We start from the raw sequence: 72,089 nt of genomic DNA on the forward strand, positions 1-72,089 counted from the left end.
CAAGTCAGCTAATATTAACATTTGCTACTATTCATCAAACACCCATGGTGTGCCACGTTCTGTGCTAGATCCTTCACACATGTATGTTTTTTAATCTATAAGAACTCTGAAAAGTCTATATTATTATCTTGTTAAGACACTAAGACCAGGCATGAGGAGGGACTGGCTCAGGCAATATTGAGTTCAATCTTTTTCCACTGTGCAGTGGGGCCTCTGCAATAATTTATCACTTGTCCTAGAAAACTGAAATGTCTGAATTTTTTATATAGTCAAGTATCATTTTTTGGAAATCATTAAAATTCAAATTGTCTGTGTTTATTCCTAGAACTATATCTGATTAAAAAGGGAGATAGGGGAGATGAATCAGTTATCGCCTTTAAACAGAGTCCTTAGAAGTCTTGATTAATACATATTTTTTATTGTGTAGGAAAACCAACATTTTTTTAGAGCTATAACTCAAGTCATATGCTTAAGTAATTTTTTTTTAAGACGAGAAATAATTTTTTTTCTTTCAACCCTGTTCCTCTGAAGTGGTAGGGGCAGAGTTCCAGGGGTACTTTTGTATTAATTAGTTCTTCCCTTCAAATTCAAATACCTTTCAGAGAGCTCAGCATATTCATCATTTATATCTCAGTTAGTTACTTTGATATGTGTGCTTTCCTCAGCATCTATGATATGTTTTCCAAAGAAAGAGAGAGAAAGAGAATGGGGTGTGTGGGGAGAGGACATGGTGGGGCAGGGAGATACACTTTTTTTTCATTTGTCAAACTTTGAGGTGCAGAGAAGAGGTCTGTATGCTGTGCCTTCCAGGAAGGCTTTGGACCACAAATGGACAGCATGGAATTCTTGGGGCTTGAGAAACATCAGAAAAAATGTGCCAGGGGCTGGGGAGATAGCTCAGTTGGTAGAGTGCTTGCCTCGTAAGCACAAGGTCCTGGGTTCAATCCCCAGCACCGCAAAAAAAAAAAAAAAAAAAAAAAAAAGTGCCAGGAAGTAGGAAATGGTACTGACCAAGAGGTAGGTAAGTGTCACAGCAAAGATTCTCAATTTCTGTTTCTTTCCCCTGACCCTTAGTGGTTGTTCCTGGCCAGTGTACATTGAAATCCTGATGCAAGAGGGGTAGTCAATTACTGGCTTTGAGTTCTCACTTTTGTCAGGCACTGTGTGGAGGTATCATGATATGCCCTTCAGTCTGATTCCAAACACTAGACCTGGGTCATTTGACTACATCTCTTAACATGGATCCTTTGCTTCTACCTGTACAACCTGGAATGGTCACATTCTGCTCCCACAGAAGTGGTGTAAGAGCTTCATCCCAAAATAAATAGCAGGTGCTTCAGTTTCAAGACCATCATGATGGTGCCTTGTGATTGGCTGATTTGACTTTTTTCTTGGATTCTGACGCTTTGATTTGAATTGCTCTTTGGTGCTATGGGTTTCCTGGTCCTAACTGTTGTCTTGGTTTTTAATCTACAAACTTAATCTTGAATCCTGATATGTATCTGTTTGCTGATGGCTCACTTGGCTTCTGAACCCTATTGACAATTCCCATTCCCAGTCCCCACTTGTAATTCTTGTCCTTGTTTTATTTTTCTGCCTGACTTCCCATTCAGAGTCTGGGATGTCTCATTGCTCAGTCATGATCTAGTAAAGATTCAATCTCATTGAGCATACAGGTATACAAGAAGACTGTCGCAGGACTTGATGATCTCACATCTTTGCCTAGCATATGGTGTAATGCTCATAATCTTTTTGATTATGGGGTTGATTTTAAACATAATAAGAGTTCAAGAATGCTTAAACATAAGAACTATTTTATAATGAAGGGACAATTTTTATTTCCGGTTGTTAAGTTAGCTATGACTTTATAAATTGTAATGCACTGTTCCAAATTTATATTAAGTTCTATGTTGTCCAGAAGTTGAGTCAGTCCATCTGTCCAAAGAAGACTGGACATATTCTTATGATGCAGGATATTTGATATAATTCTCATGGGTGATAATTTTTGCTCTTCCTCATTCTAAAAGTGAACAAAATTCAGTTTGCCCACAGAGCCTAGTTTTTTGTAGTAACTTTTTCAGCATGAACTTCTAACTTATCTCCTTAGGATATTATTAGAGGAAGGAGAATTTTCACATCCAAGATAACTAATTCAAATCAAGATCCTCATTTGGGAAAGGCATTCATGTATTATCCCAGCAAAGTGGTACTTTGTCTTGCAGGTATGTTGAGAGTACACAATTATGGCTAAGTCTTAACAAATGAGCTCAAGATTTATTTCTTGTCATTTTCCAAGAATATATTGCTGCATCTGTGAAGTAAGATAGGTGGATTCTCAAATATCAGTTCTTTCAGACCATTGCTCTTAAGAATTCACATTGGGTTTATTTATAGAATTATAACTGATTATGACAGATAAGTCGATGAGTCAATGTCATCTCTTAGAAGCTCATGATGATTTTAAGGGCACAGTGTCAATCATACGTCTAACCAAAATCAAACAATTTCAGGTGTGACTCTTAACTTAATGGATTTCCACGGAGGTAACTCTTTATATAATTACTTGCAGCTGCCTTTTGAGAGGTAGGGTTTGGTGGAGCTGGAAACACTGACATGGGGAAGGATTTGGGCCAGTGCTTGGCAATCACATGACTAATCAGCTGTTCCTTCCTGTCATTAGCTTGGCAAGGACTGGATGATCCACAGAGTCCCATTCCCGGTTCATGTTGAAATTCTCTGTTGTGCTTTGAAATCTTAAGTAATGATTTCCTTCCATTGTGCAACTCATGAAATCTGATAAAGCAATGTGTATGGCATGCTGTTCTGGAAAATCTCTTACAGAGGCCACCTATAGGTGTTCTAGAGTTGCTTGAAGAATGTTAGTATTGGATCATGCCAGCGAGGGCAATAAAACACTTCCTAGAGGAGCCGAGACAGAGATAAGCAGGGGCAAATCTAAGAGGGATGCAGCAACAACTCAAAGGATGTATCACGCAGACAGCCAAGGTCATGGAACACCAAGAAAACAGACCCTGATAAACCAATGCGGTAATTGGAAGTGTTTGTGGTGATGTGAAGGAAGACTCTAGAGGCCTCCAGGGTGAGATAAGGCAAGCAATCAACATGTCAAGGTAATTTGTTAGCAGTTCTGGCTTTAGGTGGAGGTGTATAAACCTGCCTGCTGTGATGTATGAAGGCCGCTAATCTAAGGAAACTTGGCCATAGAAGCACAATGGCAAAGTGGAGCTTACTTGGAACTGACAAGAGAGTCACCTAACTGTAAATGTCACATGTGCCCCATGAAGATAGACCCTGATCACAATTCTCTATGGAGATGTAGGACTGGGCATGAAGTGCACACAGCATGATAGGGCATTTCCCAACTTTCCATAATCTTGCTGAGCACTTTGTATGAACTAAGGTTCTAAAAAAAAAAACTGCAAAATGGGTATAAAGGCTTTCTTTCTTTCTGTACTAGGAATTGAACCCAGAGTTGCTCTACCACTGAGATACATCCCCAGCTCTTTCTAATTTTTATTTTGACAGGGTCTTATTAAGTTGCTGAGGTTGGCCTTAAACTCATGATCATCCTGCCTCAACCTCCTAAGTCGCTGGGGTTACAAGAATGTCCCCTGCACCTGGTAGTATGAAGACTTCAGTAGGTTCATCTCCACAGGCCTATCAGACATGAACTAGCACTAACTCTGCACAACCCTTGCCATCTATTGGGACTGCAATGACTGCTCTCTTATTGATCTCACTGATTGTGCTTTACAATGCCACTGAGCCCAGATCAGCTGAGCATAACCCTAACCATCCCACCAAGCCCACACAGATTATATGCCCCATACCTCATTGTCAATCTCACTCCTGACTTTGTATTTTTCTCACTTCCAGCTAGGCTCATGCCGACAGCACCCACCTTCACCATGGCAGCGATTTCACATCTACTCCTCACTGAGTGCAGCTAAGATCACACAGCTGAATTCACTGATCTTATAATGCTGTAACACACCTGCTATTTGTTCACTCAATATCTACTTTTCCATTTTTTCCAGAAATAAGCCCTGGTTTTACTATGATGATGATATGCACAGCTAACAGACTGTATTTCCTAGCCTTCTTTGCAATTACATTTGATGATGTGATTAAGTTCTGACCAATGAGATTTGAGGAAAGTTGTTGAGAGGGACTTTCAGGAAGGTTCCTGGAAAGGGAACAGAATACTGGGGACTAATCTTTTGCTCTTGGTCTTTCCATTCTTCTCCTATCCAGTTTCACAAACAGGTATGATAGCCAGATCTCATCAGTAATCTTGTGACATTGAGCACAGAAACCAGCTCATAAGAATGGTCAGGTCATAAGTTAGAGGGGGGCCTGGGTCCTTGATAACTTCATAGAACTGCAATATCACCCTAGGCCTTCTATCTTTTGATTTCTTTTATGTGAGAAAATGAGCCCTTTGTTTTGCTTATGCCACTATATTTGGGTCTCTGTTATGTTTTTTGGCATCTTTTGTGTCTGCGACCAAAATACCTGATGACAGCAACTTAGAGGAGGGGAAGTTTTTTTGGGGCTCATGGCTTCAGAGGTCCATAGATTGCCAAGGCATCTGGGGCCAAATTGAGGCAGAACACTATGGTAGAAGGGTTTGGTGAAGGGAAGATTTACCCTGATGGCAACCAGGAAGCAGAGAAGGGGGATGGGGCCCACAAGGAAGGTGAACCTATCCAAGGATTTCCCCTAGTGACCCACCTTCTCCAGTCATGCCCCACCTGCCTATAGTTACCACCCAGTCAATCCATTCAAACTAGGATGGACTGATTATGTTACAGCTCTCACAATCTAATCATTGTGAATATTCCCACATTAACAGAAGAACTTTTGGGGGATACCTCATATCTAAACCATAACAGTGACTATGTGTGAATCAGTTCGTATTGACACAGACCTCCCCTTCTATGGAGCTCACACGGACTGTGCATATGCTTTTCATCCCCCTTGGCCAATGCATACTCTGTATCTTATCATGATAGTGCATAAGTGAAACAACTGACTTATTTTTAAATGCTAAGGTGAGCCTCTGCATTTTCCTTTTGATTTATCCAATTGTATAAAGCAGAAGGAATCAAACTCTCTAAGGTACACAAATCACATTTTATAAATGTTAATGGAGAGAGGCTGAACTCGTACAACACAAATTGTAGCCTGGAACCAACAGTCAGATAGTACACAGAGATGTTGGGACCAGTGGTTTTTTTCTTCTCTGGATCAGCATCACATCATGTTATAGTGATTCTTCTGCATTGTGGAGGTTGGAGTGCAGTGAGTCTCATTGGCAAACTTGTCCATTTTCTATGTAAAGCTGAGTCTCATCCATACACAGCACTTCCTAAGGGACTATATAGTCAGTTTTCCTTATCTGCAGATTCTCCATCTGCAGATTCAATCAACAATGGATCAAAAATATTTTAAAAAATTCCATCTGTGTTGAATATGTGCAAGCTTTTCTTGTCATCATTCCCTAAACAATACAGTGTGACAATTATTTACATTGTATTAGGCATTATGAATAATCCAGAGATGATTTAAAGTGTACAGGAGGATAAGCTTAGGTTATATGTAAATAATATGCTATTTTATATAAGGGATTTGAACTTTCATGGATTTTGGTATTTACAGGGAGTCTTGAAACCAGTCATCCATGGAAACTGAGGGACAACTGCGTTCGAAAAACATTTATACATTAATATCTTTTGCTTGATAGCACCTTTCCTTCTAAAACCCCAAAAGAAGCAAAACTTTGGCTGGGGAGATTGCAACTGAAAGTCAGGGACTGCAGAGTTAGGCTCACATGACTACTGCCCAATACAGGGATATTCTGTGAATGATGCTCCCTCCAGCGGGCAAAGCAGGGGCCCGTGATTTATTGCCATCTCCATCTTGTCTTCCATTACAGTTGCTGTTCAAGTTTTTGGAAGCATGGACATGGTGAAACTCTTGTGCTAATTCTAGCTCCTCCTTATTTTTTTGAGAAAAGTCTCTTCCAGAGACTTTAACATGGTGGAGTGGGGAGGGGGTTTCTATGGGAAGACACTGTTCAGGTGCATGGCTTCCCCACCAAAGACTCTTCAGGCTGCAAAGAGCAAGCTTGAGAAGTGTGTGATTGAACTGTAGATAGGAAACAGTTACCTAGCCATGGGAGTTACCTCTTCTTGTTCAACCATAATTAGAAGGTATGACTTAAAACCTTCAGGCAGAGCTGAGCATGCTGGCACATGCCTGGAACAGCAGCAACTCAGGAAGCTGAGGCAGGAGGATCACAAGTTTAAGGCCAGCCTCAGCAACTTAGTGACACCCTACCTCAAAATAAAATAAATACAATAAAATAAAAATAAAAAAGAGCTAGGGATGTAGCTCAGTGGTAGAATGTCCCTGGGTTCCCTCCCCAATACAAAACAATGACAACAATAAACCTGTAGGCAGCAGGTCTATTATAAAAATGAAATAGTATTTTAAATAAGGAGTTCTTAGGTGGCTGTTGTCTGTATTTCTAGGCTTCTACCCTTCTTGAATAGATGAGGTGTCCAGGAGAACCATAGGCTGTGTCTAAATGACTCCTTTTATGAGATCTTTGATAACTTGCTATGACTTACCAGTTGGGGGCCACGACCCCCTGGCAAACTCCAGGTCCTCTCTCAGACTTGTTCAGGAGAACTAACAGATGTGAATCATGCTCACCCCTTTATTTTGCTCTTTAGAGATTCCATTTGGATTGAATTCACACAGTTAACCACTTCTCTAATAAATAAACTATGTGAGTTTTGGGTGATAGATTTTATATCTTCTTTTTTGGTACCAGGGATTGAACCCAGGGGTGCTTATCCACTGAGACACATCCCCAGCCCTTTTAATTGTTTATTTTGAGACAAGGTCTTGCTAAGTTGCTCAGGGCCTTGCCAAGTTGCTGAGGCTGGCTTTGAACTGTCAGTCCTCCTGCCTCTGCCTCCTGAGCTGCTGAGATTACAGGCATGTACCACTGCACCTGGTTCATATCTTCTTAACCTCTGTTGTCCTTCCTTTCTATCCAATCTGCCTATTGCAGCCTTTGGATATTATTTTTATCTTTTCATGTTAATATTATGCCTTACAATGAAGAAGCTGCTGTTTCAAGTCTTCATTTTTTCCAGGCTGTTCTGTGTTGTCCCTGTTGGTAGGGACACATCACTTAGCTCCCTGAGCCTCAGTTTTCTCATCTGTCAAATGAAGGCAAAACCAGCCCTGAGGCAATTCAGTTAAGTCACAAGTTGGTGAATAGTAGAGTGTGGGACCACACCCAGAGCTCCTGATTTACCTCTTAAATCTTTTCCTGTGACACCAATAATTCAGCTTGTTATGAAAATCAGATTAGGTAATGTAGTGAGAGGCATTTTGTATTCTGAAAAGTGACACGAAGATCTTTGTGATTATTGCTAGGGATTTACACTCCCTAACGATCCTAGTGGCAGAGTGAGGCCTCTGATCCTAGAGAAAATTACTTTCCTTCACTGTTTCATTTCTCCCACAAATCTCAGGGGAACGGCTCTTAGACTTTGTAAAGAGTCAACTGATACTTATGAGATTTTTAAGCTATAGCTGGGGAAGCTTCTGTAGGCCATTTCCCATGTCTGAGTCTTCTCTGAACTCACTGTAAGCTCGAGTTTGCTCTTCTTTGCCACCAGGGACCACAGTAATAATGTCATCCCCTTTAGGCATTTTTCTCTCTCTCTCCTCCCCTGACAAGAGGCATGAGGATTCCATGCTCCTTTTTTGTATCTATGTGGCTCAGAGCCAAGCTCAGATCGTGTTCATTTCTGATGGATGAAACCACCTTAGTGTGGAAGCTCTTGGAAAGAATATTTTGAGGGTACGATGGCAAAAATGATCTGGGAGCAGAATCAGGATTCCTAATCCCAGGGACTCTGGAGGTTGAGGCAAGAGGATTGCAAGTTCAAGGACAACCTCAGCAACTTAGCGAGACCCTGTCTCAAAATAAAATGTAAACAATACCAACCAATCAAGCAAACAAACATCAGCAAAAAGCCAAACCAAACCAACCAACCAACCATCAACCAAACAACAGCAAAACCAGGCTGGAGATGTAGCTCAGTGGATATAGCTCACTGAGTTGGATCCCTAGTATCAAAAAGACACAAACGAGAGAGGCATTTTGTTGTCATGGAAGGAATTAGCATTGTCCATAGGTGGGGACTTCCGTCTAAGGTCCTGGACTGGTGGTGCTGATGAAGTGTCTCCCATGCCCCATCTGGTCCTGGGGCTGCAGTGTCTGCTGGGGGTTGTTCCTCTCACTGACTTAGGCCCTGGTGCCATTCCTCTGCTGTCCACATGGAGGCGCTGGCTCTTCCATCTCTGTGTATTGGACCTAGGGACACTTCAGAGGATCTGAGTTCTTGGGAAGAGTGAGCTTCTTTTAAGTGAGTTTGATGACCAGAAATAGAATTGTAGGTTTTTTAAGACCGAAGAGTTTCTGAGGAACCTTGTAGTTCAAAGTTCTTACTTTATACACTAGGACAACTGAGGCTCAGAGAGGGTAAGCGATCTGTTCAGACTTTTGCACACAATAGGATCTGTGTTAGGATGATAATGAGGGTTTCTTGATTTCTAATTAAGTGTTTTTTACTACTGAATCATAATCAAGAGGAAGACACTTTTGAAGAAGTTTAGGGCATTACCTGATTTATTATCAGGTGATAGTAGCCACTCTAAAAGAAAATGGCTCTGAGATAGTTTTCAAAAACGATCAGGGTCACAAAAATGAACTTATAAATTGCAATGTCCCTGTCTTCATTTCCCAGAGCTCCTCATTTCTCTTCCTGTTTATGATCTCACCTTCGAGTGTGTTCCATCTTCATAAAGTAAAGAGCACAAGGAGGTGCCCATAGGAAACTCCATGGCATGTTGACCTTCTATTTTTTTGGGTGGGAAACATGAGTTCTAATGAGAGCCCAGAAAGGAAGGGAATAAAAAGGGCACATTTCCTTCATCTTGATCTCTGCTGACTGATTTCCTTTGCGGCCGGGGAATGCGGGCCTGGGCTTATTTCCAAGACTATGTGTAACCAAGAACTGGAAATGAAAAACTCAGCAAGTGCTCAACAGTTTTCTTTATAAATAATTTTTTTTTTTTTTTTTCATTTTATATATCTTTAATTATGCAGATAGTCTAAAGTGTATATCAAACACATAGTGGTACATACTTTAGAAAACAGGGGTGGTGGTGTTCATAAAAGTGAAGAAATGAAAAAAAAACGAGAATAGACTTTCTTGAATAATCATAATAATGTATAACATTAAGAAAAATTGCTACCATAATTATCTCACATCTGACAAATAAATACTTGATATACATAATTTTTAGTGTTTCTAATTCTTTAGATAAAATTATATTTCATATCTTTTTTTTTTTTTATTCTAAACATATTTTTATTTTTTATTTTTTATTTTTTATTTACTTATTTTTTTTACGTTTACATAGGGTAATGATGTTTATTATATTTTTCCCCTCCCCCCCACCCCTCCCACCCCTCCCACCCCTCCCACCCCTCTTTTCCCTCTACACAGTCCTTCTTTCCTTCATTCTTACTGCTCTCCTTAGCCTAACTCTAAACCTAACCCTAAACCTAATGCTAGCCCCTCCCACCCCCCATTATATGTCCTCATCCGCTTATCAGCGAGATCATTTGTCCTTTAGTTTTTTGAGATTGGCTTATCTCACTTAGCATGATATTCTCCAATTTCGACCATTTGCCTACAAATGCCATAATTTTATCATTCTTCATTGCGGAGTAATATTCCATTGTATAAATATGCCACAGTTTCTTTATCCATTCATCAACTGAAGGGCATCTAGGTTGGTTCCACAATCTGGCTATGGTGAATTGAGCAGCAATGAACATTGATGTGGCTGTATCTCTGTAGTATGCTGATTTTAAGTCCTTTGGGTATAGGCCAAGGAGTGGGATAGCTGGGTCAAATGGTGTTTCCATTCCAAGCTTTCTGAGGAATCTCCACACTGCTTTCCAGAGTGGTTGCACTAATTTGCAACCCCACCAGCAATGTATGAGTGTTCCTTTTTCACCACATCCTCGCCAACACCTATTGTTGCTTGTATTCTTGATAATCGCCATTCTAATTGGGGTGAGATGAAATCTTAGGGTGGTTTTGATTTGCATTTCCCTTATTACTAGGGATGTTGAACATTTTTTCATATATCTGGTGATTACTTGTACATCTTCTTCTGTGAAGTGTCTGTTCATTTCCTTAGCCCATTTGTTGATTGGATTATTTGTATTCTTCGTGTAGAGTTTTTTGAGTTCTTTATAGATTCTGGAAATTAGCGCTCTATCTGAGGTATGGTTGGCAAAGATATTCTCCCACTCTGTAGGCTCTCTCTTCACATTTCTGATAGTTTCCTTTGCTGAGAGAAAGCTTTTTAGTTTGAATCTATCCCAGTTGTTTATTCTTGCTTTTATTTCTTGTGCTATGGGAGTCCTGTTAAGGAAATCTGATCCTGAGCCAACAAGTTGAAGATTTGGACCTACTTTTTCTTCTATAAGATGCAGGGTCTCTGGTCTGATTCCGAGGTCCTTGATCCATTTTGAGTTGAGTTTTGTGTAGGGTGAGAGATAGGGGTTTAGTTTCATTCTATTGCATATAGTTTTCCAGTTTTCCCAGCACCATTTGTTGAAGAGGCTATCTTTTCTCCATTGCATATTGTTGGAACCTTTGTCTAGTATGAGAAAATTGTATTTATTTGGGTTTGTGTCCATGTCCTCTATTCTGTACCATTGATCTACCTGTCTATTTTGGTACCAATACCATGCCGTTTTTGTTACTATTGCTTTGTAGTAGAGTTGAAGATCTGGTATTGCAATACCCCCTGCTTCGCTCTTGCTACTGAGGATTGCTTTAGCTATTCTAGGTTTTTTATTCTTCCAGATGAATTTCATAATTGCTTGCTCTATTTCTGCGAGGTACATCATTGGGATTTTAATTGGAATTGCATTGAATCTGTATAGCACTTTAGGTAGTATAGCCATTTTGACGATATTAATTCTGCCTATCCAGGAACATGGGAGATCTTTCCATCTTCTAAGGTTTTCTTGAATTTCTTTCTTTAGTGTTCTGTAGTTCTCATTGTAGAGGTCTTTCACCTCTTTTGTGAGATTGATTCCCAAGTATTTTATTTTTTTCGATGCTATTGTGAATGGGGTAGTTTTCCTAATTTCTCTTTCTGAAGATTCATCACTTATGTATAAAAATGCATTGGATTTATGAGCATTGATCTTGTAACCTGCTACTTTACTGAATTCACTTATGAGTTCTAAAAGTTTTCTGGTGGAATTTCCAGGTTCCTCTAAATATATAATCATGTCATCAGCGAACAGGGATAGTTTGAGTTCTTCTTTTCCTATTCGTATCCCTTTAATTTCTTTGGTTTGTCTGATTGCTCTGGCTAGAGTCTCAAGGACGATGTTGAATAGAAGCGGTGAAAGAGGGCATCCCTGCCTTGTTCCAGTTTTTAGGGGGAACGCTTTCAGTTTTTCACCATTTAGAATGATATTAGCCATGGGCTTAGCGTAGATGGCCTTTATAATGTTTAGGAATGTTCCCATTACCCCAATTTTTTCTAGTGTTTTGAGCATGAAGGGATGCTGTATTTTATCAAATGCTTTTTCTGCATCTATTGAAATAATCATGTGATTCTTAACTTTAAGTCTGTTGATATGGTGAATGACATTTATTGATTTCCGAATGTTGAACCAACCTTGCATCCCTGGGATAAAACCCACTTGATCGTGGTGCACTATCTTTTTAATATATATTTGTATGCGATTTGCTAAAATTTTGTTGAGAATTTTTGCATCGATGTTCATTAAGAATATTGGTCTGAAATTTTCTTTCCTTGATGTGTCTCTGTCTGGTTTAGGTATCAGGGTGATATTGGCTTCATAGAACGAGTTTGGTAGGGTTCCCTCCTCTTCTATTTCATGGAATAGTTTGAGGAGTATTGGAATGAGCTCTTCTTTAAAGGTTTTATAGAACTCGGCTGAGAACCCATCTGGTCCTGGACTTTTCTTTGTTGGTAGGCTTTTGATGACCTCTTCTATTTCATTGCTTGAAATTGGTTTATTTAAGTTGTGTATGTCCTCCTCGTTCAGTTTAGGTAGTTCATATGTCTCTAGAAATTTGTTGATGTCTTCAAGGTTTTCTGTTTTGTTGGAGTATAGATTTTCGAAATAGCTTCTAATTATGTTTTGTATTTCACTCGTGTCTGTTGTGATGTTTCCCTGTTCATTCCGAATTTTAGTAATTTGAGTTTTCTCCCTCTTTCTCTTTGTTAGTGTGGCTAAGGGTTTATCAATTTTATTTATTTTTTCAAAGAACCAACTATTTATTTTATTAATTTTTCCGATTGTTTCTTTTGTTTCGATTTCGTTGATTTCGGCTCTGATTTTAACTATTTCCTGTCTTCTACTACTTTTGGTATTGGTCTGCTCTTCTTTTTCTAGTGCTTTGAGCTGTAGTGTTAACTCGTTTATTTGTTGATTTCTACTTCTTTTTTTGAATGCACCCCATGAAATAAATCTTCCTCTAAGTACTGCTTTCATAGTGTCCCAGAGATTTTGATATGATGTGTCTTTGTTCTCGTTTACTTCTAAGAATTTTTTTATTTCCCTCCTGATGTCTTCTGTTATCCATTCATCATATAATAGTGTATTATTTAGTCTCCAGGTATTGGAGAAGTTTCTGTTTTTTATTCTGTCATTTATTTCTAATTTCAATCCATTATGATCTGATAGAGTACAAGGTAGTATCTCTATCTTCTTGTATTTACTAACAGTAGCTTTGTGGCATAAAATATGGTCTATTTTAGAGAAGGATCCATGTGCTGCTGAGAAGAAAGTGTATTCATTCTTTGTTGGATGGTATATTCTATATATGTCCGTTAAGTCTAAATTGCTGATTGTGTTGTTGAGATCTATAGTTTCTTTATTCAATTTTTGTTTGGACGATCTATCCAGTGGTGAGAGAGGTGTGTTAAAATCGCCTAGTATTATTGTGTTGTGGTCTATTTGATTTCTGGAATTGAGAAGGATTTGTTTGACGTACGTGGATGAGCCAATGTTCGGGGCATAGATATTTATGATTGTTATGTCTTGCTGATTTATGCTTCCCTTAAGCAGCATGTAATGTCCTTCTTTATCCCTTCTGACTAGTTTTGGTTTGAAGTCCACATTATCTGAGATGAGGATGGATACTCCAGCTTTTTTGCTGTGTCCGTGTGCATGGTATGTTTTTCCCCATCCTTTCACCTTTAGTCTATGGGTGTCTCTTTCTATGAGATGTGTCTCTTGCAGGCAGCATATTGTTGGATTTTTCTTTTTAATCCAATCTGCCAGTCTGTGTCTTTTGATTGATGAATTCAGGCCATTAACATTCAGGGTTATTATTGTGATATGATTTGTATTCCCAGTCAATTGACTCATATTTGTTTTTGACATGATTTGGTTTCTCCTTTATTTGGCTATTCCTTTAGGCTAGCGCCTCCTGTTGCTGATTTGCATCGTTGTTTTTCATCTCTTCCTCATGGAATATTTTGCTGAGAATGTTCTGTAATGCTGGCTTTCTTTTTGTAAATTCCTTTAGCTTTTGTTTATCATGGAAGGATCTTATTTCATCGTCAAATTTGAAGGTAAGTTTTGCTGGGTATAAGATTCTTGGTTGGCATCCATTTTCTTTCAGGGCTTGGTATATGTTGTTCCAGGCCCTTCTAGCTTTTAGGGTCTGGATTGAAAAATCTGCTGATATTCTTATTGGTTTCCCTCTGAATGTAATTTGATTCTTTTCTCTCACGGCCTTTAAAATTCTGTCTTTATTTTGTATGTTAGGTATTTTCATAATAATGTGCCTTGGTGTGGGTCTGTTGTAATTTTGTATGTTTGGAGTTCTATAAGCCTCTTGTACTTGGTTTTCCATTTCGTTCTTCAGATTTGGGAAATTTTCTGTTATTATTTCATTGAATAGATTGTTCATTCCTTTGGTTTGTTTCTCTAAGCCTTCCTCAATCCCAATAATTCTCAAATTTGGCCTTTTCATGATATCCCATAGTTCTTGGAGATTCTGTTCATGATTTCTTACCATCTTCTCTGTTTGTTCAACTTTGTTTTCAAGGTTAAATATTTTGTCTTCAATGTCTGAGGTTCTGTCTTCCAGGTGTTCTATCCTATTGGTTATGCTTTCTATGGAGTTTTTAACTTGGTTTATTGTTTCCTTCATTTCAAGGATTTCAGTTTGGTTTTTTTTCAGTATCTCTAACTCTTTATTGAAATGATCTCTTGCTTCCCGTATTTGGTCTTTTAACTGTTGATTGGTGCGATCATTTAATGCCTGCATTTGCTCTTTCATCTCCTCCTTCAATGCCTGCATTTGCTCTTTCATCTCCTCATTAGCTTCCCTGATCGTTTTAATTACGTACATTCTGAACTCCCTTTCTGACATTTCTTCTGCTCTGCTGTCATTGGGTTTTATTGATGTAGTATCTAGGTTTGTTTGGGACATTTTCTTCCCTTGTTTTCTCATAATGGTCAGTTGTCAGTGGGACCCTGAGATATTGCAGTTTTCCACTATTGGCTTATAGTGTCCCAGTAGATTTCCAGTGTATCACCTCCCAGCCTTCAGTAGCCTGATGTCTTGGAGGAATCTGATAAAGCAGCTCATTCGAAGAATACTGCCCCTAGCCCCCTACTGGTTCCACGTTTTGGAACTGGCTCTGTGCGGAAATGCTCTCACTGTGGGCCTGCACCGTGCAGCTGGCCGTGTGGGAAGAGCCCACTGCCGGAGTGTGGAAGACTACCTTGGGAAGACTCAAGCTGCCCTGCCCGGCTCTGCTAAGCCACCTCTATCTGGGCCTGCCACCCGGGCTGAGCTTTACCCAGTGGGCAGACTCATCTGTGGCTCCACTTCAGTCCGAGTCTCTCAATGCCTCCCCTTCTTAACTCCTGGGTTCTGGAGCGACTGGGGGTGCAGTCTCCCTCTAGGCCGCCATCTTGGATCGCCCCGTGAAGAGAGCCCGCAGCCGGAGTGGGCAGAGCCGCCTGAAGAGGTCTCCGGCTGCCCTGTCCTTATCCCTGAGGCTGACTGCAGATCGAGGCTCTCCGCTGGTTCTTTGCAGGAGTACACTGCACTGCAGCAGCTCCGGGACTCGGAGCGTGCTCTGTTCAGACAGGCTCTCACTAGCGGGCCTTCCGTTCCGAGAACCTGGAGAAGCTGGCTGTGTGGGCGGGGCCCACCGCCGGAGTGCGCAGGACTGCCTGTGGATGACTCTAGCTGCCCTGCCCGGCTCCGATAAGCCACCTCTATCTGGGCCTGCCACCCGGGCCGAGCTTTACCCAGTGGGCAGACTCACCCGTGGCTCCACTTCAGTCCGAGTCTCTCAATGCCTCCCCTTCTTAACTCCTGGGTTCTGGAGCGACCGGGGGTGCAGTCTCCCTCTAGGCCGCCATCTTGGATCGCCTGTATAAATAATTTTTTTAAAAAATGTAATTGAAATAAATTTAACTAGCATGTAAAATATAAAACGATTGCATATTTTCACCCAATGGTGTATTGGAGATGAACCACTCTTGGCTCACAAGAGTGGGTGGTTATTCAGGAATTGTTCTCAGCCTGTTAAGTCACGGGTAGCTTAAAATCAGACATGGTAGAATGGAGTATTATTCACACCATGAAAATCGACACATGCTACAAATCAGGGCTTTTTATTTTTTTCCAGAGAACCAGTTTGCCAGCACTATGATATCTTTGGCACGAGCCATTTCATTACCCAGAGGTAATCACTATTAATTTTCTTATGTAAATATCCAGAAAATTATTATTCATATGCTAGCACATATGAATGTATTATTGTAATTCATTTATAGAGTGAGAATCATATTTTAGAAAGTTTCTTGAGATTTTTTTCCATTTTACATGTATGGATCCAACTCTTTTAAATTATTATACAGTAGGCTGTACTGTAGTTTATTCAGTCAATGACTTAATAACTTCATGTATCCTTGTTGGGGTTTCTTCAAAAGTAGATCCTGAGATATGGGCTTAGGTGTAGACAGTTTATGGTTAACTCCAAAAATTTTTATTATGGTTCAGTCGGATCCCGGCAGCAGCTGCGGCGGCTCTTGTCTTCGCTGGCTCTTCTTGCCGTCTTCCTTTCGCTTCCGGAAACATGGCTTCTGGTGTGGCTGTCTCTGATGGCGTCATCAAGGTGTTTAATGATATGAAGGTGCGCAAGTCTTCCACGCCAGAGGAAGTGAAGAAGCGCAAGAAGGCGGTGCTTTTCTGCCTGAGTGAGGACAAGAAGAACATCATCCTGGAGGAGGGCAAGGAGATTCTGGTAGGTGATGTGGGCCAGACAGTGGATGACCCCTACGCCACCTTTGTCAAGATGCTGCCAGACAAGGACTGCCGCTATGCCCTCTATGATGCAACCTACGAGACCAAGGAGAGCAAGAAGGAGGACCTGGTGTTTATTTTCTGGGCCCCTGAGTCTGCACCCCTTAAGAGCAAAATGATCTATGCCAGTTCTAAGGACGCCATCAAGAAGAAACTGACAGGGATCAAGCATGAATTACAAGCAAACTGCTATGAGGAGGTCAAGGACCGCTGCACCCTGGCTGAAAAACTGGGGGGCAGTGCTGTCATCTCTCTGGAGGGCAAGCCTTTGTGAGCCCTCTCCAGCCCCCTGCCTGGAGCATCTGGCAGCCCCAGACCTGCCCTAGGGGGTTGCAGGCTGCCCCCTTCCTGCCAGACCGGAGGGGCTGGGGGGATCCCAGCAGGGGGAGGGCATTCCCTTCACCCCAGTTGCCAAACAGCCCCCCCACCCCCTGGACCTTCCTTCTCCCTTCATCCCTGACGGTTCTGGCCTTCCCAAACTGCTTTTGATCTTCTGATTCCTCTTGGGTTGAAACAGACCAAGTCTTCCCCCAGGCACCCAGTTTGGGGGGAGGCCTGTATTTTTTTTAACGACACCCCTACTCCCCACCTGTTCCTCCCCTATCCCATGCTGCCAACTTCTAACCGCAATAGTGACTCTGTGCTTGTCTGTTTAGTTCTGTGTATAAATGGAATATTGTGGAGATGATCCCTCCCTGTGCCGGCTGGTTCCCCTCCCTTTTCTCTTGGTCTTGACCATTCATGGAAGCAGGACCAGTAAGGGACCTTCGATTAAAAAAAAAACAAAAAACAAAAAAAGACAACAATAAAAAGGCTTGTTAAAAAAAAAAAAAAAATTTTATTATTACTATTTTTTATAATAGACTTTATTTTTTTGTTGTTTAATTTTATTATAAAAAGAAAATAGTCTCCATCTATATAGTGAATCACTTTCAAAACCCAAGTCACTTTGTTATGATAATCTTTTATTTTATGTAAAAATTTAACTGCAGTAGTTATCAGGAGAGTAAAAATATGGAATGCTTCATGAATTTGTGTGTCATCCTTGCACAGGGGCCATGCTAATCTTCTCTGTATTGTTCCAATTTTAGTATATGTGCTGCTAAAGTGAGCACAATATTTTAGAATAATTTTAAATTTAATTTACAGAAAAACTGAGAATATAGTGTTCATATAATCCCTCCTGACAATTTCCCCTATAATGAAAATTTTACTATAATATGTTAGATTTGTTACAAATAATGAACTGATAATGCATTGATACATTATTAACCAAGGTCTATAGTTTATTCAGATCTCCTTAGTTTTAACCTAATAATATTCTTTTTTGGTTTTAGGGTCACAGTCAAAGTACCATATTATATTTAGTTGTCGAGTCTCCTTAGGTTCCTCTTTGCTGTGACAGTTTCTCGCTTTCCTGACTTTTGATGACCTTGATGGTTTTGAAGAGCACTGGTCAGGTATATTATAGAATGCTTTCCTATTAAAATTTGTGTGCTGTTTTCCCTCATGATTAGTCTGGGGGTGTGGGCTTTTGATAGGAAGATCACAGAGGTAAAGTGTCATTTCCTTCATCTTCTATTAAGCATACAAATTATCGGCATGATTTGTGATTGCTAATATTGACCTTGATCGCTGACTGAAGCAGTATTCCTCTTTAAAGTTACTCTCCCCCACCTATTGCCTTTCCATACTTCTTCATTCTTTGCAAGGATGCCACCCTGTGCATCGCACACTGAAGGAGGGTGAAACTATTTCCCCCCTCCCTACACACTCCCCCTCCTTGAGGGTAGATATGTACATACATAATTGGAGTTCTTCTGTACAGGATTTTCATCTCTTCTCTCATTTATTTACTCATACATTTATTTATATCAATATGGACTATGGATAGTTATACTTTATATTATAATTCAGTATTATTTTATTTATTTTGTTATTCAGCATTGGTCAGTGGGAGCTCTTTCAGTTAAATCCTGTGGTGCTTTTAAGAAATTGAAATTTATTCCATTTGCCTCAAATAATGGGGAGTACTAAGTTTTGTTGTAGGAGGTAGGAGGTAAGATTCTGTGATGGCTAGCTTTTCTTGACTTCTAAAACCATTTTGGTCAACCATCTGCCCCCCACCAATTTAGAAGATTCCTTATTAATAATTGTTCATTGAGGTTTCTAGTTTTGGGCTTTGTTCTAATTTTTTTAACCAAGGCTAAATTTAAGAAAATATAGGACAGACTTTTCTGTTTCCATAACTACTTGAGTAGGCTTCCTGTGTGTGTGTGTGTGTGTGTGTGTGTGTGTGTGTGCGCGCGTCTCAGCTCCCACTCTACAATGCTGTGTACACTGTCCCTGCAGCTAAGACTTGTGCAAGTAAGATAACCACATGCCCTTATTACCTTTCACTGTAGCTTTCCTACTCCTTTTCATCTTGTCTCCTAGGACTTTCTTTTGCTTTCTTGTAGTTCGACTATGCATTTAAAAATATGCTTTATATTTTACCCAGAATTTCAAAACCTTTTATATTTTGGATTTTTTCAGTTTTATATTGCCAGAAATGGAAGTCCTACTCTTTACACCCTCCTTAAAAGAAAAAAAAAAAAAGAAACCTCAATGTTTTATTTTGAGAAATAAAAAAAAGTATAAAATGTTATTTCCAATTCACCCTATCCCCCTCCCAGGATTGGAAATCTTTAATTGATTCCATGAATATTTATGTGCCCATATACTGTTTTAGAAACTTGAGATAAATCAATGAAGAAAATAAAAATTCCTCTTTCCCATGGATCTTATAATCTAGTGGTAGATACAGACAATGAATAATAAATATAATATACAATTATATTATGTGGTATGTGGTAGAAGGGGATAGATGTTCTGGAAAAATGATGGTAGACTGGAAACAGACATTATTACCTCATGTACATACATGACTGCATGACCAATGTGATCCTGCAATATGTATAATCAGAAAAATGAGAGATTATACTCCATTTATGTGTGATCTATCAAAATTTATAAAGACATTCTACTCTCATGTACAAAAGATTAGAAAAAATAAAAAAAAGAAGAAAAGAAAAAATAAAAACAAGACAACTAGAGAAAGGTTTAGGAATCAAGAAAAAGATTGACTTTTTTGTTTTTTTTTTGGTCTTTTTAAATAAGGCAGTAGCGTTAGTCCATTTTCTGCTGTTGTAACAGAGTACCACAGACTGGGTAATTTATAAAGAAGTTTATTGGTTCACAGTTCTGAGGCTGGGAAATCTAAGCTCCTAGGGCTGCATCTGGTGAAGATCTTTTTTTTTTCAGTACTAGCTATTGAACCCAGGGGCACTCTACCACTGAGCTATAGTCCCATCTCTTTATTTTTTATTTTGAGACAGGGTCTTCTAAGTTACCTAGGCTGGCCTTGAACGCATGATCCTCCTGCCTCAGCATCCTGTGACTGTGGGATTACAGACATGTACCACCATGCCTGGCCTGGTGAGGACCTTCTTGCTGCATCATAACATGGTGGAGGATATCACATGGTGAAAAATGGCAAAGGAGAGAGAGTGGGTGGGATCAAAAGAACTTGGGGGAGAGAATTACTTTTTATAACAAAACCACTTCCATGATAACTAACCCAGTCCTGCAGTAACAGCATTAATCCAGTCATGAGGGTGGAGCCCTCATGACCTATTCACCTCCTAAATATTCCACCTCCCAATATGATCACAGTAGCAATTAAATTTCAACATAAGTTTTGGAAGGGACATTTAAATCAGAGCAGTGGTTCTTGTGGGTCTCATTGAAATTATGTTACATTTGTAATAAGGCCTGAAAGAGAAGAAGGAACTGACCAGGTGTATTTCTGGAGGAAGAACTTTCTAGGCAAAAGGAATAACTAGAGCTAAGACCTTAAGATGGGAGTGTCTCAGATGGGTTTGAGGAAAAGCAAGTGGACCTATGTAGTTGGAGAAGAGTAAAGGGAGAAATCTCCAGATGAAGTGCAAAAGGAAGAGGGGGAGGGGCAGATCTTGAAGGGGCTAATTGACCACTGTAAGGACTTTGACTCTTTTTTGAGTGACATGGGAATCATTATTATTCCTGTGGTCCCTTCCACAGGAATAATAAAAAGAACTTTTTGTTTTCTGAAGAATTTGAGAGGAAGTTACCAAGTGATATTCTTGCCATAGTGTGAATGTGTACCCCCAAATTCATGTGTAGGAGTCTAAGACTCCTTGTGATAGTAGTCAGAGGAGGGCTGTTAGGAGGTGACTAAGTCATGAGGGCTCTACTCACTCAGAGGATTTGTATCCTTAATTATAAAAGGGATCAAGAGAACTAGCTTCGTCCTTTCCCTATGTAAGACACAGTGTTCAGGACACTATCTCGGAAACAAAGACTGGGCCTTCACCAGACTTGGAACCCACTGGTACCTTGATCTTGGACTTTATAGCCTCCAGATCTGTGAGAAAGAAATTTCTATTATTTATAAGTTACCCAGTTCATGGTATTTTGTGATAGTAGCAGGAATGGACTAAGAAATCACAAAAATACTTTGATGTATAATTTCTATGAGCAAGAATATTTTCCTCTATAACTACAACACAGTCATTAAAATCAAGAAATTAGTGCTGATCTATTACTATATCATTTTAACTTCAGACCCTCTCAAAACTTCACCAGTTGTTCCAGTGTGTCCTTTGTGTAGCACAAGTGCCTTATCTAGAGCACACCTGGCATCTAGTTGTGATGTCTCTTTAGACTCCTTCAGTCTGAGAGAGTTCTTCAAACTTTCTTTTGTGATATTGGCATTTTTTAGATTACAGATCAGTTCATTGTAGCCTGTCCCTCTATTAGAGCTCTGTGTGAGCTGTTTCCTCACAATTAGAATTAGTTTGTGCATTTTAGCAGTTCTGTCACAGAGCTGGTGAGCTTTCTCCTCTTTACATCTAGTCTAGGGAGCATAATTTGAATTCATCCCAGTACTGATGATGCTAGCTTTGATTCCTTACCTAATGCCATGTCTGCTAGGTTTCTCCACTATAAAGTTACACTTTTTCCTCTTTGTAATTAACAAGCATTTTGTAGGAAGACACTTAAAGACTGTGTAAATATCCTTTTCCTCATCAGAATTTCACTGACTAGTTTTATTCTTTTTTTCCAGTTCATATGTCTGTAAATAAATATGACTTAGAGCAGTGATGAGCTGGATTCACCATTAGTTCTATTTCCATTCCTTCTTTTAAAAATGTAGTCTCTGAGAAATCTTGTTCATGCAAATAAGTAGATGGGATCAGAACATGTTTTATACAAGCATGTTTGCTTCATTCTTTGAATGCCTTTCCAGTTATACCTCAAGTCTCAGGTTCTCTGTCATAAATATTATATATAACACTCCATCAACTGATTAGGTTCTCCTTATATCTTGAAAAAACAAAGAAATCCCCCAACTACCTGATGTACAAAAAGATTTGTTTCCCAATTTTTAATTTCTCTAAAATTAAGATGCATCAAAGTACCCTTAATATTATCTGTTGCCTTTTAGAGGTAACTATTTAACCAGATAGACTTAGAAAGGCTTAGGAACTTGTAAATATTAATTTTAATTCATCTTTGATAAGATAATATTTTGATAATATACCTTTATATACTTCTTTGGGGGGAATAAAAGATGCTAGATCTAGGGTTTATTCAGTCAATTTATGGAAATTGTCCACCATATAGTCTAATGATGATGGACTACTAATTATGCCAGTAAACCACAACTGCCCTGGGAAAACCACGACACGTATTTATATTATCTAATGAGCAAAGCCAATATTCATTTTCAAACCAATCAACCGAATCTATTTCTTCTTTGTAAGAAAAAGTCTGACTCTGGCTTCATATTCAGTCCCAATAAACATGCCATTATGCATCCCCATGACAACCATCTCATTTTTGAATGCAGCAACTAGCTGGGGATCAGATGATCCCATTTCCTTACATATCAATTTAAAAAGATGCAAGTTTAACTCCCTTGATTTTATAATATTTATAATTTAAATAGCAATATCCAATACTCCCTATAACTCAGAACTCTACTTTTTGCAACCAAAGCTTGTTTATCAATAAAATTACGTTTCCAGGCTAAAGCAAGTTTTAAAGCATAGATAAAAAAATCTATTTGTTTATAGTCATTGTAATAATTGAGACCAGTTACAAAATTTGTGAGGCAAAATTAAAGTGTAGGTCTTCTTGTTTCAAAAATAATGTAACAGCAGGGCCCCATGTATAATTAATTGTACAGATTGCTCACCCATAAAGCACCCATGGGCAAAAATTTTGTTTGTAGAGACCCTGTCCCATTCCTAGTGTAAAGTGAACAGTGTGAATAAAAGTTTCCAAATTTAAAAAATAGCATGAACAAGGTACTCAGCATGCATTTTCTTCTCTACCAATGTAGACAGTTTATTAATTGGGAATGGTTAAAAAACATCTGTGGATTTTTCTGTGTTTAAGGTGTACTTTATCTAGTATAATCTGTATCCTAATCTGGTGAACTATTTCTCTGTGCTTCAGTTCCTCATTGTAAAATGGGGATAATGTTGTATCTACCCCCAAATCAAAAGGATTTGTGAATATGAACATGCACTTAGTAAGTTCTATGGAACTGTTTGTTGTCATTTCTACCATTATTTAGTCAATTCATTCATTATACAAACTACAGTACTGTCAGAATAGGGAAAGTATCTAATTGCAATGGCAAATTTATATAATTTTTTTATTTACCAAAGACGCACCAGATAAAAGCTTTTCCATGTTTATGTAAAATTTTCTACTTTTCAGTAGATTTTTGAAACTGGTAAGTAATGTTGATTCTTATAAGACTCTCCAAGCCAATCTTGATAATTGAGTTTAAATGTTAAGTTTACAGATAATTTTACCAGTGCCCTTAGTTTTTCTTGCAAAGAATGAATTGATTTAATTTTAGAGTCGACATTCTGTAAATAAATTGCTGCACATTGCACTAGAGATTTTTCTCATACTATTGTTCGACAATGTCTTGTGATGAAGAACACAAAGCAGAATGGCTGTTAATGGAAAGAAAAACATGTTCCATGTAAGACTCATTATGTTTAGTATTGGTGTTGTTTTGCTTTCAATTCTACATAGTCCTTGGAACTTTGGTTGAAAAACTTCCATTATATTTCTATTAGAGCTTGAGTCTTTTATAGAAACTCAAACTGCTACTGTATTGTGTCTAAAGGAATTCTCATGACTGCTTTTTTGACACTGATTCCTTCATGGAATCTTAGCTACAGACTGGAAAATTTTAAAACATTTAAATGATATACAATGCCAACTTCTTTTACTAGATAGTGATGGTGAAATTCAAAACTGAAATTAAACTTGTGTGAAAGATATCTGTATTAGTTTACTGGTACTGTCATAACAAAGTACCACAAAGTGGTTTAAAACAACAGATTTTTTTTGTCAGTTCTAGAGGCTAGAAATTTGAAATCAAGGTGTCAGCAGGGTTATCCTCCCCCTGCAACCTAAAGGGGTACCCTTCCTTGCTCCACACTAGCTTTGGATAGCATGCTGGAAATCTTTGACTTTCCTTAGTTTGCAGTGACATTGCTTCGGTTGTTGCCTTTACTGCCTAGGTGTTCTCCCACAGGTGTCCCTGTGTCTTCACATGGCTGTCTTCTTATGAGGACACTGGTCATACTGGCTTGGACCCCATGCTACTTCAGTACGGCCTCATCTTAACTAATTACTTCTGCAACAATCTTATTTCCAAAAAAACTCACATTCTGGGGATCCATCCAGCAATTAGGGCCTTGATATATGATTTTGGAGAAAATAGTTCTACTCATCAAAACAAACAATTAAAAATTTTTATTTCAAAAGGTAAAATCTTACTGCAGATATTTAGAAGTATTAAATTATTCAGATATTGGAAACATTTGTGGCACATGATTTTTCACTGTACCTAAGAATTTTGTTGGTGAATTATTAATTTTATATTTTCAAGGAATACATCTTAATACTTGTATTTGTATTTCAAAGACTATTACAAAATCCACTAAGAAATACATTATGGAAAGAATCTTGTAATGCAGATGACTAGAATCAACAAGGTCCAAATTAAAATGATATAGATAAATATGATTATTGATTTTTACGCCTGATAAAATTATAAAAATCAGATAACATAAATTTTGCTTTCTCTTATTAATTTGTAGTAATCCAATGTAATGTGAAGCTAAAATCTTATGAAGCAAGAAGTACCATAAAAGGCATGGTATTTCTTCTGGAAATGTCTGTGAACACATGTACCTAACACTGAGGTGTGACTTTTGGGGATCAGTAAATCAGAATAATATATTAATATCTGTAGTCATTCTAAGAACTTCACTAGACATGGTGATTATATTTTATTCATTTTAAAAGAAAGGTGTATGCTCTCGAAGGCACATCAAAAATGTGAAAGATGGTCAGGCATGGTGGCAATTCCAGTGACTCAGGAGGCTGAGGCAGGAGGATTTCAAGTTCAAGGCTAGCCTGGGCAACTTAGGGAAGACCCTATCTCAAAATTAAAAAATAAAATGGGCTCAGGTAAAGCGCCACTGAGTTCAGTCCCAGGTACCACCAGTAAAAAACAAAACAAAACAAAACAAAACAAAACAAAACAAACAAAAAATGTTATGGAAATGGGGGCAGGTGGGTGAAGGACAGTGAATGTCTGTTCAGTACCAGGGTTCCAGGACAGTGACATAGAATCCAAAAATTTAGAAATCTATTCATTTGGAAATCTTCTGTGTACTCAAATATCAGGTGAGTGTTTCTGCTTGGCTAAACATATATCACATGTGGAACCTTAGTAGCAAGTTGCCTGGGAATTGTAGTTTTCAGCTTACTAAGTACAATAGATGAGGAACACAAACTCGAAGGGAATGTGGATCTTGATTGAACCAAGGACCTCCATAGAAGTGATCAACAAAGTTACCCTGTACTTCATGCTGAACAGATTCAGCACTTCTCTGAGTGTGTCTGTGTGTATATCTGATATTTAATATTGTGGTTTATAAATCTCTTGGAATAGGTATGTAGCCTAAGCCCTTCTCCCTGTGAAGATAGGAAGATGACTCTTGTGCCTTCTACCCAGAGAACATGAAATGCCCCTCTGTTGGTGAATACAGGACTAAATCACCAAACTAGTGGGGAAAAAAAAAAAAAGCCTGCCAAGAACACATGAAAGAATAATCCAGGTAACTTTATCTAAGAGCTTTATGTAGTTCATGCAACTTGTTATGTTAGTTATTGTTATTTATTTATGTTGACTTCATTAAAATTTATTATTATTTGGAATACTGGGGATTGAAACCAGGGGTACTTTACCACTGAGCTACATCTCCAGCCCTTTCTAATTTTTTTTTTTTTTTTTAAATTTTGAGGCAGGGTCTTGCTAAGTTGCTGAAGCTGGCCTTGAACTCACTATCCTCCTGCTTCAGCCTCCTGAGTTGTTGGGATTACAAACATATGCCAACACACACAACTTCATTAGAGTTTATTGTAGAAAACGTAAACAAAACCTAAAATGAAAAAGTCTATGAAGGAGGGACAGCAAACAAGTGGAGTGGAACTGATTAGACATATTGATTCTGTAGTTAATTGAGGAACCCAAGAGACCATGTAGGTCTTTGAAGAATTCTGGCTGAATCCAGAATCTGCAAGAGAAATATAAGGGCTGTTGGGGACTTTGGTCCTTAATTATAAAAGAGCAGTAGGAAGGATGGATGTAAAGCAAGTGTACTTTTAGGATTACTTATTAATGGGTTTTTTTTTCTGAGCATTCTGCAGCATTGCATTTCTGGCAGTTCTGTGTTTTTTTTTTTTTTTTTTTTGCCCTCAGGATTAAACCCAGGGGCACTTTACCACAGAATTACATCCCTAGCTCTTTTTATTTTGAGACAGGGTCTCACTAAGTTGCTGAGGCTGCCTTGAATTTGAGATCCTCTTGCCTCAGCCTCCCAAGTTGCTGGGATTACAGGAGTGTGCCTCTGTACCCTGCTCCTAGCAGGTTATATTTTGTGTCTCATCAGCCCTTTTATTGTGATAACAGAGCCCCTACTTAATATCCAAAGATGGTTTCTGGCAGCTATGTTTCTATTATGTGCCCTTAAATCCCTGACTTTGATTTCTTAAGTATATTGACCTAATCAACCTCTTGACCAAATCTGGACTACATAGATTATTCCATAATTTATATATGTACTTTTTTGTTTTGTTTTATATTGGGGATTTAACCCCTGGGCACTTTACCACTGAGCCACATCCCCAGCCCATTTTATTTTTTATTTTGAGACAGGGTCTTGCTAAGCTGCTGAGGGTCATGCTGTTTCTGAGGCTGGCATCGAACTTGCGATCCTCTTGTCTCAGCTTCCCCAGCCACTGAGATTACAGGCAAGTGTCGCCATGCCTTGGCACACTATTTATAACTTTGAATTAAGGCTGAGAGGTCCTCCAGTTTGAGATGGAAAAAGAATTGCTTTGATTCCTGGTTCTAGTTTCTCATAAGCAATATCCTTTCAGTAAGTCCTTTCAGATTTATGCTGTCTGCCACAGAAAGATCTTGACTGAAGACCCCTCCGTAGTGTTTCTTCTGCCATGGTATTCTGCCATTCAGAGACTTAAATTAGCAGGATTTAGGTGAACAGCTGTTTTTTGTAGATTTTCAGAAGTCTTTTTTTTTTTTTTTTTCTTTTCTGAATTTAGTTTCTATGTTAGAATCTGGCTTAAGTTTTTGGCCCAATCTTAAAGATAGAAAATCCCATATAAATGATCTAATTAGATTTGAAATCTCTCTGTGAATATTTCTCAATGCCAGCATTTCTGTTGTAACACCACTTGCTATGAAATAACTTCCTAGTCTTCAAAAATCAAGTAAGAAATAGGAGGTATTATGGGGAAAATATGAGATGGGGCACATAGTTTGAAATTTATGCTATGGAGGAGGTACTGGAAATGAAATGGATCTAATTATGTTATGTGCATGTATGAATATGTAACAACAAAGACCACTGTTATGTATAATTCTAATGCACAAATTTAAAAAAAAGAAAAGAAAGAAGAAAACAAATTTATGCAATGCTGTCATTGGAACAATTTAAAAATACTATCTTCATAAAACTACTATCATGAATAAATTAAGAAAAAATGCAACAAATACTGGACTTTACCTTAAAAAAGAATAGTTAAATCTTACTTGATAGAAAGCTATATAAAGAAAGATGAAGTGATAGAGTCAAAAGATGCATTAATATGAGGAGACAGCACAGTAGTTACCTCTACAATGGAGCACATGAACAGATGGGTGGAGAGGAAGAGTATTTGGTTCTGCATTCCTTGTTTCCTATTTTCTCCATTTGTTAGTATACTTTATGATAACTGCTGATTGTTTGTGGTAAAAAATAGCAAATGGCTGAGAAAAACAATTTTGTAACTTCTGTACCAATACCCAGCTTACCAATCACAACTGACTTTGTTGATGTTAAAGAAACAACTGCTGTAGCCAAACAGAGTGTACCAATGACCAACAGTGATGGTGCTAGAATTTCTATATACAAGGAGCTTGAGAGTGGCAGATTGGTGGGAAGGGAGTGCTATGAGCCGAATTTGGATGCTACTTTTGAAGAGCAAGCACATTTTATTTATTTTTTACTTGAATTGAGTCATCCCCTCCACAGAAGTTTCTGGCTTTGTTAATTACGTAAGGCAATGGTGTGGCAGAAAGAAATGCTGACCTGGGACATTCGGAAGCTGGTGAAATAATTTCTTAAGGATGTATTTGGCCGTGTAGGGCTGACTTTTGGAAACCACATAGCAGCTTCAGTTCAAAGTCTGCTTAGGGTAATTATAAAGATGAAACTGTTGTGAGGGCCTGGGAGAGACCATGCCCGTGCATGTTTCATTGGACTGAATGATTCCTCAGCAGAAGGCTACAGCAGCAGCCTCTGGCCCAGAACCAATCATTCCTGTCCCCAAATGTACTGCTGAGACTGACACTAGATGAGAGACCTCTGGGGGTGTCAGAAACGAAGGCTCAAAGGGATGGATGGGAATCAAGAGCTTTTGAGTACACAGAAGGAAGAAAGACACATCAAAGAAGACAGGGGCATGGCGACAAGCAATGCCAGCATGGCAGAGTTCCAAACTGTTCAGGAAGGAAACCATGATTTCTGTGCTGCTCTCAGAGTATGCCAAGGTGAATTCCCTCTCAGGGTAAATGTGGATTTAATACCTCAAGAGATTAAATTAATCTCTCAAGAGATTTCTCCCAAATGAATTTATAGGATATAGACCAAGGACACCTGACATCAATTCACTGGCATTTCGAGAAAACAGTCTTCAGCTGTTCTCATTGTCTGATATTATGGAGTTGTTTTTGCCTTTGTCAATATTTGAAACAAACTGAAATTAAGGACCCATTTAAAATTAAAGATAACTTCCTGATAACTGTTCTGTTATGCATCCTGAATTTCCTCATACCCAAAGTAAAGACTGGAGGGTTGCCTCCTCTGACCTGGAGGATACCAAGAAATCTAGAGAGAAGATAGCCCCTGTCTGGTCTGTCTAGAAAGGCTAACTAACTCCACATGTATATCACCTGGCTTTTGTTTTTCTAAATTGTTAAAGTTTCTGTGGGACTGGTGGAGAAACATTCCAGCTGTTTCTCACTAGTGTGATCAAGCTGCATGAAATTCCTTTTCTTTTTTCCATCTTAGAGGACAGGGGTCCCAATCCGGTCAGCCCAGGATCCAGGTAGGGTTCCTGAGCTTGGCTGTCAGTAACATACTGAGCCCTGGGTTTGAAGGAAATCATTTTGCCTGTAATATTTGATTTAAGTAGCTGTGGTATTAGCTTATTTTCTATACTTCTGTGGACTGGAGCCAATGCTGTGGTCATTTGGTGTGTCCCGTTAAACTCTTTGAACTCTTTGAAGGAAGGACTCCAATTCATTGGATTTGAGGGAGACACACCCCAGGTAGTGAGAAAACCCAGGTTGAGGATGTTGAAGGAATGTGATTTACCCAGACCATTTCAGTATGAACTTCTGGATGAGACAGCAAAATTAGAAATTGAGGAGGATGAATGTGGAGTCTAATTTCTTTAAAATTTTAACTCACAAGAGTGAGACAATTTGACTTTTGTCTTTAATTCACTTACTCTTTACTTATGAGGAAATTTAAATTTTGGACTTTAATCTTTCCTCAAAAGTTTAACAATGAAGAGATTTTGTATTTAGATTCAGGACATTTATGTTATCGGCATTGATTATCAAAATAGCTTAATATTTTCATTTAATTTCCACACAGAACTTCTGATAAAATTATATTGGTAAATATGACTATAAATAATGTGGATTTGGGGATAGAGAGTGAATTTTAGACTTGATTACAGCTTTATAATTTAATTAATCTAATATTCTGACCTATTGCAGTTTCTAGGGCAAAAATCCATATTGGCCACCAGCAGTTGTGGAGAATTTGTAATGGAGCACTGGGGATAGACATGTCATTGATTGATTAGAGGCTTATTTATTGAGCTTGATGGAGAAAAGAACCAAAAGTAGATATATTTTTTGGGGTGAAATATTTGCTCCCCACTCCTTGATTGAAGCAGCCCCAAATGTGCTTGGCCTCATTACTTTTCTGCTCATTCCTCTCCAAAGAGGAGTCATTGGTGTCCTGCACACCTCCCCTCAGCTCTACCTTCAGTAAAGTCACATCTGCAATTTGAAATCAGCCCTAATGGAAGTATTTACAGCTTGGAAACCAGCAAACAACAAATCAAGTTTTTTTTTGTTCTGGAGAACTGGTTTAGCAGCCCGCCTTTGGAAAGAGTTGATTCTGAAGATGGGAACTTTTGACTCAGTGTTGATAAAAACAAAAACAAAAACAAAATCCAAGTCAAGTGAGCATGAATATACATGAATATACAGGCCAAGATTTAATTGGGAAAAGAAATGGAGAAGGGGAGGCCTTACCTCTAGTTGATGGTATCTTTATGATCATTCCTTTAAGAAGTGGAAGAGACTCTTGGCATGATGTCACTTGAAGTTTATGGTTTAGTTAAGGATAGCACATTCTGAATAGAAGAAAGACAAGGCACATTCTGTACATTCTAAGAGTGGGAAGACTTTTAGCAAGTAATGATTATGAATTAAGAGAGTAAAACCAAAGAGCTTCTATTTTCTGACATCATCCTACACCTGTTAATTTGATTGAGAACCAGAGGGTAAGAAAAGGTACATTCCACACATTGTAAGAACTGGGGAGTAGGAAAAGACTTTTAGTGACAGATTATGAAGGCAGGCCCAAGTGTTTATCCATCATTTTGTCCCCTGTTCTGGTCCCTCTCTCAGAGTGACTTATCCTATCATTGACTTTGGTTGAATAAATTGAGACTGTGTGTGTCTGTGCCTTTCTCATTCTGTTGAGTCTGTGTGTGTGTGTGTGTGTGTGTGTGTGTGTGTGTGTGTGTTGGGGACCCACCTGCCTCTAAGTAGCATATGTTTGGAATTTTTTGGCCACCTGATGACCTTGGCAATAAATACTCCGCAATCACAAGGGGAAGTCTATCTGATCTAGCACTACCTGGGATCAGATAAATGAAACTGACTATATTTGTATTAAATCATCTTCACCAGTATGGTCCTTTTAAGTTTTAAAAACAGTATTTTGGTCTCCATTTGTCTGACTTCTCTAATGGTTTAAGACTCAGATGGTAAGGAGAGAAGTTCACTGGTAAGCTTCCTCAGACCTCAACCTTCATATTTCCTCCCTTAAGTAGTACTTATACTCCTCCTCTAATGGTTACTGGAACAAATATTTGTATTTTTTTATTTTGAAAAACCATGTTACCAAGAATTGAAAATTTGCATCACATGTATGTATATTTTAACAACACTCAAATAACTTAAAGAAGTCTTGATCTTCTGTCCCAGATGTAAACATGGTAATGAAATTGTTGCCTTTCTTACATATTTTTTTTGAATAGAATATTTTTCTTTAATAAAAGTATAATTTTGGAATAATATTTGCAAACATAATTCAGAATTCCCATATGCATTTCACCCAGTTTCCCTTAATGTTAACATCTTACATTGCCATGTACGTTTGTCAAAACTAAAAAACAGTATTGGTACACTAATATTAAGTAAAAGTCAATTTTTAAAATTTCTCCAGGTTTTATGCTAATGTTCTTTTCCTGTTTAAGGATTCAATTCAGGACACTGAATTTGGCTATTGTGTTATTTTAATTGCCTCTGGTTTGTGACAACTTCTTAGTCTTTTCTTGTTTTTCATGACTTTTAACAATTTTGAGGAGTACAAATCCTGTATTTTGTAGAATGTCTCTTAATTGGTTTGTCTGATATTTCTCTCTTTAGCAGAATGAATTTGTGGGTGCTTGGGATGAAAATGAACGTATGGGTTCAACTTGGGATGAATCATTCATTGTTTTTAATACCTATAAACACAATAGATACATAGATATTTATATATGCTACATGATATTGTTTGGGATTTTAAAAGTCAATGTGCCATTCCATTTAAGTAGCTTTTCATAATTTGCTTTTTAAAATTCAGTATTGTTTTTGAGATCTATCCTTTTTGAAATGCATTTGTTTAGCTATAATGTGATGTATGCATTCCTGAAAATCCTCATGTTCTGTGTAATTGTGCACTAAAAATAACAAGGCTTGTTGGATAATTAGAACCACAGATAATTAGGGGCAGTCCACTCAAAACCAGTGCACTAATATACCAGAGCACTAGCAAGAACAATAACTATCCAATGAAACTATTAGCACAGTGAAGGCTTCTCCAGATACTTTTGCCAGCTTCACAAATACTCTGGGTTTTTGCAGCTTCTGTCCAGAGCTCTGAAGCCTCCTTTGAGTGCTATCACTTCCTGTAGAGGCCAGGTTCATCAAAATTTAAAATCTGATTATGAGTATAGTTAAGTCATCAATAAAATTTTTTTTTAACACAAAAGGAAATGTCTCAGTGGCTTCTTCATCGGCAATTGCGGCATCACAACATAGCTGAAAATTGTGGAATGCATAGCAATTTTTGAAGTCACTAAACTGCCTACTGCATGCATGAATAGCACTTAGGCTGAATTTTCAGACTTTTCATTAAGATCTTCACGTATTACTAAGGATTTTTCTTTGATTGTGAGAAAGTGTGGTCTTTCATTTCACTGTAGCATATGAATGAATATAACCTCTATGTTATATTGATGCTATTCTTTATTTTATGTAAATATTTTATTTGCATATTATAATGATGCATGACCTAATTTGCATCCAGACATTTGATTTGTTACAGAGAAAGGTGTCTATATATCTTTTTCATGCCTTTTAACTGAGGTAAACAATTCTTTAATAGGAATAAACTTTTTCCAACTCATGGACATTTGAATTCCTTCTGTTTTTCTTCGCTAACAGGAAGCAATGCTTCAGAGAATTACCTTGCATGTGTCTCTGAGGGTGTTTTTATGTTATATTTTTAGAGATAGAGTGGTTGGATTATGTGTGAAAATGTTTACTGTAACATATACATTCATTTAGGGAGCATCAACACCATCATGATACTAGGTTAATGCATGTGGTGTAGTTTGCTATTCATTTTGATGTCCTTTGATATACTTTATAAATAAAAGTTTGCCCATTTCTGTTGGAATTATTTCCAAATGGTTTATTAGTTTTATCAGTATCATGACTGGGATAATTTATGGGATCACTTCATGGGGAAAAGGAACATTTTTAATGAGTTTTATAGTTCTTTGATAAAAATTCAAATATTGATCCTCATAGTTTATGTACAGCTTTTCTAGAATTTTAAAATATAGATGATCACAAGCATACATTGTTATATATTTTTGATCTTTTCTGATCATCAGATCACTTTTTTATTGCATGGAATTGCACAATACAGTAGGTAGATAGCAGGTATCTTATACTCCTGCCTCTAAAGGGAAGTTTCTAGAATTTCTTTTTTAAGAATGATATTTGTGGTGGGTTTTTAGTAGAAACTCTTTTTACTTTTAATTTAGGGAGGCTAGATGATGAATTTTTAAAAATACAAAAAATTTTAAAAAGACGATTTTAAAATCATCCACTGGAATGATCTTGTGATGCTGCTATTTAAGTCTGTGAAAATGGCATAAATTACATTTATAGGTTTTTCTAATTTTAAGCTATCGTGCATTTCTGAGGAAACCTTTGATAGGTGTTAATTATTTTACCTTGTCCAAGAGAACTCTCTGTAGCTGACTACCTACTACCCATTGTTAATCCCCATGGAAACTACTCAGACAATCAATCCTTGTCAATGGCAAGGCTTGGACACCTACCCTTCAGTCATGTCAGGGGATGGCTTTCTTGTCTCCTGCTATGAATGTTTAAGTAGCCCACTGCACCAGGGAATGGCTGATGCCCACACTTGCCATGAATGCTAAGTTGTCATGCCATATTGTTACTATATCAGGACATAGATCACACCAGGGGAGAAGTCAGCACATCTTTCATCTTGCAGTCTCCTAGTTCAAGGTTAGAGATTCCTCTCCCAGAGTCTGCTCCTAGGCTCTGTCAGATCTCTAAGCCCTGCCCTAAAATATGATGGTTTCCTACTGCGCAGGTCCTCAGTAAATGCTGATCCAACCAGGCTTGTGGGTTGCTTGGTCCTTCACTTTTGTTTGCTAGCCAATTCTATTTAGTTGTGATGTTTTCAACTTTCTTGTATGTAGATTAATTTTGATTTGCTTATACTTTTTGCATAGAAGAGATTCACAGATGAAATTGATTCCTCCTTTTCTTTTCTTGCATTATTTTTATTTGGATCTTGGGTAAACTTATCAGATACTTAACATAAGCCAGGTAGCTTTCTCTTTTTAATTTTCATTTTTCTTGACAATTTTCTAATATTCATTGATTCAATGATAATTGAATATGTTTATAGGGTATGATGTGATACATGTTATGCAATGATTAAATCAGGCTAATTAACATATCTTGTCCCTCAAATGTTTATCATTTCTTTGTGGTGTATTTATTGATTCTTATTCTTTTCTGGGATACATAAACATACTGTGTGAAAATTTTTCTGATGTTGCTTCTTTTCCTGGTTATCAAATCCTTGTCACAGTTTAGACATGGGTCTTTTTTTATACATCCTGCTTGGTACTTTCTCGCCCTTTTGATCTGACCACTTTCATTATCCACTCCGGGAATTTTCCTATTATTGTTAGATTATTTTCCTTCCTCTAATCCAAATATTTTCTTTCTCTGAAATCGCTGTTTTGAGTATCATAGTTTTGATTCCTATAATTTTTGTCTTTTATTTATTTTTGTTTATGCTTCATGTACTCTGAGTCTCTTAATTTATACTTCTCAAAAAAATGTTTTCCTTTTGCTCTTAAATTCTGTTTCCTAAGATAGGTGCACCTAATTTTTAAGTGGACCGCCCTCCTCTCATGGCACTGATTCTTTCGACTTGCCTGTGGATGCTCTTACTGTTTTCTGTGGGTCATCTCTAGGAATTATGAAGAATGAACAGGAAGTACAGGCAGGGTAGACCAGTAATTTTTCTTCTAGGTTTGGGAACATAGGATTTCCTCCTGGGTGTCCACAGCCTTTTGGGCAGAGTCCTTCCTGTTGGGCCAAAGGACTCATTGCTCTAAGCTGAGTGCATAGACATCTGTTCTTACTGCATGGTTAAAGAGGGCAGGGGATGGCACAGACCCTCCTTCATCACCACTACTACTCTGTGTTCTGTCACTCATTTCCTTTGTTTTGGTGCACACCAGAGACACTTCACATTTTTAATGACAGCCCTTTCCCTGCATATGTTTTGGGTTATGTTTCTTCTATGATGTAATTTTGGTGCTTTCTGGTTTTCAGAGATTCTTCATATTTCCTTTCATTGCTGAAACTCTTTTTTTCTGGCATTACATCGATCTCCTTTTTAAAAATATATTTCTTGTCCTTTGTAGGAATTGAGGTGGGAAGAAGGTATTGGCATTAGTGCTCAGTCCACTATTGATTAAATTTGTCTTCTGTGCTTTTCCCCTGCCATCTCTCCTTTTGTTCATTCAGTTACTCCTTAATATGTTCATCCTACAATGCTACTGAGCACAAACTATATGCCAGGTATGGCAGTTGGTTGGTTTTTAAGAAGGTAATGTTGGGCTGGGGATATAGCTCAGTTGGTGGGGTGCTTGCTTTGCAAGCACAAGGCCCTGGGTTCAATTCCCTGCACCACAAAAAAAAAAAAAAAAAAAAAAAAAAAAAAAAGAAAGAAGGTAATGTTATTGCCCATAAATCAAAGAATCTGAATTTCCTCTTGTATTTTTCTAACAGAGATGGGGATCCTGTATTTGTATCAATCTATGTGCATGTTTTTTCTTTTTTTAACTTTACAAAGTAAAGCCATTTATTCATAAATCCAAAAAGTCTAAATGATTTACTAATTTCACTTATCATTTTTTATTTTTATTTTTTATTGGTTCATTTTAGTTATATATGACGCCAGAATCCATTTTGATATAATTATATAAGCATGGAATATATCTTACTCTAGTTAGAGTCCCATTCTTATGGATGTCCATGCAGTTGGAGTCACTGTGTTGTTTTCATATATGTACGTGGGAACACTATGTCAGAGCCATTCCACTGTCTTTCCTTTGGTTATCGCCCCCCTCCCTTCCCTCCATTCCCCATTGTCTAGTCTTTGGAGTCATCTTTCTTAGATACTAGCCTAGGTTAGAGTTGTAGCATTTGAATACCAAATACATGAAACCAACTGATCCAGGTATTAATCATTGAGCCATCTTGGCCTCTTTCACTTGGTGCTTGACATAAGTGTTCTAGCTAGCTAGCATTAAATACTGCTCTACAAAGCTCCATATTTGATCAGGTTTCTCTTCCTATTAAATTTCTACTGAATTCCTCTAAAATCTGTACCCTTTGTCTGCATCCCAACTGCTTCCACCCTAGTTTAGAACTCTGTTATGTATTTTTTCTTTTCCCCCCTTTTTATTGGTGCATTTTGACACATAGTAGGATTCATTGTTACATATTCATACATGCATACAATATATAACAGTATAAATTGGTCAATTTCATTCCCTAGTACTTCTTCTTTTCCTTCCCTCTTCCCTAGATTTCTGTTATCTTTAACATAACTAGTTGTATTAATGGCTTAGTGCCTGATCCCTAGTAAATTCTTGTAACATTTGTCTTCATTGAATTAGTGAACTAAGACTCATCAAGTGATCTCCCAATTTGTAACCTCTTTCATTTCAATACATCCTTCATACTTCTGCCAACAAAAATTACAAGTCACAGATCTGACTATGTGTTCATGTTTTAAGAAACCTTCAAAATCTTACTTTATGTGAATGACCTTAGGCCCAATATTTCAATAGATTATTAAGTTTATATAAATAACAGCAACAGAGATAGTAACTTGTTGGGACTAATGACAAGTTAACTAAATCAGGCTGACTCCTTACTCCCTGGTGAGTGAGCAAGATCAAGGCCTCAAAGGCAGTTTCAATAGTTAATGATGGTAAATCAGATCACCATCAGGGATTGGTTAATAACAGTTCTGTGAACATGATCAGCTCCTGCTTGCCATATAGTCCTAGGGGACTCTCACCTGCGTGAACCTCCCATACCTTGCTGACCTTTAAGCTAATTGGTTCCCGAGTAGCCCCCACCCTACATAAAAGCTGTGTGATTTCCTCAATAAAGGAGATTCCTGCTGTGCCTCCTGCACTGACAGACCTTCCGGCTCTGGTGTGTTTACTTTGCTGCCGACACTCATCATCCTGCTCGCCTGTATTCTCCTCAGGCCGGCCCTGGCCCTGCGGAGGTACATGGGACCTTGTTGCCAGATAGGGAGCAACAGTAACTAATACATAATGAGTACAAATGTAACAATTTTGCTGGTAAAGCAGATCACCATTTCTAACAGTGACTAGGTAGTAGGAAACACTAAGTGGAAGTTACACTATTGAATTAATTAGGAGAGAGGGTGAATAAAAGAATGAATTGGTACAATCTGCAGACCATGGAGTTCTTAGAGTTTTGACTTGCAAATTAGTAAACTTTTGGACTGAAAGGACTTTTGTTCACTAAAATGGACTATCATGGTATAGAGGTTCAATTGAAGTTTTTGAATTTATGTATGAAATAGTAGAAAATAAAATTTGGTGGCTACCATCACTCATGTTATTCTCTTTGTTTTGAATCTCCTACTTCAATTTTTGTGGCTTGGTTTAAATGCTGCCCCTTCCACAAAGACCTGAGCGTCTCTGGGAGGATTTTGGTGGCAAGGATGACAGTGTGTTTCAGTACAAGTAAGGTAAGTTTGGACACATTTGTCTTGGACTCAGGGCATTGTCAAAGAGGCATTCCTATTTGTCAAATTTTTGAAATATATGTATCATAAGACCAACTGAAACATGTAAAATGGCTAATAGACTTCAGAAGACCTGAGGTAAAGCTGTGGGCAGGTGAGATTGGACCTAGAGACTGAGTGTCATCGAGGTTCTTTCTCTCAGCTCTACTTGGGAGACAAGACTGGACAGTAGTAGAACAGAAAACCATGTCTTTTAGGCACAAGGCCTTAAAATTTCTCACTTTTTGAATCAATGTGTAAGTATGATAGAGAGAGAGAGAGAGAGAGAGAGAGAGAGTTAGGAACTGTGCTGGATATAGTGAGGAGTTGGGTAAGATCAGAATGGGAAATCCCTTATTAAATTTAAAAAGAGAAAAAAAAATAAATAAAAAGAGAGAGGTGTTTGTACATGTTGGCTTCACTGGTGGAAACCAAAATCTGATTTTCACGGGTTGAGGTGGGATCAACAAAGGGGAAAATGGAAGTTGTAAGTACACTTAATCTTTTCCTCCGTCCTTCCTTCTTCCCTTATTCCTTCTTTCTTCCTTATTTTTTATCCTCCTTTCTTCTTTCTCTAATATATCAAATTCATTGCAGTATTGTTGTTTTGGGAAATGACTGAGTAAAGATGAAGAAATTAATTATCCTGAGGATATGTCCAGGAGCAAAATTCCCTGAGTGATTGAGAGGGCCTGGATTCCATTGCTCAAATGCAAATTTAGATATCTACAGGGATGGTTTATCTGACAGAAAGGCTGATAGGTTTTGTGGTGGGAGATTGTATAATGATATTAGGTAGGATTCAGTAAAAGAAAGACCAAATTAATAGTGATTTTACAAAAGGTAAAACTATTTCTCCCTTATGTAAATGTTCAGGTAGGCAGTCTAGGACTAATACAGTGACTCCAAAAGAAATAATCTTGTTGCTGTGCCAAGTTCAATATGCAGCTTATTCTTTTTCATCTTAAGGTGACTACTCCATCTCTTGCTATTATGTCTGAATTCTCACTAAAGGGAATGGGGGAAGTGGAAGGGAACACACACATCTTCTCTTTAAGGGACCATCCTAAAGATTGTTCCTATTCTGCTCACAGCTCATTTACTAGCAAGTAATGACTTCATCACTCCTAGATGTGAAGGGGGTGGGACATTTAGTGCTTGTCTGAGTGATCATGTGCCCAACTACAAATGCTATTCTTAAAAAAAAGTGGAGCATGGATACTAGGGAATGGCCAGGAGCCTCTGCTACAAGGGATATAGTAGTCCTTTCTGATTGCTTTAAATTTTTTTTTCATCTTTTCCCCCCTAATTTGGTAGAAAATTTTTGAATTTTAGTTTTCTTTTTTACTTATTTATTTTAATTATTTTTTATTTTTAGAGACTGCATTTTGATTCATTGGGGTACATCTTTTTGTTTCTATGGCTGTGCACGATGTAGATTCAACAAAGAGGTGAACTCATGAGTGAAAGAATGAATGAAATTTGGTGGAATTCATGAAGGAGCAAAATAGTCATCTGGAAATGTGAGTTAAGTAGAGAACTGTAGCAAGATTGCCAGGCAGTGTGGAAGGCAACCTGAATTACTTCAGCAATGGAGACCAATGTGGATCATCCTGACTTCTTCCTGAAGCTTTATATATTCAGTGAATATTTTGTGTAAAGAAGCTCTGCCACTATGGTACATTTGTGATCAAACACATGTCTCACCTTATGAAAGATCTCTTAATAAGTACACTCAGTTGACCAAGAAACATTTGCTCTTGGCTCGGGGAATGGCATGTTTGTTTTCTTTCCCAATCTGTAAATGGGCAGCTTTTGAAAAGGGTTGATGATGATGCCCATCTCCTCAGGCTGTCAGCTTCCCTCCATGGAAACCCATGACCTGGACTGAAGTAAGTGTTGGAGAAGCAGTGTTCATGTGCACACAGATGGCCACTTGTCTATTAAGTTAAGAGTTTCCATCATTTTCTCAGGATAGACAGCCAAAGTGGAACCCTGGGAAGCTTCTTCATTTTTTCCTGTCACAAAGAATTGGCGATTCAGTAGTCACAGGAGTTTGTAATAAATAACCCACATTGATTTCTCTGTTCCAGAATGATCTTGCTTCCCTTTTTCCCAGAACTCTGACACTTGTCCCAGAGGCAGTGTTAGATAATCATTTACAAAGTGGCACAGACTCCTGTTCTATTGCGGATATAAATCCAGGTCAGATAGAGCAGGCCTGAGGTGAGGGAGCTAGGACTTCTAGTTCTTGAGCTTTCTGACAAACACTTTTCTGAGGAGGTGCATCCAGACTCTAGAAGCACTGGCAGCAGGGAATGACCATGGAGAAGCTGCTGTGGTGTTTTCTGGTGTGGATCAGCTTCTCTAATGCTTTTGGCCAGAAAGGTAGGGGTTATCACAGGCTATATCGGAGATTTGATCAGAGGGATAGGGGTGGGATGGGGCCTAAGATCATGTAAATGAAATTCAGAGAAACATTCAGCATGGAAGAGAGGGTGGGGACTGGGGAGAGCAGAGCTGGAGAAATGATCAGTCTGTTTCTTGATCCCAAACTGTATTTGTAAGAGAGGGACAGATCTTTGTGATCTGAGAAACTTCTCATCTCTAATTTTTTTTTTTTTTTTTTTTTTATCTCACAGACATGTCTAAGAAGGCCTTTGTATTTCCTAAAGAATCGGATAATTCCTACGTATCCTTGAAAGCAGAGTTAAAGAAGCCACTGAAAGCCTTCACCTTGTGCTTCCACATCTACACTGAACTGGCCAAGACACGAGGATACAGTATTTTCTCTTATGCTACCAAGAAACAATTTAATGATATCCTTGTATTTTGGTCTTTTGGTAGAGGATATCTTATTTCAGTGGGTGGGCCTGAAATATTTTTCAATGTTCCTGAAGTGACTATGACTCCGGTACACATTTGTGTTAACTGGGAGTCCATCACAGGGATTGTAGAGCTCTGGGTGGATGGGAAGCCCAGGGTGAGGAAGAGTCTGAATAAGGGATACTCAGTGGGGACAGAGGCAATAATCATCCTGGGACAGGATCAAGATTCATTTGGTGGAGGCTTTGATGCAAACCAGTCTTTGGTGGGAGACCTTGGAGATGTGAACATGTGGGACTTTGTGCTGACTCCAGATCAGATCAATATGGTGTATGTTGGTGGGACCTTCAGTCCCAATGTCCTGGACTGGCGAGCGCTGAAATATGAAGCACATGGTGAGGTGTTCATCAAGCCCCAGCTGTGGCCATGAGGCCCTGCCATGAGTTCTGAATGTGGATCCTGGGGACCACACCTCATGGGCCCCCTGTTTGTTGCTATGAATCTTTGTCCCCATCCATGCTGAAGGTCTGCTCTGTGTCTGCTCTTTAAACATTTACTTCCCTGCTTTGTCTTCCTCAGCACCAGGGGACAGAATTTAATTGTCTGGCTTAGGAACTTATTACCCACGTTGGGGAACTTTGTCCAGAAGAATCACGATTGTAGATGTTTTTGTTTATATATTTATTTTTTAAGTGAAAGGACTTTAGAGATCATCTCTTACCCTCACATTGATGAGAAAATTGACATCCAGAAAGGAGAAGTGAATTTGTAAAAAGTCACAGGGCAAGTACATCTCTGAGATGGGAATTGTGTGCTGATCTTCTAATCTAATTGCCTACCCAGAGTCCCCCAGAAAGTAGGAGGTACCTTCCCACATTCACAGGGCTCTTCTATCTCAGAGCTAGGACATTGACTGAGGTTTTCTGGATTTGGTGTTCAGAATGCTCATCACTGTATCATGGGTCTAGATCTTCTGAAGTGGAAAATCCATTAGTACTGTGCATTTCCTCCACTTCTTCCAAGTACCCTGTAAAGGCAGTTCAAATTGTCATGGCAGAGAAAACTTGGCTTCTTTCCTGGACAAAATGAGACATACAGGTATAGTTATTTCAGTTATTACTGCCTAGGACTTATGTAACAATAGTTTTATTTGCTTATAATGTCTTCTTGATTTTATGTGTTTTCTGGGAAATTCTTTTTCTACTTCATGTGTGGAGCTACACCAACCCCCATTACCAACATAGCCAGAATGGGCTTGTGACCTAAGCTGTCCTATCAGAGTATCAATGACTCCCTTTCCTTGGGTGTGTGTGGGGGCGTTGTTTTTGGTTGCTTTGAAGTTCCAAAAAGGACAAATTATAATCCTTCCTATTATTGTAAGAGTTGAGAGGCTTACAGAATAATGCAGAATTGACTATATCGAGTCTCTAAACCAATTTTTTTCTGGAAAAGAATTTGCACCTGGATTTTCCAGGTTCATTGGTCAATAAAGCCCCTGTTTACTCCAATGAATTTGACCTGTTTTGTGGTTGCATTGGAAGCTGGGACTAATTTTTCTAATGCATTTCTGAAACCAAGGCCCTCTGTGAGTTCAGATTTACAATTACTGTCTTGTGAGAACATATATATGGTACTCTAACCTCTGACAAGTGTGGCCCTTCTTTTGAGATAGCTGGTCATTTATGTGGGGTCAGTTGTGGGGTTTTGAATACTTCCACTCTATCATTATTCCAGTTTGAGAACCAAAAACTAAAGATCATTGAGATTCAGCAATCTGCTCTCAGGTTCAGTGCAGAAATGCATTCACCCGATCTGCTCTTCTAACAGTTTCTTGTTATGATTATTATTAGTCTATGTTGTATTAATATGCCTAAACATTATATACCACAAAAGTACAACATGGTAGAACTTGTCTGTGTTGGCAGGAATAAGGTGTCTGATTTGCTAAGAATTAAGTTCAGAACATTAGGAGGATGAACAGAAAATCTTTGAAGTAATTATTTATGAGTATTGATTTCCCTAATTGACGTTTGATAACCATTTAGAAGCACAGAAGTTAATGAGATACATTCTTGGGCAAAAATGTGAGTGTAGCTCTTCTCTGTTGTCCAATAAGAACAGATCCATATACCCTGACACATCAGCTAAGCAGAAGAAAGGACTGACACTCTTTTCCAGTTACAGAATCCAGTCAAGAGATATGTCTTAATTATAGAAGGCCATCCCAGCTCCCCAGGGATGTGGGCTGAGCTAATATTTTCTTCAGAATTCAATTATGGGTACGTTGCTACATATGGTCTAGTGGACAGCCTCTGGCCCTAATAATTTTAACCAGGAAAATTTTAATAGCTGGTATTAGCATTCAGTGAACATCAGAAAATCTTAATAAAGCATTCCCACAATGTTTAAATTTAAGCAATTTAGTTTACTGGTGGATACTTGAATGTAATCTTGTTGGAAAATGTATCCCTAGGTAACTGGTAAATTGTCATATAACAGAGTTGTTATGTGTAATCTAATTAAAAATTAGATGACATCTGCCAAAGAGGATGATTTTGGTTTGAAATGTTGGTGGTCTTCTTTAAAGAAGGGTTTAGTGCAGCTAGACTCAGGGTATCACAGTGGCCCTCTTCTGTTGTGTTCAGTGGGGTCTCTGCTACCTTTCGTTCACACAGTCAAGTGATTTCATGAGGTCTCATCATGGTCCCAAGGATGAGAATTGCCTAATCACCCAGGGCAGATCACATACAATCCTTTTTTTTTTTTTTTTTTTTTTTTTGGTACTAGGGATTTGACCCAGAGGTGCTTAACCAATGAGCCACAACCCCAGCCATTTACGTTTTTTATTTTGAGATAGGGTCTCACTAAATTGCTTAGGGCCTCGCTAAACTGCTGAGGCTAGCTTTGAGCTTGCAATCCTCCTGTCCCAGCCTCCTGAGCCACTGGAATTACCGGTGTATGCCACTACACCCAGCACACGCATAATCTTAATACCCTACACTTACTGAACTCTTACCCTGTGCCACTCACTGTTCTACATTCTTTACACATATTTTCTTGTTTGACAACCCTGTGAAGTAAAGACTGTTTTATAATTCTTATTTTACAGGTGAGGAAAGTTAGATCTGGAGAGATTCATTGACTTACTCAGCTATGATTTGAACTTGAGGCAGTCTGACTGCAGAGCCTGACACTTCTAACCACTTTGTCCACTGCCACATGCAGCAAAAGTTCATCCCCTGTACTTAGCTGCAGTTGAGGGAGAGTGTGGGATGTGTGTGTGTTTCCTTACAAGGAGGCCATTGCAGGATGTCATATATCCAGAAAGTTAACTGACATGACCGGTGCACTGACAATCTTCCTACTTAAAATTTGGTCCTTATGTTTAGTAGCATGACTCACATGTAGAGATCTTACTTGGCCTCAGCATTATCATAAGATTAGACTGCCTGTGCCACGCTGCACTGCCAAGTTCTGTTTTTACCTGGACCCGTTCAACTCTTCCCCAGGCTTGTATACCTAGACGTAATTTCATGGGAAGCATTCACCAAAGGCGTGGGATCACATGAGGATTCCTGGTGGGTCAGTGATCCTCAACTTTAGATGCTAATTAGAATTACCTGGAGAGCTTTCAAAAAACCCCATGGCCTGAGTTTTACCTCAAATCATCACACCAGGTTCGTTGGTGGAGAAACCTATTGAGAGTGTCTCTAAAGCTTCTCAGCTGATTACAGTGTGCAGCTGAGTCTCCAGCAGTGGAGGATGGCGTGCCACAGTTCCAGGTTGAGTGGTAGCTTTGAAGAGATGCAGGTCACAGCTGTCGTCCCTGACAGTTCATGTGGTTGTTTCTGACCAACATGCCCCTTGCAACCTCCTTTCCCTGTGTTGTAGTGGCTTTGGTTTGAATGTAGGGAGGGTGCCCAGCTGTCTGTATCAGCATTGGAGTTGAGTCTTAAGCTGCTCCAGGATTAAATCAAGTCAAAGGATAGCCCTGTATTTACTCTGCTATTTATTCAATAAAACCATGCTGTGATAACAACATTCTGTGTGTCTAATCATGTTTTTCTTTCTTCCCTATGATTGTTACTTTGGATCTGGGAAATTTGGGGAGTTTGTCTGATCTACTGGGGTTTTAACAGGGAGGAACCATAGTGCCAACATATCTAGAAAGGCTGGATCCTTAAATATTTTTTTAAATATATATTTTTTGGTTGTCAATGGACCTTTATTTTGATTTATTTACTTATTTGTGGTGTTGAGAATTGAACCCAGTGCCTCACACATGCTAGGCAAGTGCTCTACCAGAGTCACAACCCCAGCCTCCTTAAGTATTTTTATTGGAGCATCACAAGCAAAGAGAGTGGCCTCTCATGCAACCTACCTGAGGGAAGGGTGAGGTCACATTGCAAGCTGATTTATGACACCTAGTGCTCTGCAGTTGATGTGAGAAGTTACAGGATGGTGCTGGCAGATTGCTGGAACCAGGGGTGGGTTCAGAAGGAAGATCTCTCAAATTCTTTCTCTCTTGCTTTAGTTCTCACTTCCCTGGGCTCCCTCTCTCCTCCTCTGTTTTAAGAGTTGCTCAGTATGTCCATTTGGGATGTAGCTCTAATAATGCAGTGGGATCCATGAAGTCAATAAAAATTCCAGTGTCCACCCATCATCTTGTTTTCCATGTTCTTTTCAATCACCTGGGGAACCCAGACATTAACAAGAAATTAATTTTGGTATTGAGAAAACATTGTCTTCTTTCTTCTAATATTTTCACCTGTTTAAATTATGAATCTATATTTTAAAGGACAAGTGGTTATATTGAGAGGACAGAAGCTTTTTTAAGCTACTTTTATATTTTTTAAATCAGATGAGAGAAGTTTGGGAAAGAATGATTCAAAGATTTAACTATAGGGCCAGGGGTGGTGCACATGCCTGTAATCTCAGCAACTTGGGAGATTGAGGCAGGAAGACTGCAAATTCAAGGCAGCTTCAGCAACTTAGCAAGACTCTGTCTCAAAATTAAAAAAAAAAAAGTGCTGGAGATGTGCCTCAGTGATAGTGGTAGCGCTCCCCTGGGTTTAATCCCTGGTACCAAAAAACAAAAACAAAAACAAGATTTAATTATACATTTTTAAATATCAAACCATCCTAGAAACACACTCCTTTTTTTTTTTTTTCCTTTTTTTTGGTACCAGGGATTGAACCCAGGGTCACTTAACCACTGAGCCACATCCCCAACCCTTCTAAAATATTTTATTTAGAGACAGGGTCTCACTGAGTTACTTGGGGCCTCCCTAAGTTGCTGAGGCTGGCTTTGAACTTGCGATCCTCCTGCTTCAGTCTCCCAAGCTGCTGGAACTACAGATGTATGCCACCACTCCCAGCCATATTCATATTTTAATAGTCCTTTTTCTTTGTGTGTTTATAATATTCTACCTACATCTGAGTTGATTCTTCTAGTCAGTGGAGAAATAATCTCTATTATTAATTTCTCATTGAATATCAATAGGAAAATGAATATCTCATTATGAGATCACGATGAATAAACTTGAGATTCTTTTTACATAAAATTATAATGTTTTACATAGGAATTTGTATGTTACAAAATACTTTGTACATATATATCTTAATATACCTAACTGATACTGTACCTTTGTTTTAGTTCTTCTGGGCATAAAGCCAAATAGCCACATTCTGACTGGGCGTCCTATTCATAACAGGAAATAGTAGCTTTTGGTGCTTCAAGGACTACTGATCTTCATTTCCTTTTTTTCTTGTTTCTTAATTAAATGCACATACATGCACACACATACACATACACACTTCATTTTAGAAGCCATCCAACTACATTATGGAAATGTTGCGGAGGAAAATTTCTATATGATTCCTCTACTATGACAAGAGCACATGGTTTGGAAGAATTACAGTTTTTTTTTTTCTTTTAAATATAGGGTATATACAATTCTTTTATTTTTGTTTTTTTATAATCAGAAGCATTTTTACATGTTATAGCATAAAAAGTTCACAGTTAACTTTTTAAATGGCTATCCATTCTGGTTAGTGGATGGAGATATATACAGTTTACTTAAACATACTCAATTTTCCAATTTTTCAGTATACTAAGTAATGTTAAATGGTTTTCTTTATGAAAAAGTCTCCCTTCTGTCTCTCATATTTTACATAATTTTCCAGGTTGTGATGCTCCTAATTTACCAGACCATGCCACATAGAGCTGTTGGAGCACCAGCCGGCACTGTGGAGTCTCTAATAAATAACCCATATTGATCTCTCATTTTGTGATTTATCTTGTTCTCTTTGCTCTTAGAGCTTTGATTCATGGCTCCAAGGGACAATTTTGGAAAATCATTTACCAGCTGAGACACCTGACTGCAGCACATTTAAGGTCAAGGTGGAGCAGACCTGAGACGGAGGGATCTCAAATGTCCAAACCCAGAATCTCAGCCACTGATACTTTTTCCAGGAGGATAATTCAAATTCTGTTCACACCAATAGCAGGGAGGGAGCATGGAGTTTCCCAGACTTGGAGCATGAAGTTGCCTGTTATTCTGGTCTTCATCAGTCTCCCCAGGGCTTTTTCCCAGGCAGGTACTGCTTCAGATGGGAGCTGGGACCTCATCCTCAGATGCAGTTGTGATTATATCAAGCTGAGTTAGGGCAAAGGGCTAGCTAAGGTGTGGAGCTGGTCTGGGGAAGAGGTCAGTCTGTGGTTTCTAAATTCAACATCCCTGGACATGTAGAGAAAATTCATTTTTGTGGCCTAACAAGTTTACCTGATGATCTTTTCTCTTCTTTTTATCCCACGAACATGAACACAAAGGCCTTTGTGTTGACCAGTGTTTCATGATTCCTTTGTGACTCTGACTATGGTCTAAAGGATCCAATGGAGACCTTCCCCACGTGTCTCAGCATCCACACTGACTTGGTCCAGGAATGTTGCCTGTTCTCTCAATACTAGATAATGAGACCCACTTCTTTAAGCAAAAGATTGGAGTGTTGGGAGAAATCCTAGTTCTTGGCTCACAGTAGTTAATGTCTCAAGTGTGTAAACTTGAAGGGAACGCTTCTCCCACCTAGGAAAGTAAACAACTGCCCCAAATTGACCTAGTGTTACCAAGGGAACCTGTATAGGAGCCTGGTGGTCTGATCCCCTGTGACACCTTGTTATTGGGCAAGAAACTTATAAAATGTATACCTGTTCCCACGATAAACGAGTTTGCAGGCTGCTCGCCACAAGCCTGTTTCCACCCAACTCCCGGAATCTGGAGGTCTTGACTCCATGGCCCTTACCTGAGCTAGCCTGGCACCCCTACACTGGAGGATGCAGCATATCCCTGGATGGATTCTCCTAAGAATTCTCCTGTACTGTTGCCCTTCTGTGTTAGTTGGGTGCACACCTCAGGGATTGCAGAGATCTGCGTGGATAGGAAGACCATAGTGAGGAGGATGCTCAATAAGGGATACTTGGTGGGGACAGAGGCAAACATCATCCTGGGACAGGATCAAGATTCTTTTGGTAGAGACTTTGATGCAGACCAGTCTTTGGTGGGAGACCTTGGAGATGTGAACATCTGGAAATTTGTACTGGTTCCAGGTCAGATCAACCTGTTGTTAATGGGATCTTCAATCCCCATGTCCTGGACTGGCAAGCGCTGACATGTAAAGCACATGGTGAGGTGTTCATCAAGTCCCAGCTGTGGCCATGAGGCCCTGCTATGAGTCCTGAATGTAGATCCTGGGGACCACACCTCATGGGCCCCCTTATTTGTTGCTATGAATCTTTGTCCCCCATCATTCTGAAGGTCTGCTCTGTGAATATAAACATTTACTTCCCTCCTTTGTCTTCCTCAGCACCACAAGGTCCTGCTGTGGGTCCTGAAGGTTCATTTTGGGGACTGCTCCTTACCCTTGTCTCTGGATCTGATCTTTTTGGTCCACATGTAGGGCTCCTGTGCCCAGCCACAGGTGTTGTATTTCACCTCTTCTGCATCTACTCTGTTTCCATAAGCACAGCACACAGTACAACACTCACAGCTGCACCTTAAAATCACCAGGTAACACAACAGGCCAATTAAGTATGATTTTCTGGATGTGAGTCCCAAGCATCCATGTTTTTTAAAGCTCTCAAAGTGATTCCAAAGTTTGGACAAGGCTGGGAGCATTGAATTTATGTGTGTTTAAGAGCACAAGAGCCAACTTTTTCTTCTAAAAGATTGCATGCCTCTAACTATAGTCGTGCCAAAATTTTCATTTGTCTTTGTGATACACTCACCCCAATTTATTGTGCTTTATTGCATTAACTAAAGGATAGGGGAATATAAATTTTCCAGCATTGAACTCCACCATCAGGATGTGATCATTATAAATTGGAATCATTTTACTTCTTTAATCTTTTGAATTTGAAGATCCAAAAATTTAAGAAATGTTTTGTTGTTATTTGTTTAATTTATTCTATTTTTTTCTTTCAGGATGGCCAAATTTCATTATCTGAAATTTCCATTGTTTTTCCTTTTCATTTAACAACACTCAGATCACATTTATCTCTGTTCTTTATCCTTATATCTTGAAATTTGTTTTTCAAAATTGTCCTCCATATTACTGGTTTTTCACTTTGCAGAGTGGGATCCTTACTATTTCTAATGCCACTTGAATTCTGCAATGCTTTTTGAGTTGCCTTAAATTCTTTTTAGATTTGGTATTTTTTTTTTTCAACTCTCATCTTTCATCAAGTCTCTTTTTGCTTCAATTCGCTTGTGAGATTAATGAATGCAATTGCTGTCTAAAGTTTTCTAAAATTTCCTGTGATTAATCTTTTTAAGTAAATTTTTTTTCAATTGATTTAAATGCTTATATATTCTAGTACTTTTTGATCTTGCTATTTATTTAGATATAGTGAGTGCCCCTTCCTGCCTACCTGATCACTTTTAGGTTGTCTGTTAACCTTAGCTAGCTTGCTGATGGATTTTGGCTACACTCAGTTTGCTGATTATTTAGCTCCAGGACTGACTAAAGGACCCTTCACCTCTGCCAATTTCTTTCAATTGTCCTTGATTCTCTTAGGTTCTCTTCAGATATGTGTGTCTTCATATCTCTTGAAGGGATGACTCAGAGTACTCGGGAGGACAGCCTTAATAACAGCAGTATAATTGGGCAAGACGAAGTCTTGGGTTCTTTTGAGAGGGGGATGGACTGGGGAAACTTTCTTGTCCCATAGACTGGCTCCTGCCCTTGGGACTGGTCCCATGTCCCAAGTCTTGTCCACAGCCAAAGGGCCCAAGGGCATACACATATGACAGCTCTCTCTGGGACTTGTGGATCCTTCTCTCTCCACCAGGTGCAAAGTAGATGGAGAGTCTTGTAGTTTTGTCCTGAAGTCTTGAAGTTTTGACAAGGAGGGGGAAAGTTTTAGAAAGGTCATTCTTCAAATCCAGTTTTGTTGACTATGAGGCCAATGCTGTGATCCTCGAGTGTCTATTTCTCAGTTCATTCTATACAGGAGAAATTGTAAAATTGTCCCCTCAAAGTCCTAATAGTACCAAGGAGAGAGAGATGGAGACTCCTCTGTTAAGAGGTTCTTCACCTGCACGCAGCCAGAGTAGGTCCTGAGTGGGACTTAACTTGTAAGACCAGTAACAGCATGGTGGGTAAACTACCCCCACAGGTCATGCAAAGGGTTGATGGTCACTGGGAATGTAGTTGATCTTACAGCCAGGGCAGGTTATCCTGTAGTTTCAAATCAAAAGGTCATGGAGTTCTGCAGGAGCTGGGGCAGGCTCATCTCAAGGCAAGCTGGGCTCTGATTCCCAGTCTTTGAACTTTGTCCTTTTGATGTCAAAGACTGAAAGGTAGAACTAGATCCCATTCTTCTCCAGATATTTTTATCATGTTCAGAGTCAAAGAGGGACTAGTGAAGGTCTGCACTGTACATTTGTACAGCTCATTTATTGTTTCTTAAAACATTCCTTTTAAAATAACAAACTTGTTTTTTGAGTTCCTTCCTTAATTCCATCTCTTAATGGCAATTTTACCTTAGGCAAAATTACTTACATGCTATATTCTATGGGTTTCCTTATCTTTCTTTTTATTGTAAACAAATGGGGTACATCTTGTTCTCTGTTTGTACATAAAGGAGAGGCATACCATTTGTGTAATCACACATTTACCTAGGGCAATGGTGTTTGATTCATTCTGTTATTTTTTACTTCCCCCCACCCTTCCCACACCTCTTTTCCCTCTATACAGTCCCTACTTCCTCCACTCTTGCCCCCCTCCCACCTCCCATTATGTATCATCATCCGCAAATCAGCGAGATCATTTGTCCTTTGGATTTTTGAGATTGGCTTATCTCACTTAGCATGATATTCTCCAATTTCATCCATTTGCCTGCAAATGCCATAATTTTATCCTTCTTTATGACTGAGTAATATTCCATTGTGTATATATACCACAGTTTCTTTATCCATTCATCAATTGAAGGACATCTAGGTTGGTTCCACGATCTGGCTATTCTGAACTGAGCAGCGATGAACATTGATGTGACTGCATCACTGTAGTATGCTGATTTTAAGTCCTTTGGGTATAGGCCAAGGAGTGGGATGGCTGGGTCAAATGGTGATTCCATTCCAAGTTTTCTAAGGAATCTCCACACTGCTTTCCAGTGTGGCGACACTAATTTGCAGCCCCACCAGCAATATATGTACCTTTCTCCCCACATCCTCTCCAACACCTATTGTTGCTTGCATTCTTGATAATCGCCATTCTAATTGGGGTGAGATGGAATCTTAGGGTGGTTTTGATTTGCATTTCTCTTATTACTAAAGATGTAGAACATGTTTTCATATATCTGTTGATTGCTTGTAGATCTGTGAAGTGTCTGTTCATTTCCTTAGCCCATTTGTTGATTGGATTATTTGTATTCTTGGTGTGGAGTTTTTTGAGTTCTTTAAATACTCTGGAAATTAGTGCTCTATCTGAAGTATGAGTGGCAAATATTTTCTCCCACTCTGTAGGCTCTCTCTTCACATTGCTGATAGTTTCCTTTGCTGAGAGAAAACTTTTTAGTTTGAATCTATCCCAGTTATTGATTCTTGCTTTTATTTCTTGTGCTATGGGAGTCCTGTTAAGGAAGTCTGATCCTACACTGACATGTTGAAGATTTGGACCTACATTTTCTTCTATAAGATGCAGGGTCTCTGGTCTGATTCCGAGGTCCTTGATCCATTTTGAGTTGAGTTTTGTGCAGGGTGAGAAATAGGGGTTTAGTTTCATTCTGCTGCATATGGACTTCCAGTTTTCCCAGCACCATTTGTTGAAGAGGCTATCTTTTCTCCATTGCATATTTTTGGCCCCTTTGTCTAGTATGAGAAAATTGTATTTATTTGGGTTTGTGTCTGTGTCCTCTATTCTGTACCATTGATCTACCTGTCTATTTTCGTGCCAATACCATGCCATTGTTGTTACTATTGCTCTGTAGTATAGTTGAAGTTCTGGTATTGCGATATCCCTGCTTCACTCTTCCTGCTAAGGATTGCTTTAGCTATTCTGGGTTTCTTATTCTTCCAGATGAATTTCATGATTGCTTGCTCTATTTCTTCAAGGTACATCATTGGGATTTTAATTGGAATTGCATTGAATCTGTATAGTACTCTTGGTAGTATGGCCATTTTGACAATATTAATTCTGCCTATCCAAGAACATGGGAGATCTTTCCATCTTCTAAGGTTTTCTTTAATTTCTTTCTTTAGTGTTCTGTAGTTCTCATTGTAGAGGTCTTTCACCTCTTTTGTGAGATTGATTCCCAATTATTTTATTTTTTTCAAGTGAATGGGGTAGTTTTCCTAACTTCTCTTTCTGAGGATTCATCACTTATGTATAAAAATGCATTCGATTAATGAGCATTGATCTTATATCCTGCTACTTTACTGAATTCCCTTATGAGTTCTAAAAGTTTTCTGGTGGAATTTCCTGGTTCCTCTAAATATATAATTATGTCATCAGCAAATAGGGATAGTTTGAGTTCTTCTTTTCCTATTCGTATCCCTTTAATTTCTTTGGTCTGTCTAATTGCTCTGGCTAGAGTCTCAAGGACAATGTTGAATAGAAGTGGTGAAAGAGGGCATCCCTGCCTTGTCCAGTTTTTAGGGGGAATGCTTTCAGTTTTTCAACATTTAAAATGATATTGGCCATGGGCTTAGCATAGATGGCCTTTACAATGTTAAGGAATGTTCCCACTATCCCAATTTTTTCTAGTGTTTTGAGCATGAAGGGATGCTGTATTTTATCAAATGCTTTTTCTGTGTCTTTTGAAATAATCATGTGATTCTTGACTTTAAGTCTGTTGATATGGTGAATTACATTTATTGATTTCCTGATGTTGAACCAACCTTGCATCCCTTGATAAAACCCCCTTGATTGTGGTGCACTATCTTTTTAATATATTTTTGTATGTGATTTGCTAAGATTTTGTTGAGAATTTTTGTGTCGATGTTCATTAAGGATATTGGGTCAAAAAAATAAATAAATCAATCAATAAATTTAAAAAATGAACCAAATGACCGGGAATACAAATCATATCTCAATAATAACCCTGAATGTTAACGGCCTGAATTCATCAATCAAAAGACATAGACTGGCAGACTGGATTAAAAAGAAAGATCCAACAATATGTTGCCTGCAAGAGACTCACCTCATAGAAAGAGATGCCCATAGACTAAAGGTGAAAGGATGGGGAAAAACACACTATGCACATGAACTCAGCAAAAAAGTTGGAGTATCCATCCTCATTTCAGATAATGTGGACTTCAAGCCAAAGTTAGTCAGAAGGGATAAAGAACGACATTTCATACTGCTTAAGGGAAGCATAAATCAGCAAGATATAACAATCATAAACATCTATGCCCCAAACAGTGGCTCATCCATGTATGTCAAACAAACCCTTCTCAATTTTAGAAACCAAATAGACCGTAACACAATATTGGTAGGTGATTTTAACATGTCTCTCTCACCACTGAACAGATGTTCCAAACAAAAATTGAACAAAGAAACCATAGATCTCAGTAATACAATCAATAATTTAGACTTAACAGACATTTATAGAATATACCATCCAACCAAGAGCGAATACACTTTCTTCTCAGCAGCACATGGATCCTTCTCTAAAATAGACCATATATTATGCCACAAAGCTAATGTTAGCAAATACAAGAAGATAGAGACACTACCTTGTATTCTATCAGATCATAATGGATTGAAGATAGAAATAAATGAAAGAGTAAAAAACAGATACTACTCCAACACCTGGAGATTAAACAATATGCTATTATATGATGAATGGATAACAGAAGATATTAGGAAGGAAATTAAAAAAATTCTTAGAGGTCAATGAGAACAAAGAAACATCATATGAAAACCTCTGGGACACTATGAAAGCAGTACTTAGAGGAAAATTTATTTCATGGAGCGCATTTAATAAAAGAAGTAAAACTCAACAAATAAACAACCTAACACTACAGCTCAAAGCCCTAGAAAAAGAAGAACAGACCAACACCAAAAGTAGTAGAAGACAGGAAATAGATAAACTCAGAGGTGAAATCAATGAAATTGAAACAAAAGAAACAATACAAAAAATTGACAAAATAAATAGTTGGTTCTTCGAAAAAATAAACAAAATTGATAAAACTTTAGCCACACTAACAAAGAGAAGACGAGAGAAACCCAAATCACTAAAATTTGGAATGAACAAGGAAATATCACAACAGACACGACTGAAATACAAAGCATAATTAGAAGCTATTTTGAAAATCTATACTCAAACAAAATAGAAAATTTCGAAGACATCAACAGGTTTCTAGAGACATATGAATTACCTAAACTGAACGAGGAGGACATACACAATTTAAATAGACCAATTTCAAGCAATGAAATAGAAGAAGTCATCAAAAGCCTACCAACAAAGAAAAGTCCAGGACCAGATGGGTTCTCAGCTGAGTTCTACAAAACCTTTAAAGAAGAGCTCATTCCAGTACTCCTCAAAATATTCCATAAAATAGAAGAGGAGGGAACCCTCCCAAACTCATTCTACGAAGCCAATATCACCCTGATACCTAAACCAGACAGAGACAAATCAAGGAAAGAAAATTTCAGACCAATATTCTTAATGAACATCGACGCAAAAATTCTCAACAAAATTTTAGCAAATTGCATACAAAAACATATTAAAAAGATAGTGCACCATGATCAAGTGGGTTTCATCCCAGGGATGCAAGGTTGGTTCAACATCAGGAAATCAATAAATGTAATTCACCATATCAATAGACTTAAAGTTAAGAATCACATGATTATTTCAATAGATGCAGAAAAAGCATTTGATAAAATACAGCACCCCTTCATGCTCAAAACACTAGAAAAAATAGGGATAGTGGGAACATTCCTTAACATTGTAAAGGCCATCTATGTTAAGCCCATGGCTAATATCATTCTAAATGGTGAAAAACTGAAAGCATTCCCCCTAAAATCTGGAACAAGGCAGGGATGCCCTTTTTCACCACTTCTTTTCCATATCGTCCTTGAAACTCTAGCCAGAGCAATTAGACAGACCAAAGAAATTAAAGGGATACGAACAGGAAAAGAAGAACTCAAACTATCCTTATTTGCTGATGATATGATTATATACTTAGAGGAACCAGGAAATTCCACCAGAAAACTTTTAGAACTCATAAGTGAATTCAGTAAAGTAGTGGGATATAAGATCAATGCACATAAATCTAAGACATTTTTATACATAAGTGATGAATCTTCAGAAAGAGAAATTAGGAAAACTACCCCATTCACAATAGCATCGAAAAAAATAAAATACTTGGGAATCAATCTCACAAAAGAGGTGAAAGACCTCTACAATGAGAACTACAGAACACTAAAGAAAGAAATTCAAGAAAACCTTAGAAGATGGAAGATCTCCCATGTTCTTGGATAGGCAGAATTAATATTGTCAAAATGGCCATACTACCAAAAGTTCTATACAGATTCAATGCAATTCCAATTAAAATCCCAATGATGTACCTTGAAGAAATAGAGCAAGCAATTATGAAATTCATCTGGAAGAATAAAAAACCCAGAATAGCTAAAGCAATCCTTGGCAGAAAGAGTGAAGCAGGGGGTATCGCAATACCAGATCTTCAACTCTACTACAAAGCAATAGTAACAAAAACGGCATGGTATTGGTACCAAAATAGAAAGGTGGATCAATGGTACAGAATAGAGGACACGGACACAAACCCATATAAATACAATTTTCTCATACTAGACAAAGGGTCCAAAAATATGCAATGGAGAAAAGATAGCCTCTTCAACAAATGGTGCTGGGAGAATTGGAAATCCATATGCAACAGAATGAAACTAAACCCATATCTCTCACCATGCACGAAACTAACTCAAAATGCATTAAGGACCTCGGAATCAGACCAGAGACCTTGCATCTTATAGAAGAAAAAGTAGGTCCAGAGCTTCAACATGTTGGCTTAGGACCAGACTTCCTCAACAGGACTCCCATAGCACAAGAAATTAAAGCAAGAATCAATAACTGGGATAGATTCAAGCTATAAAGTTTTCTCTCAGCAAAGGAAACTACCAGCATTTTGAAGAAAGAGCCTACAGAGTGGGAGAAAATCTTTGCCAATCATACTTCAGATAGAGCACTAATCTCCAGAATCTATAAAGAACTTAAAAAACTCTACACCAAGAATGCAAATAATCCAATCGACAAATGGGCTAAGAAAATGAATAGACACTTCACAGAAGATCTACAAGCAATCAACAAACATATGGAAAAATGTTCAACATCTCTAGTAATAAGAGAAATGCAAATCAAAACCACCCTAAGATTCCATCTCACCCCAAGTAGAATGTCGATTATCAAGAATACAAGCAACAACAGGTGTTGACGAGGATGTGGGGAGAAAGGTACACTCATACATTGCTGGTGGGGCTGCAAATTAGTGCAGCCACTCTGGAAAGCAGTGCAGAGACTCCTTAGAAAACTTGGAATGGAATCACCATTTGACCCAGCTATCCCACTCCTTGGCCTATACCCAAAGGACTTAAAATCAGCATATTTACAGAGATACAGCCACATCAATGTTCATAGATGCTCAGTTCAGAATAGCCAGATCGTGGAACAAACCTAGATGTCCTTCAATTGATGAATGGATAAAGAAACTGTGGTATATATATACAATGGAATATTACTCAGCCATAAAAAATGATAAAATTATGGCATTTGCAGGCAAATGGATGAAATTGGAGAATATAATGCTAAGTGAGATAAGCCAATCTCAAAAATCAAAGGACGAATGATATTGCTAATAAGTGGATGATGACACATTATGGGGGGTGGGAGGGGTTAGTGTTAGGGTTAGAGCTAGGGTTAGCAAGGGGGGCAAGAATGGAGGAAGGAAGGAGTGTATAGAGGGAAAAGAGGGGTGGGAGGGTTGGGAGGGAAGGGAAAAAATAGAATGAATCAAACAACATTACCATATGTAAATTTATGATTACACAAATGGTATGCCATTGCGCCATGTACAAACAGAGAAACAACATGTATCCCATTTGTTTACAATAAAAAAAAACAGTATATTGGTATGAAATTTTCTTTCCTCAATGTGTCTCTGTCTGGTTTAGATATCACGGTGATATTGGCTTCATAGAATGAGTTTGGAAGGGATCCCTCCTCTTCTATTTCATGGAATACTTGAGGAGTATTGGAATGAGCTCTTCTTTAAAGGTTTTGTAGAACTCAGCTGAGAACCCATCAGGTCCTGGAATTTTCTTTGTTGGTAGGCTTTTGATGACTTCTTCTATTTCATTACTTGAAATGGATCTTTTTAAATTGTGTATGTCCTCTTCGTTCAGTTTAGGTAATTCATATGTCTCTAGAAACCTGTTGGTGTCTTTGAGATTTTCTATTTTGTTGGAGTATAGATTTTCAAAATATCTCCTAATTATGTGCATGGTATGTTTTTTTCCTATCCTTTCACCTTTAGTGTATGGGTATCTCTTTCTATGAGATGAGTCTCTTGCAGGCAGCATATTGTTGGATCTTTCTTTTTAATCCAATCTGCCAGTCTGTGTCTTTTGATTGATGAGTTCAGGTCATTAACATTCAGGGTTATTATTGAGATATGATTTGTATTCCCAGTCATTTGTATTTCGATCATGTCTGCTGTGATATTTCCTTGTTCATTGAGAATTTTAGTAATTTGAGTTTTTCTCACTCCTTTTCTTTGTTATTGTGGCTAAGGTATTATCAATTTAATTTATTTTTTCAAAAACCAACTTTTTATTTTTTCAATTGTTTCTTTTGTTTCAATTTCATTGATTGAGCTCTGATTGTAACTATTTCCTGTCTTCTACTACTTTTGGTGTTGATCTGTTCTTCTTTTACTCTGGTTTTGAGCAGTAGTATTAGGTCTTTTATTTGTTGATTTTTTTCTTCTTTTATTGAATGCCTTCCATGAAATAAATTTTCCTCTAAGTACTGCTTCATAGTGTCCCAGAGATTTTGATATGATGTATTATCTTTGTTCTCGTTACCTCTAAGAATTTTTAATTTCCTTCCTAATATCTTCTGTTATCCATTCATCATATAATAGCATATTGTTTAATCTCCAGGTGTTGGAGTAGTTTCTGTTTTTTACTCTTTCATTTATTTCTAACTTCAATCCATTATGATCTGATAGAATACAAGGTAGTGTCTCTATCTTCTTGTATTTGCTGACATTAGCTTTGTGGCATAATATATGGTCTATTTTAGAGAAGGATCCATGTGCTGCTGAGAAGAAGTGTATTCGCTCTTGGTTGGATGGTATATTCTATAAATGTCTGTTAAGTCTAAATTATTGATTGTGTTATTGAGATCTATGGTTTCTTTGTTCAATTTTTGTTTGGAACATCTGTCCAATGGTGAGAGAGGTGTGTTAAAATCACCTAGTATTATTGTGTTATGGTCTATTTGGTTTCTAAATTGAGAAGGATTTGTTTAACATACATGGATGAGCCACTGTTTGGGGCATAGATGTTTATGATTGTTATATCTTGCTGATTTATGCTTCCCTTAAGCAGTATGAAATGTCCTTCTTTATCCCTTCTGACTAACTTCGGCTTGAAGTCCACATTATCTGATATGAGGATGGATACTCTGACTTTTTGCTGAGCCCATGTGCATGGTATGTTTTTTCCCATCCTTTCACCTTTAGTCTATGGGTATCTCTTTCTATGAGGTGAGTCTCTTGCAGGCAGCATATTGTTGGATCTTTCTTTTTCATCCAGTCTGACAGTCTGTGTCTTTTGATTGATGAATTCAGGCCATTAACATTCAGGGTTATTATTGAGATATGATTTGTATTCCCGGTCATTTGGCTCATTTTTGTTTTTTGACACGACTTGGTTCTCCTTATTTTGCTATTCCTTTAGGGTAGTTCCGCCCTTTGCTGATTTACATCATTGTATTTCATCTCTTCCTCATGGAATATTTTGCTGAGAATGTTCTGTAGTGCCAATTTTCTTTTTGTAAATTCTTTTAGCTTTTGTTTTTCATGGAAGGATTTTATTTCGTCATCAAATCTGAAGGTAAGTTTTACTGGGTATAAGATTCTTGGTTGGCATTCATTTTTTTTTCAGAGCTTGAAAAATGTTCCAGGCTCTTCTAGCTTTTAGGGTGTGGGTTGAAAAAATCTGCTGATATCTGTATTGGTTTTCCCCTCTATGTAATTTGATTCTTTTCTCTCATAGCCTTTAAATTCTGTCTGTATTTTATGTTAGGTATTTTCATATAATGTGCCTTGGTGTGGGTCTGTTGTAATTTTGTATATTTGAAGTCCTATAAGCCTCTTGTACTTGATTTTCCACTCATTCTTCAGATGTGGGAAATTTTCTGATATTATTTCATTGAATAGATTGTTCATTCCTTGGTTTGTTTCTCTAAGCCTTCCTCAATCCCAATAATTCTTAAATTTGGCCTTTTCATGATATCCCATAATTCTTATAGATTCTCTTCATAATTTCTTATCATCTCTGTTTGGTCAACTTTGTTTCCCTGATTAAATATTTTGTCTTCAATGTCTGAGGTTCTGTCTTCCAGATGTTCTATCCTACTGGTTATGCTTTCTATGGAGGTTTTAATTGGTTTATTGTTTTCTTCATTTCAAGGAATTCTGTTGTTTTTTTTTTTTTCAGTATCTCTAACCCTTTATTGAATTGATCTCTTGTTTCCTGCATTTGCTCTTTTAACTGTTGATTGATTGTAATCATTCGAAGTCTGCATTTGCTCTTTCATCTCATCGTTTGCTTCTCCTATCATTTAATTATGTACTTTCTGAACTCGCGTTCTGACATTTCTTCTGCCATGCTGTCATTGGATATTATTGCTATTCCATCTAGGTTTGTTTGGTACATTTTCTTCCCTTGTTTTCTCATATTGGTCAGGTATCTACCTCTCTAGTATTGAAACTCTGAGATATTGCAGATTTCCTCTATTGATTTATAGTCTCCCTGTAGATTCCCAATAACTCACCTCTTAGCCTTCAGTAGCCTGAAGTCTTGGAGGAACTAATGTAGAGCTCCACAAGGAAACTGCCCTTCTAGGGGTGGGGGCCTTCAGGCGGAGTATATTCCCTGCTAGTGGGCAGAGGCACCTCCACTTGTTGACCGATGGTCAGCCAAAGGGGGACTAGACTGCGGGCTGGGGCATGGCTGGTCTGGGCCTCTGTCTCTGGTTTCTATCACCTGGTGGGAAAGCCTCGCCCGTCGGGGAAGACTCACCTGGTGGAGAAGTTTCGCTGGGCAGCTCTCCTCTGAGAAGTTCCTTTCGGTCCAGAATTACCCACCTGGGCTGCTCAGCCTTCCTCTGTGACGTTACCAGGGGTCCAGACCTATCTCCTGGGCCAGGCAGCCTCACCCTGTGTTGAAGCCTCTCGCTGGGCAGCCCTCCTCCAAGAAGCTGCCTGCCAGTCTGGTCCTGCTACCAGGGCCTGGGACCCTCGCTCTGCCCCGAAGCCTCTTGCTGGGCGGCTCCCTCCTTATCTTTTGAATGGGGATAATATAGGGCCTACTTCACTGGCACAAGCAAGTGCTTAACACATGTATCTATGATTTACTATTGTTAGGAGAAAATCTTTATCAAATTAAATTCAACAGTTTAGCTGAGCAGAGAATAATTTGCGAATTGGGCAGCCCTCAGGACCAGAGCAGGTTCAGAGAAACTCCACTCTGCATTGTGTCAAGAGAGCATTTATGGACAGAAAATGGAAGCTCAGTTGGTTACAGCTCCCAGTTTACCTTATTTGAACTTCAACAGTTGGTCACCTGTAATTGGCTAGAGCTTGGCTGCTGTCATTGGCTGAGACTCAGCTATTTGTGACAAAAAATATGCTAAATTAAGCTTTTAGTGAGTTTATGGACTCAGGTTATAGGTTGTATGTAAGGACCAAAGTACATAAGGCATCCTCATGTCAAACTTAATTTAACACTAATAACATTATCATTAGCTGACCAGGACTGTGAATTCAAAGACTCACGGCTGTAGGTCAGACTCAGTGGGGTAAAGGAATCCATCAAAGAATAGATATAGAAGAAGGGATACTTGACTCTACAGGGGCTGTTAGCTTGTGGTGGAAAAAATCATAGAAATTATCACAACTTAAGGCAGAGGGGAAAATTCAAAAGGCCTGTACCTGGAACACTGTGGTCTCTGGAAACAACTTTGCTCAGAGGCAGATGGAAGACTCAGAGAGAGGGTGAGGAAGCTTCTGAATTTGGCATGAGGTCAGAAAACTCACTACGACTTTTAGGAGAACATCAGAAACTCAGGAAGGCTAAAATCCACTTAAAAGACAGGCTTCATTTTACAGTCAAACACTGTTTGGAGCTGACTGACCCTCTGCTGGGAAGCCAGGCTCAAAGAAGAAGCACCTCTGCACCACACAGGTCCCCTTTCCCACTAAGCAAAGAGAATGCTTTTACCCATCTTAAATAAGATCAAGTCTCCTGATGATAACTGCAAACGTGTCCCATTGCACTTAGTGTAAATGCTAAACCTTTTCTCTGGTCTTTGAGACCCTGTGTTTTTCTGACCTCTGCTCCTTCTGTCACTCTGTCTCACATCTCTCTCTCATTCTCTGAAGTCCAGTCCCTCTGTCTGATGATTCCTCCATAAAAATACATGCAATGCTTGTAACATGACAAGCACCAGCTTCAGGTGCTTGGATAAGCAGTGAAACCATAGAAATAGCAACATCTCCCTCACCCCCTACAAAATCATGGTCACCTGGAACTTATATTAAATAACTTAAAATATATTTCATACATTTCCACCTAGGCTGGCCCCAAACTTTCGATCCTCCTGCCTCAACTCCCAAGTAGCTAGGATTACAGGTGTGTGCCTCCATGCCCAGCTAATCCCATGTATTCTTAATAATCTCTTTTTCCCCCATTTTTCTACCCGCATGGCATTTGCTCTTCTCTGTTGCCTAAAATGCTCTCTTTAGATACTCACGTGGCAGGCTGGCTGTGCATAATTCTGTCTCAAATCAGATTCTGCAACTTAGAGAGGACTTCCCTAGTCATTTTATATCTGTTATTGTTTTGAAGCAAATATAATTATCTGAAATTTTTTTATTGTTGTTTTTTTGTGGCTTGCCTCCCCCACTAGACTAAATCCCATAGAGCAGAGACATTATTCCCTATTGTAGCTGCAGTTTTTAGAATGGTATGGGCTTATAGTATGTTCTCAATAAATATTTGTTGACTAATTAATTTCAGAAAAGCAGCAGCAGCTATGTAGTACTTTGGATCTGGCTGAGGATGGAGAAATACTTAGAGAGCAGGACATTGTTAGTCCATAATTCTACTTACACCATGAGCTCTTATGTGTGGTAGCTTACTCCTTAGAGAAAGGAGAGAATGTACAGGAATAGAGACCGCATTTGATTTAGCATTACTCTTTTGGGAATAAGCAGGTAGGGAAATAGAAATTAAAAAACTATTAAGATTACATGGGATTAGCTGTGTGCAATGGTTCACAACTGTAATTTTAGCTACCAGGGAGGCTGAGGCAGGAGGATCACAATTCTAAGGCCAGCCTGGGCAACCTAAAAAGAATTTGTCTCAAAAATAAAATTAAAAAGGTTGGGGTATAGTTCAGGGGTTCAAGTCTAACCTCCCCCCAAAAAAGAGGTTGGGTTTAACTGATGTTTCTAATGATAGATTCAAGTTATAAATTTTTGAATAGATAGTAAGGGGATCTGGTAGCTTCAGGAGAGTTCTCACAATTGTAGACTACTAAAAATCTCTAAATTTTCCAAAGAGACCAAAGTATTCCAAATGCTAGAAGACATATTAGTCACCTTTTGTTTGCTGTGATCTAAGTACCCAACAGTAACAACTTAAAGGAGGAAAGATTTATTTTGGCTCATGGTTTTCAAGGTTTCAGTCCATATCCAATTGGCTCAAAAGGCAGAAGCATTATGGCAAAAGGGCATGATAGAGGAAAGTTTCTCAATTCATGGTAGCCAGGGAGCAGAGTGAGAGGAAGGAATTAGGGTCAAGATGTAGTCTCTGAGTTCCCCGTGACCTGTTTTCCTCACATACACATACACAGTTACAATTTCCCCAGTCAAAGAGAACCATTATTTTGACTTTTAACTCCACAAATTATTTGTATCTGTTTAATATAAAAGCTTTTTAATGAACCACTCAAAAATAAGATGTTGACATGGTGCTCCATTAGACTCAAATACTTTAGTGTGCGATTCATAGAAACAAGGATATTCTCCTACCTGACCACAATACAAGCATCTAAATTTGGAAATTAACACTGCTATATCAGGATTGTCTAACTTATAGATCCCATTTAATTTCATCAATTGTTCAAATCACACTCTTTATAGCAAATGGGTCCACTCTAAGATCACTTACTGAATTTAGTTTCATGTTTTTTTAGTCTCCTTTGATATTTGGAGCATTTTCTCATTCTTTCTGGTCTTTGTAAAACACTAATAACTTGCATATTAAAAGTTACAGGCTAGAATGATTCTAAGTTGGGGTTATCTTATGTCTACTAATGAATAGATTCAGCTTATGATTTTTTGGAAGAAATATCACAGCACTGAGGCTGTAGTCTTTTCTTTGCATTTTATCAAAATGAACACAATTTTGATATATCCCATTATTTGATCATTTGACTACAGGGATTTCATTTGCTTTTCTCCATTTAAAGTTACTCTTTTCTCTTTGAAATTAGTGAATATGCTGTGAGGAGACACTTCAAGACTGTATAAACATACTGTGCCCTATCACATTTCATTTACTAGCTTTAGCACCCATTGACATTTCTTGGCTAGATTCATTATTACTATGATAGTTTATCAAATGGTGATTTTCTAATTCCATCACTCCCTCTCCTTTATTATGACATTGTACATAAGGGAAAACTTTCTCTCCTCTCATTTATTACTCCATTTTCTTCTCAGTATGGACTCATAGGTGATTTTTCGTTTCGTTCTATTGTTTAGGACCATCACGTGAATGAAAATGGAAATTGTGTACATCCATTTCTTGTTCCTAATCTCAAGGGAGAATGTTTTAATAATTTGCATTTGAGCATGATGTTTTCTCCTTGCATCTCCTTTTGGAGAGAGAAAGTTCAGCTTTGCAAGTGGGTACTTCTGAGAATGGCAATCTCAGGCAGCTCTATTTCCTTTTTTCTGTGCAAGCACACATACCTTTGGAACCATCAACTACCTTGTCAGATTGTATGTGCCTTGATGGAGAGACAAGATTTTGTGCTCTGGCTTTTATTCCTCTGGGTGAGTTTGGGATTGGAAATGGAATACAAGCCAGGGTGGAGAGTTTCTAGTGTTGGATTGTGGTCTCAGCATTTTCTGTGTATTTCATTTCCCCCATCAGGTAACTTCATCCTTTAGGACCCCCTAATTCTTCTGCACTGAGCTTTTCTGGTTTCCAAAGAGTATCTCCCGCTGTTGTGATTGATTCTTCCATAAGGTGAGATAAGGGAGGAGGGTGAAGAAGAGAATGCTTAGTCCGTTGACCAGACTATGTATACTTCTTATAACTGGTGTTTTACCCCAGCTAGAGTCTCCCTGCTACGTCAGGCTGGTGGCGGGGCTGGGGAGGCTGTTTTTTCATTAAGCCACTGGGACGGAATGGTCATAGTGCTGCCAGGGCGATGTGGGGAAGAAATAAAGGATCCAACTAGAATATCATTTCCCCATCTCTCCCCAGTCATGGGCCCTAGATTCCTTTTGCTTTGACCTTCTTTCCTGTCATATTGGGGTTTAGTCATCTCATGCTTTTTCGAAGTATTTTTCCCATTTAAAAACTTCTGAGATCCAGCAACCTCCCTCTCACTGTCGTAGCTCTTCTAGAGTTTGGTTCTAGGGAGGGATCCATGAGTGCCCGTTAGTTTGTCATATTCTATAGAACCGTTGCTCTTAAGGAATAAAGAAAGTTATAAGAGAAGTTGCAAAATTCATATGAAGGAAAAGTAAAATGTCATTAAAGGCTAAAATAGAATAAATTGGAGGGATGTGTGATCTTCTTGGAGGTGAGACTTCATATTATAAAATCTCCATCATTCCAAGAATGTCAGTCATTCTTAAATTAATATATATATAAACTTAATATAATTTGAATAAAAATTCTACCTTATTTTAATGAAAAAATCTGAACTTGGCCTTTAAGAATAAATATGTGATAAATGTCAAGAAATTTTGAAATAAAAAAAAATAGCAAGGGGAGTTTGTTTTTAGATAGTAAGAGGAGTTTGTTTTTAAGAGTTACCAGAACTTGATATCTATAAAGCTACTTGAATCAAATGGATATGGCATTTGAAAAGGGTTTGACAATAGACCAGCAAAACACAAATAAGAGTTCAGAGATTCAGGGACATATGTAGTAGTGGGGAACTCTCTATTATTTCTTTATTGTAAAAAATTTGAAGTGATTGGATAGGTTACCAGTGTTTCAAGTACAGATGAGAAACTATTTTAAATATTGTAGAGGGAAAATTAATGGATGAACTGAAAAAGTAGGCCTTTGGCTGGCTGCTATGAATGAAGTAAAGGACTCAGAACAATTAAGCAGTGACACACAGAAATCCCACTTTTAAGAACACAATTCCATAGCTGCCACTCAGTAAGCATCAGCAGTAGCATTAGAATCAGAGACAGTGGCAGCTGTGCTAACCATGTAGGGTATTAGAGAACAAATACAGAACACTGCAAGAAGGAAATCTCTGTCTCCATGAATTTGTGAATCAACAAAAACCACCTGAAGAGAAGAGAAATGGTACTTCTACTTCCATCTTTTAGATTCATCTTTCCAATTTTATATAAATTCACTGATTGGCAGAACCTGATTTACATCAAGTCTAGCTGCAAGGGAGCTTGGGAACTGTCCTAACAGCATTATTTCAACAGAGAAAGTTAGGATAAAGATTGAGGGGAGCAATCATAGGATCCACTGTGAGGATTACACATAAGGTTTATTTTGTTGTGTCTTTGAATACTTTGACGTGGATATATGTCCATGAGACATTTAAGGAAAAAAGAATGGATATTGATACTCATATTTTCCCACTTTTTTTTAAAATAGGGAAAACATATATATCTGTATGGGCTTAGAAAAATACTAAAGGGAGTCAAATTAAGATATTTAGAGTGGTTTTCTGGGAGGGAAGGGATAACAGGTAGTTTAAAAAAAGTCATTGGCTTTTCTATAATATATCTTGCTTTTAAAAAATTGAACCTTTTTTTTTTAGCAGTCTTAAGTCCATGGCAAAATTGAGGCAGAAAGTACAGAGAGTTCCCAGATACCTCCATTCCTTCCTACATAACTTCTCATACCATTCCTATCTCTCACCTGAGTGATACATTTGTGATGATCCATGAACCTATGTTGACACATCATTGTCAATTACATATACGCTAAAAATTTTATGCATAAGATATTCCTAGAAATAGAAATTTGGAAAAGACAAGATGAATGAATACAAAATAGTTCTAATTTTCTTCCTGTCTGAACACAGGGCTGACTTTACAGGTGTGCCACCTGTTTGGTGGTGCACAGAAGGGTACCATGCTGGATTCAGTGCCCAGCTGCTGGAAATTAAATTCTTAACTATTTGGAACAGTGGTCTTGGATTTTCATCATACACAGGCCCTACAAATTATGAATTTGGTCTGGCATGAAGGCGTCAACTTGCCTTTCCAAGTTGTGCTCCCTCCTTTTGGAGAGCTTCACTCTGGAGGATCAATCAGTTCCAATCCTGAGGCATTGTCCTTAGAAAATGTTTTCATGAGTTTGTGTCTGTTTTCTCCATCCTCTTCACTTCTTCCTTCTACTTTACACTTCAGATATACAGAGTTATTTGCTCTTCCCAAACATGTCATCCAGCCTCATAACTTTGCTTTTGCATGGAGTGTTTCTCATATGTGAACACATGTCTCTGCCTTAAGCAGTGGGAAAACTCCTATTCATCTTGAAAACCGGCTCCAATGTCCCCACTGCAGGACTACTTGCTAGGTTATAAGTAGAGTGCTCCATAGCTAATTAATCGGTAAGTGAGGTTATTTCTTTTAAAGTGCAAAACCCAGTCCTCTATATTTGGGTTCCTCTGTGCTTGCTGAATTAATAGAGTGCTAGGCAGAGCTCTTTCGTGGTTTTGTTTATTTTGTTAGGAGGGAACCTAATGGAAATCATCATAAGGAACCAGGACTCTGTTTGGTTCACGAAGCTAGATTGCCAAGAGAAGAAGGCGTGGCCAGGATGCTGCTGGGATGCTCTCATCTTTGTTTTTCTGTTCATCCTCTCATGCCTGGTTCTTCTACATGGCTGGAAACTGGTCGCATGCAGTTCCAGTTCACATCTCATATCTTTGTTTTAGAATGTTTGAGTTGTGTGGGAACAGAAGGGAGGACCAGGATTTCACAGATCCAGGCATGTGTAGGAGATTCCTGCACGGGTCCTTTTTTTTCCCTATTCCTCTCTATTTTTCTTTCTCTCACACACAATTTCCACAATTTACTTCAAATTCCTGCTGCAACTGCATTCAAACATTTATCAATGTTTACTTTGTATAGTTTCAATAACACAAAACTGCATTTCTGAATTTCACCAATTAACTGTCATTATTAATTTATCTTTTAACCTATGGACATTGAGAAACTATTTATAAGTGAGAATATGGATCTGTTTTTGTGAAGACAGGTTGCAGTGCAAGCTTGAAGTCACAAGTAGGATTTTCAGGGAAATGTAAAAATATGGTCATCAGTGAAGCATTAGTTACAAAAAACTACCTTTTGTCATTAATAATTGGCAGTAACAGCATTCGAATTGAAAGGTTTAGAGGGTTAGAAGCCTAACTAAATGTAGGTTTCGTTATGTTTGAATGTGAATGAGCATAAAATGATTTTTCTCACATTAAAAAAACTATATTTGTCTGTGTTCTCACTTTCGGAAACTTCATTCTGAATCTTAGGAAGGATATACTGAGAGCTTATTCTCAAAACATATTCTTTTCCATAAAATTTTCAACCATTTTGATTTTGAAATTATTTAAATAACTTGTTAATTTAGGGTTGGTTAAAACTTTTGCCCAATCGTTTTTTATATTTGGGAAATTTCTTAAAGGGAGAAGTTCCTGAAGTAATTAAAATTTTTTTAAAAAAGTTTCAGTTTTTAGGACAGTTGTTTTACAGAAGAATTTTATTATGGACAGTGAAGTGGTTTCAAAAATTTTTTTCAGCCATATGCATTCTTCTGAATTAGTTGGAAGTGTTAGAATTTAAAAATTAAAGATGATTTAATGTTTAACTATAAAGAAAAAAAAGTCATCTTCGGAAAGCATAAACATTTACATAGGTGAATTGATTAAATTCTTATCTTAATAACGGAGAGAGGGATCACAAATTTGACTAACTAGCAACTTGAAAGAACCCGAATATTCTCAATAAATAACTGTAAGGCAAAAACTATTAAAGTTTCCATGGCATATAACAAACATGCTGAAATGAAGATGACGTTTGAGAATTGATTAAAGAAAGTTGATTGTGGAGACGATGAGTCATTTGGAATTCTTTATTCATGTGGATGTGATGAAAATTACAACTTTGGTGGTAAAGTGAAGAATAACATCATTACCATCTTTCTTTGCTGAAAATCAATTCCTTCAGCAAGTATTTTCTTAAAACAGTAAAATAAACTGACCAGTGGATCAGCATTTTCGTCCAACAAATGTCAGAAGTTACTTGATTTCTCAGTAAGAAAATATACTGATCAAAATTTCCACCAAGTACAATTTGAAAATGCTGTCACTCATTGGCAGTATTCTGGTTTTTCACCTAGGTGATTACTTGATGTGAAAATATAACATAAAAATAAACAAACAAGCAGCCTCTCTTCCCACAAAGCATAAAGCCGCCATCGCCAAAAACTGATTCTATTTGTATCTACATGAGTGCGCCTAGACTCTTGAAATATTATGATACCAAGACAGACAAGAGCAATTGCCTGACTGTTGAATCTGATTTATCAGGTGTCAGTTCAGTTCTACTCAGTCCAGATCTCGAAAGTGACACACTTTGTACATCATCCTCAGCCTCTTACCAGCAGGGTGGTAAGATAGGTGGGACACGGTTGGGTCACTTAATAATGATTTTGAGTAATTTTAAACCTAAATGAAAAAAAAATCAATTATTAGAAATCAGAATGCAAAATATGCATTCTGTTTAAAAATATGTTTTAGGATAAAATGCAAAACTGGTAAGACTTTTCATGTTTGTAGCATTTGCTTCATGATATGACCCTTGGTCTCCTGAGGGATATATTGTTCACTCTCCTATTTTCAGGGTGTGTGTGTGTGTGTGTGTGTGTGTGTGTCTGTGTGTGGTGTAAGCAAAATGCTATAGGTTGAATGTTCCAAAGTCAAATCTGAGAAAACAAGTCAGAGGCAAGTCAACAATCAAGGAGCAAGGTACCCAACAGGAAGTTAGAAGAGAAGGAAAATAGATTACCAAAGTTCCTGGGAGTGGGAAGCATGGTGCAGGTGTTGGCAGTATAAGAAAAACATCCTCTTACCTACTAACTATATGGTTTTCTCTTTCCCAGCTCTGAGCTTATAGGTAAGGCTGAACAGAAAAGTAGAATGCTGATTTTCATATGGAGCCTAGCTTAGAGTTCATCTTTCTGGGAAGAGGATGATCTTAATTGACTGCAAGGTGGAGCTGAGCAGGAAGGAGAGGGAACTCATTCCTATTTTAGGTCTTGCTTATGTGGGTATAAACTTGGGGGAGAAATGGTTCAGGATTTTCCTTGGCCCTTGCTTTAGGCTTCCATTGAGTTAAGAGAGTAGTAGACTAAAGTGATCTGAGGAGAAAAAGCCAAATCAGTGGGCTTCAAGAACTGTCAAATCCAGGAACCAGACAGGGTGGTATACATCTGTAATCCCAGAAACTAAGGAAGCTCTGAGGCAGGATGATTACAAGTTCAAGGTCAGCCTAGGAAACAGTGAGATTCTGTGTCCAAAAAAAAAAAAAGGGCTGGGATGTAGCTAGTGTTCAGTGGTAGAAAAAACAAACAAACAACAACAACAAAAACTAATCATATCCAGGGCACTGGGTCTAATTTCTCCATGGGTTTAAAAACATTCTTTTTTTGGTGATGTTCTTACTAACTGTAACTGTATGGAGAATTATGGAGAATTGAGGCTTATTTCCATTTGGGGGGTTCATTTAAAATGAGGTGATATTAGAAAGAACCCTTGAGAATGTAAATCTCAGGGAACCAGAGCTGGAGCTGCCAAATACAGTTGTCCTGTCATAGTTTCAGATAGTCCTTCACTTTAAGGGATTTGAGGAGGTGAGAAGCTTGATAGACTGGCAGAATGGCCTGGCGTGTCATGGAAAAAGTACTAGGAAGAAGCAACCAAAGGCTGAAAGATTCTTGGGGAGTTACTTATTTATTACTTATTTCTTAATTCTTTTCCTTTCCTTTTGCTTAGGCAAAAACTAACAGGGGTGCCTTTCATGTAACAGGGTCCAATTCATGCTTATCCTGCTACTTGACCACCGTGGGCTTATTTCAAAATTGACATTCGTTTCTTTTCTTTTCTCCCTCTTCCCTTCTCCAACCATGGGGGAAATAAGATTAACATTCTTCCTGTCCTAAGGTGAGTTATCTGTCCTTCCACTCACTGTCCACAAGAATAAAGAAACTCTTGGGGCAGGAGGGGTGGGGAAGGAAAGACAGTAGACTGAGACAGACAGTATGACCCTATGTACATGTATGATTTCATGAATGGTGTGAATCTACATTGTGTACAACCAAAGAAATAAAAGTTGTACCCCGTTTGTGTACAACGAATCAAAATGCAGTCTGTAAAAAATAAAAATTAAAAAATGAAAACATAAAAAAAGAATAAAGAAACTCTGGACTTGGAGGCTGGAACAACAGCTCTTTCAAGGCTATAAATCAAACATTAATTAGATCTACTGAAAATATACTTGGGAAATAGTCCTCGTGTCTGCTTTTTTAAAGTCCTCAGTTGCCCCTGTCAGTTAGAATGGCAGCCTCTGTGAGGTGAATCTGTTGCTCTTCTCCTTTGCTAGCAAATCAAGACAAGTTCTTTTTCCTTTTCTCAAAACCATCCTCATTATTGATCAGCACTAGGAACAAGGACTGAACGTTCTGTTTCCAATTCAGTCATTTAATGTCTCTTGAGATAGAGACTGGTAAGTGGGGCTTAGAACAGTGCCTGGCACAAAATGAAATAAGATCTTTATTGAATAAATGAATTATGAAAGAAGGAGAGGGTGCAGCCCCAGTCCTTGCAACCCATGGGTGGGTAGACATACACAAGCAATTATATTCCAACCAGAAATGTGTTGTAACAGGTTAGTGAATAATGGCCTATAGGAGTAAAAACTAATAGAGCAATTTGTTTACCTTTGAAATGAGGGCAGGGAAGATTGTGGAAGGAAGAGGAGTCAAAGAATTATTCATAGGTGGCGAGATTTTGAATGCAACTTGAGATAATACATTTTTTCCTGCTGGGAAATATTGAAGAAAAAGTTACAATTAGCAGGACATGACTTCAGATAAATGAGTTGGTGGTTTGTGCTCAATTTATAATGAATTATGATCAGTTTATGATCAATTTCTGGGCTCTGAGCTGTAATTTTAGATCACTCCATGGTGCTCAATTGTGCATAGAGGACAATATAAGGGAAATGCT

At 38.2% G+C, this 72,089-nt stretch overlaps 2 protein-coding genes and 1 non-coding gene across 4 annotated transcripts; 2 read left to right on the forward strand and 1 right to left on the reverse strand.

Annotated features, from left to right (window-relative positions):
* The first annotated feature begins 16,255 nt into the window (after positions 1-16,255).
* Positions 16,256-17,198, forward strand: LOC124992526 (cofilin-1). The gene has a single exon (XM_047563384.1). The coding sequence runs from the start codon at positions 16,285-16,287 to the stop codon at positions 16,783-16,785; it is 501 nt and encodes a 166-aa protein (XP_047419340.1). The 5' UTR covers positions 16,256-16,284; the 3' UTR covers positions 16,786-17,198.
* A 321-nt stretch (positions 17,199-17,519) lies between these two features.
* LOC124968987 (U6 spliceosomal RNA) lies at positions 17,520-17,626 on the reverse strand. The gene has a single exon (XR_007105904.1). It is a non-coding gene; the product is annotated as a U6 spliceosomal RNA (small nuclear RNA).
* Positions 17,627-39,350: 21,724 nt separating this feature from the next.
* On the forward strand, positions 39,351-42,238 carry Crp (C-reactive protein). Of its 2 annotated transcripts, none has more exons than XM_047559384.1 (2): positions 39,351-39,474; positions 40,594-42,238. In XM_047559384.1, the coding sequence occupies exon 2, from the start codon at positions 40,596-40,598 to the stop codon at positions 41,205-41,207; it is 612 nt and encodes a 203-aa protein (XP_047415340.1). In that variant the 5' UTR covers positions 39,351-39,474; positions 40,594-40,595; the 3' UTR covers positions 41,208-42,238. The 2 variants fall into 2 exon arrangements, with proteins under 2 accessions (XP_047415340.1, XP_047415331.1); XM_047559375.1 differs by lacking the exon at positions 39,351-39,474 and adding an exon at positions 40,163-40,339.
* The last annotated feature ends 29,851 nt before the right edge of the window (positions 42,239-72,089 follow it).

Source organism: Sciurus carolinensis, chromosome 1 (assembly GCF_902686445.1).
Source record: "Sciurus carolinensis chromosome 1, mSciCar1.2, whole genome shotgun sequence".
Lineage (NCBI taxonomy): Eukaryota > Metazoa > Chordata > Mammalia > Rodentia > Sciuridae > Sciurus > Sciurus carolinensis.

Excerpts from the sequence above, each read along its gene's own strand:
- LOC124992526 (XM_047563384.1), top strand. The coding sequence starts at position 16,285 with ATGGCTTCTGGTGTGGCTGTCTCTGATGGCGTCATCAAGGTGTTTAAT.
- Crp (XM_047559375.1), top strand. The coding sequence starts at position 40,270 with ATGACCATGGAGAAGCTGCTGTGGTGTTTTCTGGTGTGGATCAGCTTC. Across the intron at positions 40,340-40,593 it reads TAATGCTTTTGGCCAGAAAG|ACATGTCTAAGAAGGCCTTT; the intron begins GTAGGGGTTATC and ends TTTATCTCACAG.